At 41.0% G+C, this 72,089-nt stretch overlaps 2 protein-coding genes, 5 non-coding genes and 2 gene segments (V, D, J or C); 5 read left to right on the top strand and 4 right to left on the bottom strand.

Moving 5' to 3' along the window:
* The first annotated feature begins 3,640 nt into the window (after positions 1-3,640).
* trnaw-cca (transfer RNA tryptophan (anticodon CCA)) lies at positions 3,641-3,712 on the top strand. Its single transcript has one exon. It is a non-coding gene; the product is annotated as a tRNA-Trp (tRNA).
* Positions 3,713-27,479: 23,767 nt separating this feature from the next.
* On the bottom strand, positions 27,480-27,552 carry trnaf-gaa (transfer RNA phenylalanine (anticodon GAA)). Its single transcript has one exon. It is a non-coding gene; the product is annotated as a tRNA-Phe (tRNA).
* Positions 27,553-33,599: 6,047 nt separating this feature from the next.
* trnaq-uug (transfer RNA glutamine (anticodon UUG)) lies at positions 33,600-33,671 on the top strand. Its single transcript has one exon. It is a non-coding gene; the product is annotated as a tRNA-Gln (tRNA).
* Positions 33,672-39,794: 6,123 nt separating this feature from the next.
* On the bottom strand, positions 39,795-40,315 carry LOC132884264 (T cell receptor alpha variable 14/delta variable 4-like). The segment is given in 2 exon segments: positions 39,795-40,111; positions 40,249-40,315. Coding segments are annotated over 2 exon segments (384 nt in total).
* Positions 40,316-42,594: 2,279 nt separating this feature from the next.
* On the bottom strand, positions 42,595-43,123 carry LOC132887019 (T cell receptor alpha variable 36/delta variable 7-like; the record flags this gene model as incomplete). The annotated part of the segment is given in 2 exon segments: positions 42,595-42,929; positions 43,084-43,123. Coding segments are annotated over 2 exon segments (375 nt in total), but the record flags the coding sequence as incomplete, so codon positions are not given.
* Positions 43,124-54,061: 10,938 nt separating this feature from the next.
* On the top strand, positions 54,062-54,134 carry trnat-cgu (transfer RNA threonine (anticodon CGU)). The gene has a single exon. It is a non-coding gene; the product is annotated as a tRNA-Thr (tRNA).
* Positions 54,135-54,298: 164 nt separating this feature from the next.
* Positions 54,299-59,437, top strand: LOC132884259 (carbamoyl-phosphate synthase [ammonia], mitochondrial-like). The gene is made up of 4 exons (XM_060918082.1): positions 54,299-54,316; positions 57,563-57,752; positions 59,197-59,354; positions 59,408-59,437. The coding sequence occupies exons 1-4, from the start codon at positions 54,299-54,301 to the stop codon at positions 59,435-59,437; spliced, it is 396 nt and encodes a 131-aa protein (XP_060774065.1).
* Positions 59,438-61,232: 1,795 nt separating this feature from the next.
* On the bottom strand, positions 61,233-61,304 carry trnah-gug (transfer RNA histidin (anticodon GUG)). The gene has a single exon. It is a non-coding gene; the product is annotated as a tRNA-His (tRNA).
* A 7,648-nt stretch (positions 61,305-68,952) lies between these two features.
* LOC132884249 (uncharacterized) lies at positions 68,953-71,511 on the top strand. The gene is made up of 3 exons (XM_060918070.1): positions 68,953-69,321; positions 70,586-70,726; positions 70,835-71,511. Exons 1-3 carry the CDS (start codon positions 68,991-68,993, stop codon positions 71,509-71,511), a joined length of 1,149 nt encoding a protein of 382 aa, XP_060774053.1. The 5' UTR covers positions 68,953-68,990.
* Positions 71,512-72,089: the final 578 nt, after the last annotated feature.

Below are 72,089 nucleotides of genomic sequence, written 5' to 3'. Positions count from 1 at the left end.
TAGCGAGTACACACATAACACAGTAGCTACGCAACAATAAACAACTTACATTCAAGGACGCACGGAATGCACACACGGCACGAATGATGGACGTTGGATCCTGACACGTCCGCGATAGAAAGTTAGAAAGCAAGAAAGAAATGAAACAGAGAGAGAAAGAGAGAAACGGATCCAAATATTCACTGATGAGAAGCAGGTGTTGCATGGAGTCCCCGTCTGTTGTGTGCCGTGTTTTCCTCGATGTTTGTGCGCATCTTATATAGTCCACGCAGCACAGTGTGATGGACAGTGGCGCCAGGGTGTCTGAAGTTGGCGTGTGATGGACAGTGGCGCCAGGGTGTCTGAAGTTGGTGTGTTGTAACATGCCCTGACAACTAACGAGTTGGGAGCCACTATGTCTGACAAGGGTGCCTGTTTACTACTTTTAAAGGTCAAAATAATTAAGACCTGGCACCGCAATTCTGAACAGCCGCCCCCAACTTTGTGGAACAAAGTTGTGTCCATGATGTCAGGCAGAGGTGCCCTGAGGGAGTGAAGGGAGTCTCACCAGGCGTGAGACTGGGCGTGTGTAGGTCCGGTCCTTGACCTGCACCTGTGCAGTACGTACCCTGCCATCTGCTCCAGGGATGACAGCAGTGACCTTGCCCACAGGCCACAGGGCACGTGGGAGTTGAGGGTCGACAATCATCACGATGCTGTCAACGATGAGGTCCTCCCGGTCTCGTTGCCACTTGGAGCGGGTTTGAAGAGAGGGCAGGTAGTTCCTGATGAACTTAGCCCAGAATTGGTCCGCAAGGGCCTGGCACTGTCTCCACCTGCGCCTGCTCAGGATGTCGGAGTCGGTGTAGACCACTTGTGGTATGGAGGGGTCGTGCCGCCCCATCAGCAGCATGTTTGGAGTGATGGGATCTGGATCTGCGATGTCTGACGAGGTGTAACCCAAGGGCTTGGAGTTGATGATGCTTTCCACCTCGATCAGCACTGTCCTCAACACCTCCTCAGTGACTGTCTGTGCATCGAGTGTAGTGTGTAGGGCAGCTTTGATGGAACGGATCTCCCGTTCCCAGGAACCACCGAAGTGCGGAGCATGTGGAGGATTGAACTTGAAGTCAATCTGTTGACTGGCTAAGTGGGACTGTAGCTCTGGGCTGAGGGCTTTGAACGTCTCCTGCAGTTCAGACTGACCCCCTCTGAAATTGGTGCCTTGGTCGGAGAGCAGCTCATGTGGCTTCCCTCGGCGTGCGATGAAGCGCCGCAGGGCCATCAAGAAAGCATCAGTGTCCATGCTGGTGAGGAGGTCTAGATGCACTGCATGGGTTGTCAGGCACTTGAAAACAATGCCCCACCGTTTCTCAGTGCGTCGGCCGATCTTGATGAGGTACGGCCCGAAACAATCCATTCCAGTGGAATAGAAGGCTGGCTTGTGCAAGCGCAGACTTGATGGTGGCAAGTCAGTCATTCTGGGGATCACTGGTGTGCCTCGCCACTTCTGACACTCTGGACAGCTGTGCTGATGTTTCTTGACAGCCGCTCTTCCACGCACGATCCAGTACCGCCGGCGCAGCTCAGCAAACACTCGCTCTGGTCCTGTGTGCGCCAGGTGGCTGTCGAAGTCTCGGATGATGAGCTGGGTGATGGGGTGCTGAGGGTCAAGCAGGATGGGGTGCAGAGTCTCCTCCTCAACCGTGTCACACCTGCGCAGACGACCTCCGACCCGGATCAGCTGTGTCTCAGCGTCGTACTCCGGGGACAATGTGAGGATCCTGCTGTCAGTGGAGACTGGCTTCCCCGCTGAGAGCAGGGTGAGGTCTTCGGGGAAGGAGTCACTCTGTGCCTTCCTGAGGAGTGCCATCTCCGCTTGCCTGTAGTCCTCAGCTGTGATGGCGGATGTGGCCGCCCCGTGACGCGCTCTGACTGTGGCCTCCAGCAGCTCTGGATATTGACTGAAGTTCCCTGCATCAGGCAACGCAGGGTCAGAGGTCACGGTGATGTGGCCACAGAACTGGGACTTCCGCAGCTCGGTGGCGTCCTGCAGCAGCTCCACTGATGGTGACGGTGCACTGATGAACAGGCACGCTGAGGTGGAAGACCGATGCTTGACAGCCTTGGCGGGGCCTTGAAGTGTCCACCCAAGGCGTGTCTTCAGGGCAATGGGTCCACCTGGTGGGCCTATGTGCACAGGCTCGATGGGGATGAGGAGGTCTGGGTAGTCAGACCCAATGAGGAGCAGCGGACGGGTCTGAGTAACAGAGTGAAGAGGCAGCCCTCTGAGGTGGCGGTAGGTCCTTTGGAGAGCCTCAACTGGGTGTGAATGAGGGGACAGTCCCAGTTCGGGTGATGTGAAAGCCCGCTGTATCTTGTACCGCTGCTGCGGTTGACTGAGGGATTACACAGAGAAGGACACTGACCTCCCCGGCACCGTTCTGATGTCATGACGGATGGTGCGGAGGGCCAGATTCTCACTCTGTCCTTTGAGGTCAAGCTGCTGCGCTGCTTGGGGGAGGAGCATGGTGCGCTCTGACCCGTCATCGAGGATGGCGTAGGTCTCCATCTTCTTGCCCCCGTGATGAAGGAGCACCTTCACCATCTTCAGCAGCACACAACTACCTCTCCGTGCTGGGTCGAGGTAGTAGGTGGATGGCTGGCTGGGTGAAGACAGTGTCGCAGTCTCCGGCCTGCTTTGTGCATTCACCTCATGCAGTACCTCGAGGTGCAGGCGATTGCACTTCGGGCACCGTGCCTTGAGGTAGCACTGAGCTGCTTGATGGTCGCGTCCACACCTCCAGCACTTCTTCCCGGTCTTGATCCACTGGAGCCTTGGTTCCAGTGACATACTCTTGAATGCAGTGCACTGGTTGAAGTAGTGCTCCGTGCTGTTGCAGAAGGGGCAGTACTTCTTTGGAGGCTCCACCTTGGCGGGTGTACGTGGAGCTGACTTTGATGGCTGCTGAGCTGACTTGGCTGGGGGGTCTACCAGCAGGACCGTGGTGGAGCGTGTGGCTGCCGGCTGCTTGCCTCTGGTGCTCCGCTGCCGCTCTGCTTGGCTCGCTGTTGCCTTTGGCGGGTCGTTGGTCTCGTCCAGCTGCACACCAACCTCGTGCTGTAACCATGCGGCGAAGTCCAGGAGTGTGGGGACAGGCACACGGTCTGGGTCGATGTACCGCCTGAAGGCAGTACGCAGCTCGTGAGGCAGCTTGGGCAGCAACCGAGACACATGCGAACCACACCGTAGCTCAAGCTGTTCCTGGGTCCCCATCTTATCCAGCATCCCCACCAAGGACTGCACCTTCAGGGCGAAGTTCCTGAAGCCTCTCTGGTCACCGCTCCTGACAGGGGGCTCAGCCAGGACCTGGTTGATCTGCCTGAGTGTCAGTTTGCGGGGCTGCCCAAAGAGCTTCGTGAGGGCTGCCATCGTATCACTGTAGGGATAGCTGCTGTGGCAGTAAGCATCCGCTACCAGGACAGCATCCTCTAGCTTCAGGTGGTCCAGCAGGATCTGATATTTGAAGTGCTCTGTCGCGTCGGGTGGTAGGACGTTGTTGAGTGCCAGCTGCATCCTGTTGAACTGCCGTGGGTCGTCCTCGGTGAACGCTGGGATTCTCATCTTGGGCCCGCGGTAGGTCAGCTCCAGAAACAATGTAACCTTGTGGCGCAATGGTAGCGCGTCTGACTCCAGATCAGAAGGCTGCGTGTTCAAATCACGTCGAGGTCAAGCTTATTTGGACTTTCTGGCAAGAGGGCGTGCTGAGTAGTCGAGCCTTCGGTATGCTCTGCAAGCCTAGTCCCAAATTGTAACAAAATTAAAATATTCTCCCAATGTTTACCTCATTTTTAGTCAGCCGAATCCAGAAAAATGATGTTCGAGGAAGTTAAAGCCTCGGGAAGTGAAATAAAGTTGATGCTGGAAATAGGGGCCGAGGTGAGCCTAGCATCGGCTAACGAAGCTAACATTAACGTTCGCCAAGAAGAAACAGAGGATATGGAGGCAACTTGCTCTGTGGTAAGAAGAAGACAACACAGCCCTCCATCCAATGTCACTGTCTCTGCTAAGAAACAGAAGGGAATGCCGAATCTACAGCCGGAATTCATGTCTAATGTGGACGTCCTAGCTGCTACCCAGAACTTAACGGCATTAGTAGAGGACTTCAGTGCACAGCTAAAAACAGAACAACATCATGATAGCTAACATCGCAAAGGCAGCGGAGTTTAATGCTGCGAACATCAAAGAGGGACAAGAAAAGACTAAAATGCTTGAAAATGTGGTGCGGGAGCTTCAGAAGGAGAATTTGGAGCTGAAAGAAAAAACTGAGGAATTGGAGCGATATCAAAGAAGATGGAACCTCCGTCTAAATGGGCTCCCCGAAACTGAGGGCGAGAATACCCGACAGGAGGTAGCAGAGCTAATAACAAGGATGATACCAGAATGGTCACACAAAATGGACATAATTCTGGACACTGTTCACAGACTGGGGAAACCGAAACCAGGAAAGACTCGTCAGATCATCTTACAATTCACCTCAAGAACCCACCGCGACGCACTTTGGAAACAAGCGAAGGACGACAGGGTGTGCGCCGAGAGGAAGGTACGCTTCAAAGAGGACCTCACCACAGCGGAACGAGATGCTCGCAACGCGCTCTGGCCAAAGATTGAAAGAGCGAGACAGCAGGGAATGAAGGCATTCTTCAGAGGACCCTTCGGATTCATCAACGGACAACGCATTCAGGAATAGGAAAGGTGATCGGGTATACCAGCTGACTACGATAAAATGTAAAGGGAGGAAAATGTTTATTAGGGGTGTTGCTGAAGTTAAAAACTTACCGTTACATTTGATGGCAGGTGCTTGATTTAAATTCACTAGAGTAGCCTGTTTGGCTCTTTTATTTTATTTTTTTGTCCATCGTTCTTTTATTTATGTTGTTGTTTACCACAGAAGTTTCAGTTACATCTCTAAATGTAAGGGGTCTTAAAGACAACACAGAAAGGAAAGCTTTGTTTTTGTTTTGCAAAGGGCAGAAAAATACTTTCACGTTTATGCAGGAGACACATTCTATGAGGGAGGATGAAACGTTTTGGACACAACAATGGGGAGAAAAGATTTTTTTCAGTCATGGCACAGAACGGTCAGGAGGAGTGGCAATTTTGCTAAATAACTGTTCTGGGAAACAATTTGTATGTGAAGGCAGATGAACATGGACATTGGTTGATTGCAGTGATGGACTTAGTAAGTAAGTAAGTAAGTAAGCTTAATTTGTATAGCACATTTAAACACAGCATGCACTGACCAAAGTGCTGTACAGAGTCAGTATTAAAAGACAAATGATCAAAAATAAAAATAAATAAATAAATAAAATAAAACTATAATGATAACAACAATAACAATAAGCTGATGGTTAGGGAAAGGCCAAGGAATAGAGATGGGTTTTTAGCCTAGATTTAAAGGCAGAGATGGAGGGAGCAGATCTAATGTCCGGTGGGAGCTGATTCCAGAGACGTGGAGCAGCAACAGAAAAAGCTCTGTCACTTCTCTGCTTCAGCCGCGAGCGAGGTACATGAAGAAGCCCTGTGTTAGAGGATCTTAGAGACCTTTGGACTGAGTGGGGCTGTAAAAGGTCATTGATGTAGGCTGGGGCCAGCCCACTGAGTGCTTTAAAAACAAATAATAAGACTTTAAATTGTATTCTGAAAAAGACTGGGAGCCAGTGCAAGGAGGCCAGAATGGGAGTGATGTGCTCACGTCTCCTGGTGCCAGTTAACAGACGTGCAGCTGCGTTTTGGACCAGCTGTAAACGTCTAAGTGAGGTTTGAGGGAGGCCAAGATAAAGGGAATTGCAGTAATCCAGTCATGATGTGATAAAAGCATGGATGACTATTTCAAGATCGTTATGAGATAGGAAGGATTTGAGGCGGGAAATCACTCTGAGTTGGTAAAAACTATTTTTGAGTCACTTAAATGACTCAAGGCTCATTTTGCTGAATGTGTATGGGTACAACAACAGACAGAAGAATTTGGACTTGTTAAAAGACATGACAAACGAAATAGAGAGATGCAAACTATCTTACCAATGTGAAAATGTATTAATAGGAGGGGATCTTAATTTGGTAAATGATGAATGGTTGGATAGGTCTCCCCAAAGAGGCCATACTTATTCACCGAATAAGACATTTCAAGAATTCTGCCATTCAAATGCGCTACAAGACGCCTGGAGGCACTACAATGGTAACAAAGTACAATTTTCTTGGTTTCAACCAAATGGGAGTCATCTGTCTAGGTTGGATTACTGGTTGCTATCAGACCCTCTTTTAGGACTGGTGTCTGATGTAAGAATGTCAGCAGCTCCGTTAACAGATCATTCAGTTATCTCTCTGGTACTAAAACCCCCTGAACCACAATTTCATTCTAAGGGTTATTGGAAATTCAACTCAGAGTTACTTTCACATGATTGTTACTGTACGGGTGTCAAGCAACTTATAAAAGAGGTTATAGATATGGAGGATTTTTCCTCATACATACTGAAATGGGAATTCTGTAAGTATAAAATAAGACAATATTCAATCGCTTACAGTAAAAATCTTAAAACGTCTCAAAGACAAGAGGAACTGCAGCTCATTAAGGAGCTGAATGCCACATGCAACAAGCCCACACTTACAGATAATGACAAACAAACTCTATTGACTCTGCAGACAAAGTTGGATGATATGTATGCAAGAAAAGCCAAGGGTGCTTGTGTTAGATCTCGGGCTAGGTGGATAGAAGAGGGGGGAAAAAACTCAGCATATTTTTGTCGCCTTGAAAAAAACAGACAGCAAAGGAATGAAATACGATCTTTACTGATTGATAATAACCTATGCAAGGATCAAAGGGTTATTTCTAAAGAGATTCTAACCTTCTATAGCCAACTGTATACTTCCAAGTTCTCAGAGAACGAGACACTCACTTTCTTTGAAGGTATTAAACACCACATTCCACAAATTCATCTCATCTCATTATCTCTAGCCGCTTTATCCTTCTACAGGGTCGCAGGCAAGCTGGAGCCTATCCCAGCTGACTACGGGCGAAAGGCGGGGTACACCCTGGACAAGTCGCCAGGTCATCACAGGGCTGACACACAGACAACCATTCACACTCACATTCACACCTACGGTCAATTTAGAGTCACCAGTTAACCTAACCTGCATGTCTTTGGACTGTGGGGGAAACCGGAGCACCCGGAGGAAACCCACGCGGACACGGGGAGAACATGCAAACTCCACACAGAAAGGCCCTCGCCGGCCCCGGGGCCCGAACCCAGGACCTTCTTGCTGTGAGGCGACAGCGCTAACCACTACACCACCGTGCCGCCCCATTCCACAAATTACAGAAGTATTCAGGGACACTTGTGATGAAGAGTTACAGATTCAAGAAATGGATGCAGTTATCAGTAAAATTAAAATTAACAAATCCCCGGGGGTTGATGGCTTAACTGCCAATTTCTACAAACATTTTTGGCCAGACGTGCACCATTTTCTTTTCCATACATTCCTTGAAATATTAAACAGCCACACACTTTCCCCATCCATGAAACAAGGTATTATAATACTAATTCCCAAACCAGGGAAAAATTCACTGGTTTTAGATAATAGAAGACCTATTACACACTACAAGATTTTAACTTATGTTTTTGCAAACCGTCTTAAAACAGGTATTGAACAATGTGTTAGTGAGTCTCAGTCAGGCTTTATGAAGAATAGATCTATTCATAATAACATCAGGTTAATTCCAGACATTATAGATTACAGTGATATGATAGAAAATGAAGGTTTTATACTGTTTCTAGATTTTTTCAAAGCATTTGATACTTTAGAACATAACTTCCTCTTTCAGTCTCTTGAATACTTTGGTTTTGGGAATGGATTCTGTAATTTTGTCAAGACATGTTACAAGGACATAAATAGTGTGGTTGCTCTACCCAGCGGAACAACCACACGTTTTCCAATTCAAGTAGGGGTAAGACAAGGCTGTCTTATTAGCCCATACCTATTTATCTTGGCAGTAGAAATGTTGGCTATTCATATTAAAAATTACACAGAACTAACAGCACTCCGTGTGCTTGATACAGATATAAGTCATAAGTCAATTAGCGGATGACACAACAATTTTTCTGAAGGATAAACATCAAATCCCAGTGGCAATTAAAGGGATTGAAATGTTCTCCAAAGCCTCAGGTTTATGCCTTAAAGGAACAGTCCACCGTACTTCCATAATGAAATATGCTCTTATCTGAATTGAGACGAGCTGCTCCATACCTCTCCGAGCTTTGCGCGACCTCCCAGTCAGTCAGATGCAGTCAGACGCGCTGTCACTCCTGTTAGCAATGTAGCTAGGCTCAGTATGGCCAATGGTATTTTTTGGGGCTGTAGTTAGATGCGACCAAACTCTTCCGCGTTTTTCCTGTTTACATAGGTTTATATGACCAGTGACATGAAACAAGTTCAGTTACACAAATTGAAACGTAGCGATTTTCTATGCTATGGAAAGTCCGCACTATAATGACAGGCGTACTAACACCTTCTGCGCGCTTCGGCAGCGCATTGATACAGAGCTCAGATATCAATGCGCTGCCGAAGCGCGTAGAAGGTGTTAGTACGCCTGTCATTATAGTGCGGACTTTCCATAGCATAGAAAATCGCTACGTTTCAATTTGTGTAACTGAACTTGTTTCATGTCACTGGTCATATAAACCTATGTAAACAGGAAAAACGCGGAAGAGTTTGGTCGCATCTAACTACAGCCCCAAAAAATACCATTGGCCATACTGAGCCTAGCTACATTGCTAACAGGAGTGACAGCGCGTCTGACTGCGTCTGACTGACTGAGAGGTCGCGCAAAGCTCGGAGAGGTACGGAGCAGCTCGTCTCACTTCAGATAAGAGCATATTTCATTATGGAAGTACGGTGGACTGTTCCTTTAATATCACCAAATGTGAGCTCATGCCTATCAAACAATGTGAAGAGTTGGTCATTAATAGTATACCAGTTAAAAGGGAAATAAAATACTTGACAAACAGAGAAGAATCAAGCTTAATATAACTGACACCATTCAGAAAGGGAAAACAAGGCTGGACATATGGCAGCAAAGAGACTTGTCTGTTTTTGGCAGGGTGTACCTAACAAAAATGGAATTTTTATCTAGGTGCATCTATCCTTCACACTCCTTAGCCATCCCAAAAGATGAAATTAAAGCTGTTAATCAAGCTAATTTCAGCTTTATATGGAGGAATAAAACTCACTATTTACAGAAAGCATACATTGTCAAGGACTTTAAAGAGGGGGGGTTAAAAGTTATTGACTTTAACTGTTTAAATGGCATGATTAAACTTAACTGGATTAAGGAGTACTTGAAGAAGAGTGAAGCCTTTTGGTACTGTATACCCAGACTGATCTTTAGTAGAGTTGGTGGCTTGCCTTATCTCCTGTCATGTGACTTTGCCATTTCAAAATTACCAATCAAATTGTCAGACTTTCACCAGCAAGTTCTAATGTACTGGAAACTTATCTACAAGCACAATTTCACACCCCATTCTTCCCCTATTTGGAACAATAGATATGTTACATTGAGTCGTAAATCCTTGTATATAAAAGAATGGAAAGAGAAGAATATTTGTTCCATATTGGATATTTTGAATGATGAAGGGAACATTTTTTCTTATAATACATTTTGTGTTAAGTATAGTTTTACCCCCCCCCCCCCCCCCCCCCCCGAAACGACAATTTCATAATGTCATTAAAGCTATCCCTGAAGGTTTGATTAAAACTATCCAAAACTATTTGAAATATGACAGTTTACAACCCAAGTTGCCTGATTTAATTGTGAAAGGTGTGCATCTACTAGATATTAAAAGTACAAACAAGTTTATAAGAGAATGCTTACGAGAAGAGTTTCACCCGGTGAGACCAATAAGAAATACAACTTCTTTTACTGAAAGCCAGTTAGTCTCACTCAGAACTAAATATTTGAAGTTCCCAATTCCACCAAAAGCAAAAGAGGTGCATTTTAAAACCATTAATAACATATATCCATCAAAAGAATTGCTACACCACAGATTTAATATTGATTTAGAGCTATGTGTGTTCTGTAAGAAAGAAATAGATGCAACTGTACACATTTTCAGTGATTGTTTGGGAACACAAAGTTTTTGGGTTGCTGTGAAGAACTGGTTGGCAATATCTGGACCTAGACTTACAGCTGAAGAAATTCTTTTTGGCACCACAAGGAGAAACTCAGAAGAGAATTACATGGTGAATGTTGTTATAATTTTAGGTAAATTCTTTATTCATAAAACCAGATATCTAAAAACGTTCCCTCACTTTATAGTATTTAAAACAGAATTTAATACATACTGGAATTCACTTAATAAAATGACAAGTAAGAAAGCAACTGTCCTTAAAAATATTATCTACAATTTTATCTAACAGCCCTTGTACATGTAGAAATGAAATTACTGTCCTATTTTTATTGTCTGTGGTAGTTGTGTTAGTACAAAGAGACTTGGCTATGTAGATGGCAGTGGTTTTTTTTTCTTTCTTTGTTCTTTTCTTTCTCTTTTTCTTTCTTTCTTTGTTTTGTGTTTGTCTTGTTTGTTTTATGTTTTTTGACTACATGTGAGATGTAATGTTAAGTTCTTTAAAATACTCTTATATGAGCATGTAACATGTACTGGGTTATAATCTTAAGTGTACACATGCTTTGTATTGAGATTGAATTTCAATTTAAAAAAAACTTCTCCACGTACTCGATTGGAATACTAAATACTGGCACAAACAAGACAGTTTTGGTGACTGAGCGAGTCAGCCAAGTTCGGGTGAGAAAAACTGTTTTGAGTCCGTTGCGTGGCTGTTTTTTGTCTAACGTTATGGCAATAGTTTACTTCCTTGTTACACATTTTATAGTAGCTGTATAATTTTCATAATGATGTCATTTTAATCTGACAAAAGTGCGGGGGATGAAATTGTGTTTCAACATAAGTGGGGGGGATGAAACGTACACATCCCCCGCGGGTGATACGCCCCTGATCACAGGTGTTCAGCTGAGGCTTGTGCACTGAAACTCCGCCATATTCCTTGAATAAGTTAATGATATAATGCAATGTAGAGGGTGAAATATCCAAATCCCTTCCTTTATTTCTTTGAGGAACATTTGTTAAACATGCTGTTAAACATTCGGTGCATCTTTGCTCCTCAAAGACTAGGCCTTTCCTGGATATCGATTTTGTACCAAATCATGAATACAATCACCTGTTGGCATCATCTGTTTTAAATTACATCATTGTTTAATTGTTTTACCCCATCACTAGCCCTAAATTTCCCTGTCCCAACTTTTTTTTGGAATGTGTTGCAGACGTGAAATGCAGGAATTGATGTACATTAGTAAATGAAATGAGGTTGACTAGGCACATGCTCTCTCTCACAGCTCGTGGTTGCTTGTCTCTGTGGGTGGCTCCAGACCAGTTTGTCTAGCTGAAGGCTGAACACCACTGCTGCCTGAAACATCATGAAAATGAGGAAATAAGAAACTACACAACTGTATAATTTTTGTGGCTTGTTTGAGATCTGAAAATTATTTCTTCACCCACATCTAAAGATTTGCGATATAAGCTAGTATATCCTTATTATTATGGACAGAATATAGGCTATATATCTCATGGATATATAAATTAAATAATCAAACAGCTGGATTTCAGTTGTTGATGGCAAAATGCTGTTGACCGCAGCAGTGATTTCAATATAGCATTTTTCTGACTTTCTATGATGCTACTTTTCTGGCTGCCAAATAGAAATAATTTGTTCAATTGGACATTTGAGCTTCTATTTGGAGGGTGGAGAAATGTTTCTTCTTGAACGTATCACGCCTCTCCATGTTGGAAAGTCTTGGGCACAGCCTCTCAACTGAGAATATTTAGGGGTGTGATATTTAAATGACGATGATTTACAGATGCTACATTTATCAATGACCGATCAGTCTTATGCCGTGATTGGCAAGATAGGAATGTTTCATGAATCACACATGAACACTGCCATATTCTGATTTCTACACTTGGACCTGGTTTCTATGCTTGATTGGTAAATGAGGGCCATTATACAAATTATTGACATGTTGGTAACATTACCATAAGCCTACAGCTTTACATAGCCAGCTACTCTGTGGCATAACACACCAATTTATGTGTAAGTTAGCTTATGCTGTTAAACTGTCCCCAGCTGGAGCTGTCTCTGGAAATGTCCCCATTTTTAACCATGACCACAAACCCGAAAAAAAAAAATACTGACACATTTACCAGATTTCAGCAGACGCCTCACATATTGTTTTGTGGATCACTTTAAGATGGGCTCAGGCCGATAGCAGAGATGTTCTAGAACACCTCTGGCCATAGCCTTTCCAGCATTTTGATCAGTTGACCTGAGGAACAACTGTTCTAGCGGAGGGCTATAATCTTTGCCTAAACTCAAGTCATTTATTCAGCTTTGACAGACCACTTAATTCGCTCCTGGACAGGTGAACCATCGTCTTTTCTTGTAGGCCTAAGTGACATTGTTTGTCATCTGTTATTTAACCTTTAAATGTGTAAGCTACATTTTGCGATGTTGTATATGACATAGCATTGCTTGTCACACTGCATTGAGATGTAGCGGTTGACCAAACAAACCGTAGCCTACTGCGGCCAATGCTAGCAGGAGAAAGCTCAGTGAGCGCCAATCAGTCAGCTGAAGTTGTTGCTAGATGTAACATTGCTGTAACAGAAATCCAGCTGAGCTAAAATTTTAACAGTTTAAACAGCATAAGCTAACTTACACACAAATTGGTGTGTTATGCCACAGAGTAGCTGGCTATGTAAAGCTGTAGGCTTATGGTAATGTGACCAAAGTGTCAGTAATCTGTATAATTTGTTGTGATGTGTAGCGGACTACACGTTTTGCAGACTACACGTTTTGCACACTACACGTTTTTATTAAGGCTACTCATTTAGGTGAGGCCATCAGTTCAGCTTTGGCTACAATTTAGGCTACAAGAGATCGGGAATCATATGTATCCTCAATAATAATAATAATAATAATAATGTTACCATACCTTAAAATTGCTTGTATTGAAGTAAACTGTTTATTTATATTGTGTAGTGTGTTTTGTATATTTTTAAATACATTGTCCATTACTAGTGGCAGATATGGTAATTAATTTAACATATTTACTTTCATAAATCTAAAACATCTATTTCAGCTCACCTGCAATTTAAGAGTCTATAAATGTAAACTATGTACCCATACCAGAGATTTTCACATTGTCTTTAATGAATGTGAACCTAAAGCAGTTGCAGAATCGGCCTACAGTGCACTCAGTGAGGAAAATGCCATTTTTTATGCAATGCATGATCAAAATACATGAAAACCAGAAATGTTGCACCTTTTTATCACAAAGATGAAAACATTAGATGTTTAAATGATATTTTCACTGCTGAACCAAAAATGACCCCGGTTTTCTTCTCAGAAATCTGGTCACCTAATAATATGGCTCCAAAAATAGCTGGGAGAAAACCTGTGGGGAAACTGGTGTGTTTTTCCATAATTATTCTCTGTATGGATATTTTGTTTTGAATTCGGCACATCTGTGTTTATTTACTGATCATCCCATGATCTCATGTTATTTCTCTCCTTTTTCTTCTTGCTTTGTTTCTTAAAGGAACAGTCCACCGTACTTCCATAATGAAATATGTTCTTCTCTGAATTGAGACGAGCTGATCCGTACCTCTCCGAGCTTTGTGCGACCTCCCAGTCAGTCAGATGCGCTGTCACTCCTGTTAGCAATGTAGCTAGGCTCAGCATGGCCACTGGTATTTTTTGGGGCTGTAGTTAGATGTGACCAAACTCTTCCACGTTTTTCCTGTTTATATAAGTTTATATGACCAGTGACATGAAACAAAGTTCAGTTACACAAATTGAAACGTGGCGATTTTCTATGCTATGGAAAGTCCGCACTATAATGGTACAACTCCTGAGTGAAGGTATCAATGCGCTGTCGAAGCGCGCAGAAGGTGTTAGTATGCCTGTCATTATAGTGCAGACTTTCCATAGCATAGAAAATCGCCACGTTTCAATTTGTGTAACTGAACTTTGTTTCATGTCACTGGTCATATAAACCTATGTAAACAGGAAAAACGTGGAAGAGTTTGGTCGCATCTAACTACAGCCCCAAAAAATACCATTGGCCATGCTGAGCCTAGCTACATTGCTAACAGGAGTAACAGCGCGTCTGACTGACTGGGAGGTCGCACAAAGCTCGGAGAGGTACGGATCAGCTCGTCTCAATTCAGAGAAGAACATATTTCATTATGGAAGTACGGTGGACTGTTCCTTTAACTGCTTCTTACTAGTTGTTCTTAACATATGAAAAAGGTTTATAAATAAAAAGTTTAAAAAAAAGAGAGAATTCAGTAAAATTAGGTTCAGAGAGCATGCAAATTATGGAACTTATTAGTTCACTTGTCTTCAGTATAATAAAACTGTTTTAATGTTTTATGATACTATTATACAACATGTGGCATCAATATAATCCCTTTATAAATATTCAGAGAGAAAGTGAGATTCTCATCAAAAATTTCTCAAAATCATCAGCAGAACTGCCTACAGTATAAACAAAACTGTGTGAAAGTTTTTGTACAGTGCAGTTGGATTTCCTGTCACTGTGGGCCGCAGAGCGCAGTAGTATAGTGCAGAGTCTGATACAGCAGCAGAGGAGATGAGCAGATCCACTTGGTTATTCTTTTCATCAACTTTAGCAGACATTCTTTGGGGACGGTTGGGAATTACATCTCCACTTGGATAAATATAAAGAAGGAACTCAGGTGTAGATTTTGGATACTGTATATACCATTGCAGGTTGACTGTACCAGTGAGTTTTCTGTAGCTGCAGGACAGAGTGACATCATCACCTTCATGTACAACTTCACGAGTGAAAAGTGGCTCTATTGAATCTGCCATGGAGTCACCTGTCATAGAGAACATAATGTTTTTAACCTTTACATAATCAAGCCAGAACTACACAAGTCAGACTCACAGTCTGCTGTTTCTTAACACCACACAGACTAATTAATTAATAATTCAACACATAATGTTTTTGAAAAAAAAATCAGAACTCACCAGGTGAAAGCCACAGACACATTAATATAACAGTGAACATGATGAATGGTCTTATCTGAATTAAACTATTCTGAGGACTTTCTGTAAGCTAATATGGAAACATCATAAAGGTTCAAGAAGCATCATGAAGCTCCGCCCCCACAACATCACATGACAGTGTCACTTACAGTGTTGTCAGATTGTTGAGTTGCTGCAGCATCCTGGCTTTACATTCAATTCAATTTTATTTGTATAGCACTTTTAACAATAGACATTGTCGCAAAGCAACTTTACAGAACTATATAAAAGCCAGATATAAATTTATGCCTACTGAGCAAACCTGAGGTGACAGTGACAACTCCTGAGATGACAAAAGGAAGAAACCTTGAGGGAACCCATCCTCATTTGGGTGATAACAGACAGTGTGATTATAAATACCTCACTTCTATAACTGTGTCCTATATAGTGAAAAGGGGCAACTGGGTAACCAGGAAATTCATTGTAGCTTTGGCATGAAGTCTATTTTGTTGAAGTTATCAGCTGCTTAATAATTGAGACTTGAATGCAAAACTGTTCATGGCAACTGCAGTCCTGAGCCATCGTAGCAAAACTGTTTTTCTCCAACACTATCTTCTAAGTGGATCTTTAGGCTGTCCATAAGGGGTCATCCTCCACAGAAGTGAAGTGATGAGAACTAAGTAACGCATCCGATCATCATCACTGGTATCTCAGGAGTGGCATGTGTAGCACGAGAGAGAGAGAGAATACAGATTTTTAAGTATGCTCACTGTCATGTAATGGTTACGAACAGTGAACATTGTGTGCTGAGTCCAAGTGGGGACTCCAGCAAGACTAACTATGATGGCAGGCCCGCCAACAGGGGGGGACAAACGGGTATGTTGTCCCGGGCCCAGGAATGGGGGGGGCCCAGAACTGGGCTCTCATGAAGTTGCGATTATTTTATTTCATTTCAAAATGTGTTGATTTGGGGGAGAAATGTGCTATATTTGCATTCAATAAATGATTTCTAGATCTTTTGCCTTTATTGTCTTTGAAAAAGGTGTCAAGAACCCCCTACCACCCCTAATGCAAAAATGGTTTGGTCTGACTCTTTGATTAAGGGGAAAAAAAACGACATCGTTCGATCATAGCGCTTCGACAATCAGCGTGCGTGCTATTTGCCAACATGCACAAGTCAGGAGCACAGAAAAGAAAAGAGAAAAAGAGAGGAAGAAACCAAGAGACTCAGGTGCTCACTGCATAAATATTTTAAAAAGATTTGGATGATACAGCAGGTACTAGCAAAGGCAGTGGGGCAGCTGAGCCAGGTAAGACACAGCCAACTTTTTCCAGCCCCGTAAAGTAACCCCAACCAAGGCACGCGTGGCACGCAATTCATGTTACAAACGAGCGGAGAGCAAGTCACACTGAACACCATATCAAATGCACAGGGCATTGAATCATTTCATAACCCCAACGGCTTAATAACATTGTGTTTCATATATCTGATTGAAGCTAAGAATATTCACATTAGCCCGCAATCATATCCCGCCGTTTCTTGAGCGGTGTGTTCTTCTCTGCTTTTCACACTGGACAGTACGCACGCACAGTATACTATGTTCGCCCCCAGGCCTGCCCGAAATCCCCTGTCCATCGCTGCTCCTTCAAGAGCACCCCAATCATGTGAGTAGAGACTGGGATAAGAGAGGTGGGTGTGTGTGTGTGGGTTGACCCGGGGGGGGCATTCAGAGCATTTTGTCCCGGGCCCAGCCAAAGCTGTCAGCGGCCCTGTATGACGGCATAACTAAAAGGGAGAGTCAGAACGTAACAGAGACTTGAGGGTGTACAGAAGGCCATTCTACAGTCAACAAACCTCAATGAACGTGTAAGGGGGGCAGCATCCAAACATCCCATTTTACCATTACATTACATTACAGACATTTCACAGATTGATGTATGTGGCAGTGGGGGCGTGGTCAAGTGTCGGTCTGTGACAGGAGGCCGGAGTCAGGGAAGGTAAGTGGCAGAATCACCACACCTGATGTTAGTTAACCTGTGTTTGTGTGTCTTCCCCAGGGACCACACCCTATATAAGGAGAGAGAGAGCAGAGGAAGAGAGCTCTCTCCCCGACCAGATGACTTATGTGTGTGTGTGTGTGTGTGTGTGTATGCGTGTAGCTGGTAGAGTGTGTTTGCGACTGAAAAGTGCAAATAAAAAGAGTTTTTGGAACTCAGTTCTGGCCTGCCATACTTCTGTGCTCCACCCACCCACTCTGATTACCACAATCAGGTGTAGTGATTCTGCCACTTACCTTCCCTGACTCCGCCCTCCTGTCACAGACCGATGCTTGACCACGCCCCCACTGCCACAATGTACAACATACCCAGAGCAGCCTGTGGAGCAGTTGGGGGTTAGGTGCCTTGGTCAAGGGCACTTCAATACACTCTTCAAAACACATATCAAAACACTCTCTGCCCAGGAACCCTCCAGATCTGCTACTTTACATAATAAAAAGCTGTTGACAAAAGGCTTGACTAAACAAATATATTTTCAGCCAAGACGTAAACAATGAGATTGTGTCTGAGACCCGAACATGACTTGGAAGGCTGTTCCATAACTGGGGGGATTTGTGAGAGAAGCCTGTCCCTCTGCTGGAGCCTTAACTATTTGAGGTACCAACAGATAGCCTGCACCTTTTGATCTAAGTCATTGTGGCAAGTCATGAAGGACCAGAAATTCATTCAGGTACTGTGGTGCAAGATCAAGCACATTTAGTGCTTTATAGTTAAATAGTAGTATTTTATAATCAGTGTGAAATTTGATTGGGAGCCACTGCAGTGTGGATAAGATAGGGGTGATGTGGTCATACCTTCTAGTTTTAGTAAGGACTCTCGCTGGAGCTTGTTTATGCATCTGTTAGATCATTCAGACAGTAAGGCATCACAGTAATCCAACCTAGAGGCAACAAAAGCATGAACTAGGCTTACTGCATTTCTTACCTGAGCAATATTTCTGAGATGAAAGAAGGCTATAGTGATATTATCTACATCCAGCCTCACATGGGGAACCTGTCCTGAGCACATTTAAGCAAACACATACTGAAAAGAGGGAATTAATGTTTTTACATAATTACAGTCATTTTAATGTATAAACTACACTCGGGTGGCACAGAGGTGCAGTGTCACTGTCGCCTCACAGCAAGCAGGTTCCTGGTCTGAACATACCAGTCAATTGAGGGCCTTTCTGTGTGGAGTTTGCATGTTCTCTTTGTGCCTGTGTGGGTTTCCTCTGCATGCTCCAGTTTCCTCCCACAGTCCAAAGGATGAGGTCAACTGGCTTCTCTATAGAGCTATTGCTCATATGTGTGAATGTGAGTGTGAATGGCTGTCTGTCTCTCTGTGTTAAGCCTGCGATAGACTGGTGACTTGTCCAAGGTGTACCCAGCTTCTCCATCAGCTAGGATTGGCTCCAGCTCACTGACGACCCACAATGGAAATGCAGTATAGAAAATGGATGGAGGGAGAGAAAAATATACTCTAATAATTACAGAATTGAACATTTTAATTATGTGTTTTTGTAGTGCCTCAACATTAGGGTCCTCGGCCCCATGAAGAGAATATATTAGAGAGAAAAGAAGCACAGAGACTCTTTTTTATTTGTTTTTTGCATAACAAATATTTTCTGAGGTGTTTCACTGCTGGTCTTTCAAAGATGCCAGCAAGCCATTAGGCTTTGGAAGGGAGTGGTACGTGTGTGTGTGTGTGTGTGTGATATTTTTGCATTAAATGAACTGATATTCACTTTGAATGCGAATTTGTTTGGTGTCTTACTTTCTCCATGTGTCATATGTGCAGCAGCAGGCAGCTTAATGTTAGAGCTGCTAAATGGAAGAGAATAGTTAAGGTTTATTTCACAGTTTAGTCATCCGTGGACAGTTATGTTGTTTTATCAGAATGGTGTCTCTGAACTTAACTGAGCTACTAAGAGTAACCGGAGCAGGGGTTCGGATAATATATATGCAGTGTGTATGATAGAAGACCAGGTATACTCTGTCACAGAGGTTTTATTGTGAAAAGTCGTGTTCTTCATCAAAGAACTGAACATCTCTGGAGGATGTGAGCAGGGTTGTGTGGTTCTCAGTACTTTGCCCACAATAAGATAGCTGACTGCGCCATCTAGTGTTCACCAAGGAGAAAAACCTTTATACAGTCATCAATGTTTACTACACATACAGTGTATACATTACAGAAAGAAAAAAAATATATTAGCTGTTGAAAAGATTATTTTAATTTTGAAAATTAATATATTTGCGCAAAAAATACAGTGCAAGTCAAATTTTTGGACACACCTAATTCAAAGGTTTTTTTTTTTTTTAATTCATTAAAAGACACTTCATGTCATAAAGTCATGATGGACTGTCGTTTCTCTTTACTTAGGTGAGCAGTTCCTGACATAATATGGATTACTACCAGTGTCAAATAGAGTGACTTACTGCATTTTTATTATTTACTATTTACTGTTTGATATCAAACACATTAAGAAGGCAAGGAATTCCACTAATTAACTTTTGACGAGGCAACACCTGTTAACTGACTCCCTCATGAAGCTGGTTAAGATAATACCAATAGTGTGCAAAGCATCATCATGTGCCATGTGTTATTTCATAGTTTTGATGTCTTCAGTATTGTTCTACAATGTAGAAAAGAGTCAAAATATTCTGATTCCCACAATATACAGTTTCAGTATTATATATGTGGGTTTAATACACTCAGATAATGACATGCCCTTCCTCAGGACAATCCAACAGTGTAATTACTCCAGTCAGAACAGAGAGACTCATGGGTCCACAGTCATTGTGGAATTCTGGTATGAGGATTGAGCCAAGCCTTGTCTTTAGTGCACTGGCTATTGAGGAATATGGAATTGTACCATGAGGGTACAAAGATTTCTTTATGATAAAAAAATGACATAACAGCACACCACCACACATTTTAAGCAGACAATGTGTAAAATGTGATAATTTGATGATTATTTGTTTTACTGGCAGCACTGTGACACATGTGCAGTTTTACATGTTCACCCCACATGGGTTCTTCAGTTTCTTTCCACCTCCAAAAAAACAAGACTGTCGGAAATTTGCTGGGATAAAATGCCCCTAGGTGTGAATGAGTGTGTGAAATGGTTTGTACATGGTGCTCTGCGAAGGACTCACATTCCATTCAGGGTTTATTCCCACATTATGCCCAGGAGATTCCAGTACAGGCTCCATAATCACCACAACCCTGACCAGCATATAATGGTTACCAAAGAATGAATTCTGCCTCCTAATAATGTAACATGTGGCAACAATATAATCCCTTTATAAATCTTCAGAGAGAAAGAGAGATTCCTGCCAAAAATTTCTCAAAATCATCAGCAGAACTGCCTACAATATAAACAAAACTGTGTGAAAGTTTTTGTACAGTGCAGTTGGATTTCCTGTCACTGTGGGCCGCAGAGCGCAGTAGTGTAGTGCAGAGTCTGATGCAGCAGCAGAGGAGATGAGCAGATCCACTTCTTTCTTCTTTTCATTAACTTTAGCAGACATTCTTGGGGGACGGTTGGGACTTAGAGTTCCACTTTGAACATAAAGAAGGAACTCAGGTTTAGATTTTGGATATTGTCTGTACCAGTGCAGGGTGGGTCCTGTATAGCTTGTTTCATATTTGCAGGACATAGTAACATCACCACCTTCATGAACAACTTCACTGGTCAAAAGTGACTCTATTGAATCTGCCATGGAGTCACCTGTTATAGAAAGGAGAATATAATGTTTTAACCTTTACATAATCAAGCCACAACTACATAAGTCAGACCCACATTCTGCTCTTTTTAACACCACACAGACTAATTAATCACTAATTCAACACTTAATATTTCTGAAGTCACAGAAAAATGTTAACTCACCGAGTGAGAGCCACAGACACATGAATATAACAGTGAACATGACGAATGGTCTCAGCTGAATGAGAATATTCTTTCTGTGCTCTGATATATTAAGATCATAAAGGTTCCTGAAGCTCCGCCCCACAGCATCACATGACAGTGTCACCAATGTTATTGACTGATTGATGATTCTTACTGAATAATCCTGGCTTTACATTCAGCCTCACATATGTAACCTGATTTTAGCACATTGTAAGCAAATGCAAACTGGAAGCAGAAACAGCTAATAGTCACAAAAATGCAGTGCAAATAATTTAATTTTAAAACCAATTTTTATTCAATAATTAGATCATGATTTTAAAAAAAATCAGGTTTCTGGTAGACAGTTGTGGCGAACCTTTGGCAATGTTGCCGCAAATTTGTGGCAAGGTCGTATTTTCACATGCAAATTAATTTTGTGGCAAACCTCTGGTGCACTTGTGGCTAACTTTGTGGAAAACTTACGGCAAACTATTGATCCCTAATTCTATTTTTTGCCGCAGGTTTGCTAGAATGTTTGCTGTTTGCAGTAAATTTGCTGGCTGTGAGATGAGTGCTCAGGGACTGTGTACAAAGTGCAACACTGAAAAGATTTATGACAAAGATATTCAACAACTTCACTCTTACACAGTGTAGAATCACCAACATCACTGCACATATCGATTATTATTATTATTATTATTATTATTATTATTATTATTATTATTATTATTATTATAGAAAATATTAAATAAACACAATTATATCAACAACACAAAAAGCAAACTAGTGAAAGAATAAAAACTAATTTGTTTGCTGCACTGATACAATTCGCCACATGTATGAATGAGTATGTGCATTGTGCCAAGTTATTTCAATGATTTTCCTCAAATAAATATTAATTTCCTCTGATTTTATTCAGGAAAGTTCATATAGTATAATTATGTAGCACAAAAGTGAAACTGTGATTGCACTGGTGCAAGCAGAAATCACTGTGTTCCCAAATAGAATAATATAGATATTTAGGCACTGCCTAAAAGTGGAGCTCCTGATGAGTGTATGAGCAAAACATTTACAAGGACACAAAATCAACCTGACTAGAATAATAATGTTATAACATATAAACCATCAAATTGTGCAGTGTAGTGTATTTTGTGTCAATAAACTGCTGCATTGTCTGGTCACATTGACACCAAAAAAGAGATACACATCACAGTTACAAATATGTATTTATTCTTTCTTTGACACCGCATACCATGCGCCAGAAACAACACCATGGCATTATTATGGTGTGACTCTGCTGGGTGCCTGGTGGACAGCAGGGCCCAGCGCTTTCACTTTATAGCATTACTGTATAGTTACAATTGAATATCAAACTTGATATGTCAAACAGTTTTCTGGTTACATCTTTCAGAGTTATTTGTCCGGGAAGTTTGAATCTGTGATTATAATTCCAACTTTACTGCAATTCAACCCACGCATGAAATAGAACTTTATTAAACCATGTTAATGAGCCATATTACCCAGTTTATTCTCCACACACCTCATTCAAACCCTTGGTTCACAAATGAATTTAAAGTTATCACGTTATAATGTGAAAAGTTTCACGTTTTAACAATATAAATTATCACGTTATAATGTAAAATGTTTCATGTAATAACGTGAAAATATATTGTTATAGCATGAAATATATATTGTGATAAATTTTTCACAGTATGATGTGATACTGATTTTTTTTTCTGGTGTGACATCAATACGCTGCTGTATTTTATACAGTGTCCTTCTTGTGTCAGGAATCTTCAGAACTTTTGCACATGCAAAGAGAAAATAGTCACAATATTTCAGCTATTTGTTTTAGTCATGAGACACTCAAGTCTTGCCCTAGAGCAGGGGTCACCAAACTTTTTCTCTGAGGGCCACATTGTCGTTCCTGACTGTGATGGGGGGCCGGGGTCGGGTCAGCTATATAACATAGAATTGCATGACCCAGACAAATATGACCACCAGCAGGCCTCATTGTGTAATAGAGATTACTAGCCTGGCATAGCCATCCCCACTACTATATCCACACTACTATATCAACACTTGATTCCTGGCAAATATTTGTTTATCTTTACTAGTGGTTTGCAAAAGTAGTAATTGAGTCTTCACACTTTATTTTAATTTGAAATACCACAGATATTCCATTTATTTATTTTCTAATAAAAATAACATCAAAGCTGTCAAGGTAAGAAACATCTGCCTAGTTGAGGTGATTGACGCTGGCAAAGGTGAGTGGAAAATTATAAATTGTAGGTAGGCCTGTTGATATTATTAATAATATTCATAATAATTGTGTGCAGCACTTAATAAAGGTCAAATAAATAGGCCTATAAAATAAATACATTTAAAAAAAACAGTGAAATTATAATAATATGAGCAATAGATCAATAGATCACAGCAGTTGTGCTGTGTCCTGCACGTCATTGCTGTCATCCATGGCCAAAGCAAAAAACTCGAATTCTGACACTCTCTCATTCAGCTGGTCATGCACGTTGTCCCCCAAATCGTTGGTTCGCCTGGTCATAGTAGGTGCGGATAGTAGGTGCGGAGAGACTCGCCGCGTTGAGCACATCCTTCTTGTCGGGACACACCTCCTTGGCCACAGCAAGCATGCATACTTTAACAAAGTCCCCATCAGTAAACGGCTTTCCATGGGTAGCTAGTAGGTGAGCTACCTTATAGCTAGCTCGGACAGCAACCTGGTTGATCTGGGTTTGGCGAAGGAATACATTCTGTTGTGCAGCCAGTCCGCAGTTCATCCTCCGAATCCTGTCTTCTCTTGTTTGCCCTCGCAAACTAGCATACTGTTTGTGGCGGGTTTCGTAGTGACAATGCAGATTATATTCTTTGAAAACCGACACACTTTCTTTACATACAAGACAAACTGCACGGTCCTTACACTGAACAAAAAAATAATCGGTGGTCCACTGTTCTTTAAAAACTCTGCACTCTCTGTCAACTTTCGCTTACCGCTAGCCATTTTGCTGTCCTGAACACTGACAGTTCTCTGTGCATGTGCTGCCTGTCACTGCTTGATCGTGAGCATATGACGAAAATTCGGAAAATATGAATAGTTCAATTTATAACTAAATATCAATTTTAATTGGTAAAATCAACAAAATACAAGCTGCAGACATGTTATTATTTGCCAAAAAGCAATTTAAAAAAATAGGCCATGACCACTTTTGGGGATTGCCTCATAGGGCCGGTTCAAGTGGTGGGGGGCAGAGGGGCTGGGGGGTCGGTCAAAGGGGGGTGGCGGGCCGGAGTCGGCCTGCGGGCCGTAGTTTGATGACCCCTATTGTAAATCATCCTCAGATAACTAACCAAAGATTGAGGACAAATCTGAAGAGCTTTTGTGTCTTTTTCAAAAGAATCGGTATCAAGAACCCACGCCACTGCAGAGAATAGTGTAGAGTCTGTGTGGAAACGAAAGAAGGTTCTGGCGCAAATGACGTCACACGTGCAGTGCCGCCGACCTGTAAATTGCTGCGATCTAATAATGGCGGACAAGCTTTTAGTGATTTTTGGAACAGAATTCAGATGCAAAAATATTTTTTGAAGATTAACCTTTGAAGGATATAATGCAATTCCAGCAGCATAGACACAACTTTTTGTGGGTTGTTTGGCTCGTTGGTCTAGGGGTATGATTCTTGCTTTGGGTGTGAGAGGTCCAGGGTTCAAATCCTGGATGAGTCAAGGTTTTACTTTAAATGGTTGATCTGAACTGCTGGGGACATGGATTTCACTTGGCTGCATCATTATAAAAGCACGAGTTTAATGAAAGTTACATCAACAAATCCCTGGTTTTCTGTGTGTGATGTGCTCAAATACATTGTAAAGTTGGTGGATAAATAAAAGAAGATTTTTGCGTCTGAATTCTGTTCCAAAAATCACTAAAAGCTCGTCCGCCATTATTAGATCGCAGCGATTTACAGGTCAGTGGCACTGCACGCATGACATAATTTGCGCCAGTCCGTTCTTTTGTTTCCACACGGACTCTATCCTATTCTCTGCAGTGGTGTGGGTTCTTGATACCGATTCTTTTGAAAAAGACACGAAAGCTCTTCAAATCCATCCTCAGTCTTTGGTTAGTTGTCTAAGGATAATTTAGAACCTATAGCCACGGAGAAAGAGGTGGACAAATACACAAGCCAAGTCACTCGTGAAGAAGAAGAGCAACAACTGCGCCAGCTGTTTTCTGGAACCCAGGAAGTTAATACATGGTACAAATCATAGTTTGCTATTTTTTTCCTGATTTGGTGTTCAACTTTCACAGTTATGACAAAGCAGTGTCTCTTTGTAATTGTCATCTTTGTAAGCTCACTTGCTCGGCAGAAGGCTCAATCATGGCAGCAAATAGACACTTACTCTCACTTTACAGTGCTGGAGCTGCAGGAGCAGGTGGCGCACAACAGGCAGGAATTTGTTTGGATTCACCTCCAAAACTAAGTTGCTCATAAAACTACCAACCTTTTCTGGTTCTAACAGAACCAATTAGGACCCTGTAGACCCTTTCTGTTTTGTGCTACAACATGAAGTGGGGGGCGCAATTACCGTTATTTATTTTTTACTAAAATCATCGTATCTCTGCAACCATAAAATATTTTTTCCCCAAAATTCCAAACCCTATGACCTTCTTGCGGTGTCCCTTTACAGAGAGCTGATTTTAAGGTGAATTGAACCTGTTTGAAATTTTAAGGTAAAGTCCCTACAATAATCACGGAATTGGTGTGAAGGAAAAGGCCATTGCAAGATGAATTTATAATTTATCACTCTGTGATAAACTTCCCTGTGTATTTCTGAATCTTGTCGCTGCCTTTTTGTCCACTGAAACAGGTGCGACGTTATATTGCATCTAAAAGCATGATTTCTATATAAAATAAATAGACATGCCATCCTGTTATTTCTTTCAACTAACTCATTGGGGTTTTTCTGTATTTATAGACTCTGAAAGAGATTCTCTCACAACATGAGCAAAATGTACGCTGTTCAATTAATACTGTACCTTCAGCTACTATTAACACATCATATCCATCTTCCATCAAATACTGCCTGGAAACACAATAAACTCTCTCAACAACCTCTCTCTTCTCCTTTTGGTATTTCATCTGAGTGTGCTATAGCCAAAACAGCTGGAGCATTTGTGTCTACTGTTGTACAAATAGCAGCTCCTCCTTCTTCAAATACTGCATCAGACACAAACAACCTTTACACCCTCTCCTTCAACTACAGCATCGGGGTTCTAATACAAAAATAAATAACAGTCATTGCAGTAACTGATTCCGCAGTGCCAAATACATTACTGTTTCTGAAATGTGATCAGGAAATTTTACTGGATCACAGCAGATATATATTGGGGCATGTGCCCCAGTAAAATGGGTCTGGCGAGCCAATGGACAACTTATAAATTCAAGCAACAGGCTAAACGCAAGCTTAACACTTACTGTGCGGTGAGCTCTTTGGGATGGCGCTTCTGACTTTTGTTTCCAGATCGTAGGAACTGCTCCGCATACCAGACATCACTCAAATCCTTCAATGTGACTCTACCTCACAAATTTATCTTTTACAAAATGTATGGAGCAGACACCAAACTGTCCTGTCGGCTTGAAGTTACCTCTCTTTGTTGGTACAAATCAAACCCATTCATTCTGCAAGTGTCCTGCCGACTTTGGGCTACAATGGATCAAAATTCTTCTTTTTTAATCGGCTACACTTGAACAGCCTTGAAGGACACACCCCTTAGGAGGCATGCTTTGGTTTTAGTTTTGTTGCAGAATTTAAAAAAAGTTTAAAATGTGCTACACTTTGTAAAGCAGATGAAGCCGGAAATGCCACGAACTTTCAAGCGTTTTGCATATGACGTCACTTCTTTGAATGAACAGTAACTTACCAGGAACGCATTCGTGTAATCGCGGACTCAAAGAGCCAAACTTTACCAACTAAACAGAACATGTTCCCTGTCTTGTATTAAGATACAATTTAGACAGTAAACTATTTAACATGTCTAGTTTTATAAGTTATAATTTCCAGGGGTAATGTAATTTTCGTAAGACAAGCACTTTAATGGAAACAAAGGGTTTGGGACATGACAGCGTGCTTGACCAAAAGGACCCTGTAGTTGAGACAATATGTGTATATTACAAGCTGCACACAAAGGCTCTACAGAGATTTGAACTCAGATCACTGGAGTCAAAGTCCACAGTGCTAACTATTACACCATGGAACAAAGGGCAAGTTGCTTTCACCACCAAATTACTGGCATATACTGACAGCGTCCTGGCAAAAAAAAAAAATCAGCCAGCCTCTTGGTCAAAGGATTAAATGAAAACACATCACAGTCCTCAATGCCGGAACCCGGGATTGAACTAGGGACCTTTAGATCTTCAGTCTAACACTCTCCCTACTGAGCTATTTCAGCAAGGGCACACCACCACCTGAGCAGTCACGTCCCCGATATAAACATTAGTAGTTGTTCAATCCAATCGGTAAGGTCACATGGTGTTCCTTTTTAACCAAAATAAAATGAAATATAAAGTGATTAAAATAATATATAGTATCATCTGTAAGTATTACATATGTATTGCGCTAATTGATTAGTGAAACTCTTTTATGTTGTTGGCAATTTGTTTTATTCCAAGCATGTTTTTACTTAAATGAACAAAAGTTCACATGAAAGAATGAGCAAATAATAAGCTAAATAATGAGGTAAATGTGTTCTCTGTGCTCGCTCATTTCACTGTTACCCCCCAATCATGCAGTCCTGATTATTTCAACTGTTATCCACAGTGTCAAATGGGTAATGATCTCCCTTAGAAGTGGACACACACACACACACACACAGAGAGAGGTTTTGATAGCTGGATCCACTCTGTGGGTCATAGAAGTGTTCCTGTAATATTAAAAACAATAAATTGTAGCGTAAGTTCAGAACATATTACTACTACAAAAATTGACATACAAGCTTTTCATTTACAAACTTACATATCCATTGTCTGAGTATGGCTCTCTGAGGCTGGGAAATAGAGAGATGATGCCCAAAGCATATTTACTTCACACAGAGACAGGTGGGCTCCTCCTGAAAGATAAACATGACATTACTACTACATTTCCTTCAGTTTAAAAGATACAAATTTTTACTATTGTTAGCTTCAGTGGGTTTTAGTCTCTCTCAAATTGTTAGTTTTTGTATAATGTTTTAGCCATTTAATATCTATTTCTATCATCGGAAAAAATGAAGTAATAAATTGCTTTACTAATATGCAATGTCATAAAATGAGTGTGCTCTTTTTAAAATAATTTCTATATTAAGTAAAGTATAAATATGGACATTTAAGTTTTACGCATGAATTTCAACCATGTCGGCCACAAGAAGGTTTCCCAACTGTCTCCTTGTGCTATCTGTCAATGTTTTCATTTTATCATCTTCATCCAAAATAATCTGTCCACCCAGTTTAGCCTGGAGAGCATCTCTCACCATCTGAAAGATAAAGAGTCAGAAAGTTAGCAATTATCCATCATCATCATTACGTCCAACAACAAAACCACAGTTTAACTGCACAATATCTTTGTGTCTGATATTTGATAACTAATATCATTTGTTACAAAAGCTGCGTACCTCTTTTGCCGATTCTTGTTCAGCATGGGTTCTCTTCCCTCCGTTTGTCTGAACAATCACTGTTGCATCTGATGAATCAGAGGATACTGGCAAGGAGTCTCCTGACACTGACACAGATGAGTTGTCTGACATGGTTGATTCCAACGAAGTATACGATAGATCATGTTGAAGCACAACCGTAAACGGTTAAAAAAATGTATACACAAAATGAAAAAATAAGTAGTTCTCCACAATATTCATTATTGATGATCCACTCCCTCCCTAACAAGGCTGAGTCTCACCTGTTGACTTTTCAGTTGTCACCCTAACAGTAAGGTTCCCTGCTTGCAAAAGCTCCTCAAACACATCTGCATCAACTTCTGTCCCTGATTCATCTGTCAAGTGCAGCTCAGTCTCAAGTGGAAGATCTAGCTTTTGAATGACTGATAAAAATATTAGATTTAGAGCAATGAAAAATTACAATAAGAGCATTACCAGAAATTTGCTAAGCTTGTTTTTCAACATTTTAGGTCAACTTCTAAAAGTACTTTTTGATTTCTTCACAGGGCATTACCATTAGCTATCATAAACACAACTCCACAATATAAGGCATGTAAATATCACATACATTCAACAGGTATTATAGCAAGTAATCAATTAACACAAACATTCTGGGCTGCATGAAAAATGATGCCAACCTTTCTGAAGAAATGTGTTGAAGTCATCATAGCCATCTTCAGTCTCAGCCACTTTGACATACTTCTGCGTTTCTCCAAATCTCACCTTCACCAACATGATTAACTATGAAGAAAAAAAGAAGAGAATACATCCACACTGTGCCATAATTTACAGTATGTTCACCATGGATGTGTAGAGACAGGAGGATTTTTGCCTGGCTTTAATCGCCTGAGTTCGACCGTCGGAGTATTTGTTTTGATTTTTAGCATTACGAGTAAAGGCATAAACATGATAGCGACGTTATTGTTTATATGCATAGATAGCTACACACTGTGTAACTTGTTAAGTTAAATAAGCTCATTTCGCATTTCAGACGTTTATTATTATGGCAGCAGCTGAGGGTGTGTGTGACTCCGGTGTTAGCTCCAGCTAAGGTTAGATTGAGAAGGACTTGGTGTGGCTGGTGTGGTGGCCTAGTGTGTGTGTGTATTCCTCCAGCAGCAACATGCCACCCGGCTCTCAGAGCTTGCCAGGCTTTCAGTAGCTGCCCCTCGGCAAGCAGGAGCTCAACCCCCCGGTCCAGCCCCGGCTCTCTACTCCATAGCTTGACACTCAGCTGCCATGACATTTTGCCATGTAAAGCCAACAACGTCATTCATCAAGACTAGACCATAGCTATTTTTTTTTCCCAAATGATTTTTCCGACAGAGAATGTTCGCCAACGCGATGCCTGGTGCGTGTGCTACATCACTTTAGCTAGCTTAAACCCCTCACAAAAAATGTGCAGTTGTACATATATACCGCGTTATCCAAATGTGTATACTTACGTCAAGCAAACTACGTATATTCATCGACACTCTTGTGCAAAAGGAACATTAATGTACCCATCAAAAAATAAAATATAACAATCATGCTAACCTTAACATGGGACTTACCTAGTCACAATGTTAGCTGCAGCCGGGACTCCCTGCTACTTATTTTCAGCACATATAAAATGCTACTGCATAGAAAGTATTATTAAATAGACATAATACCTTTGATTTACTTACACAAAGACACTCGGTACAGTCGAAGGAAGTGAAGAGAAAGCTGTCGTCCGCTGTCCCCGCTTGGAGTCGTCCCGCTCTTTAGGCAAACATGTCACAGATATGTTGGAATGCTGGCAGCAACTCTGTTAAGTGTTGATTTTAAAATCAACACTTAACAGAGTTGCTTAGATTTAACTCCCCGGATTAACACCAACTCTTTTGAGCAACTAACTCTCACGTAGTTGAATTAGACTAAACAAGTGTGTTAGGACTGGGACTGTTTTGGCCTCTAGAGGCCGCTGTTATTTCCTTTTCATGTCATGTTTGTTTTGGCCTCTAGAGGCCGCCACTGTTCCTGTGTTTTGTGTTTGTGTTGATTGCCTGTTTGTCTTCATTAGTGTCACCTGGGCCCTGTACTACGAACGGAGGTCAACCTACCCAGAAGTAACCCAGGGTTCCCCCGCTAAACCGGGGTTGACAAAACCTGGTTATCTTGTTTGGGGTTAAACGGTACTACGACGCCAGTTATGAAGTTGATTTGTTGAACCTGTGTTAACCTAATCAGGGTTAATGCGCATTCACGTTAAAGGGGAGGTTATCAGCGCAAATCACCACTGTTCACAATGGCACGGTCGCCGTACTTCACGGAGGAAGAATGCGCTGTCATAATGCAAAGCTATGAGGAGTTCAAAACAACATTAAGAGCAAAATCTACACAGCAGCTGCCAATAAGGAGCGGCAAGCATGTTGGCAACGAATTGCCGATCGGGTAAATGCACAAGTACATTCTCCCTTCTACATGTTCCAGAACAGAAGTATAGGATGAGAGAAAGCTTCATGATCAATCACAAGTCACAGAAAATGGTCCTTCAACGTTGCCCCAGTCATATATAGCTTGTTTAATGTCCGAAAAATCCTGAATAAAATTTGGTATGGTAAATTCATGGAGTAGCCTACTTAAGCTGATATGTGCACAGAGTCACATGAATTAGGATGACTGACTGTTCAGTCCCTTTGACTAAGTTGGTGTATGTCCTGTGATCATTTCAGAGGCAACAGCAGTGCCAAACGCACCTGGCAACAGGTGAAAATGAAATATAAAAACATCATTCATAATGGTGTGTGTGTGTGCGCGTGCAAGCAAGTGTTCATTTGCCTTTTATTTATTCCAGTTTTATCTGTTTGCCTAATAGTTCAAATTGTTTTGTATATAGTTTATAATGTTGTTGTGTGATATTAATGATAATATTGTGGGAAAACTACTTTGCACGGACGTTCATTTAATTTATTCTATCGTCATTTTGTTTGTTCTATTTTTGTGTATTTTATTTATTTATCTGTTTGTCTAGTTGTATCTATTTTTCTAATAATAATAATATATTTTTTGCATTAATAGTTTTTTTCCTATTAAAATAATCTTGTGTTCTTGTTATAACTTTACCTATTTATCTGACTGTTTAGTTGTATCTATTTTTGTTACAATTTCAATATTTTTAATATAGAAAGTTTGTTTTTTTCTATTAAAATGTTCTTGTGTGATAACTACTTCTTGTGTTATATTTATTGTAGTTGTATCTATTTTGTATCTCAGACTTAAATATTTTTGTAAAACAAGTGTTTTTCTATAAAATATTCTTGCGTTCTTGATAACTATGTTCTTGAGTGGGTTCTTTTTTTTTTTACAGAAAAGCCGTTCTGCATGGACATTCATTGAAGCCCTCATTGTTTTTTAATGGTTATTTATGAGCATTTAGGGGTTACAATAATGTAAGTCTAGGTTGCTTTATATAAAAGGTATGTCCAGAAATATTGATGTCACTGTCTAAGCAGAGGGATCTGGCTTCTTTAGACGCTGTCTTCTTAAAACTGAATAAATATTTAAAAAGAGCCAAATGAGCCAGTCTTTTGAACGGCTCTTTTCAAAGAATGGATCACAAAGATGCGGATCCCATCAAAGAGCCATAAATCCCATCTCTAATCTGCGCTCCGATATCGCACGGGTCATCCAGGTACGCTGGCATTGTCTCTAGAGGAAATGTCGGTGGAGAGGTGGTGTTTAAAAAGGGTGTGGTTAATCGGAAACCTCGGGTTAACCAAGAACATAACCTGAGACGAGCAGGTTTGAGATGCAGCGTAAATTGCCATGGCAGCATACCTTGGTTTGAACATAGCCAACTTTTGTAGTATGGGTAAATCGGGAAGTTACGCTGCACGTGATCAAGTTACTCTCGAAGTTACCCTGGTAAGCCAGAAAACCCGCTTTGTAGTACAGGGCCCAGTTTCACATTTATTTTGTGTATATATACTCCCTCAGTTCAGTCCCTAGTCATGGAGTCTTAATGCTATGCTGTTAGCGCTAGTTCCCTCTGGCCCATGTATCTTGCCTGTGTCTTAGTATTTTTGTTTTTTGTTACTTTCTTTTGGACTTTGTGGATTTTTGTTTTGACCTTTGGATCTTCTGAGCGTTTGAGTTTTTGCCTCTTCTTTTCTGATTTGGATTTTGGACATTGAACCTTTGGATATTTTTGTTTTTGTATATCATCTGAGCTTTTGGATTATCCTTTTGTTTTTTCTTTGGATTGTATAAATTGTAAATAAACTGTTTTTGATACTCTACTTTCGCCTCACGCCTCTGCACTTCAGTTATCCCCCTGGTGGCCTGGTGGGGTTTGCTGGATTAGCACACTAGCGACCTGGGTTTGAATCCCAGAAAGACTCCGTCATGAATGACTCAGCAGAGGCTGCTTCAACTGTCCCTGCCAACCTTCAGGGAATTATGGCAGCTTTGACATGCTTCGGAGTGACCATGGACAGTTTGTTGTGAATATCTGCCACATATTACAATATCAGTAGGTATTTTATGTTTTTAGATGCAAAAATATAAAGTTTTAGTTCGTGGAATGACATGTGACGTTTGACTTGGATTATCATGTGGTTACAATGTCAATTGCCTGTTGACATTGATTGATAAATTACAAAACTAGAAATTAATACAAACAACAATGAATGATTAACCATGTAGCCAGCAGTCAAGGTTGCAAGAATTTTTTTTCCACCAGGTTGATGATTTCAGGTAAAACCTTCAATCATGTGTTCATGTGCTGCTGGAATTTCATTATATCATTCAAAGTTTTGACAGTGAAAACAACTTGTTGGTTATGTCTTGGTTCCATGGTGTAATGGTTAGCACCCTGGACTTTGACTCCAGTGATCTGAGTTCAAATGTCAGTGGAACCTCTGAAGCCTTTGTTTGTGGCTTCTGAAATCACGTGCACAGACTGTCTCAACTATATGCTCCTTTTGGTCAAGCAAGCTGTCACGTCCCAAACCCTTTGTTTCCGTTAAAGTGCCAGTCTTCTGAAAATTACATTACCCCTGGGAATTATACCTGATAAAACTAGATATGTTTAATAGTTTACTGTCTAAATTGTATTTTAATACGAGACCAGGAACATGTTCTGTTTATTTGGTAAAGTTTGGCTCTTTGAGTCCACCATTACACGAACGCGTTCCTGGTAAGTTACTGTTTGTTCAAAGAAGTGACATCATATGCGAAATGCTTAAAAGTTCGTTGGCATTTCTGGCTTCGTCTGTTTTGAAAATTGGAGCACTTTTTTAACGATTTTTTTATTTATTCTGCAACAAAACTAAAACCAAAGCATGCCTCCTAAGGGGTGTGTCCTTCAAGGCTGTTCAAGTGACATTTAGTGTCAATGCCAATTTGCAGCGTTCTGATGCCGTGTGCAGCCCTGTTGACCTGACCTCACTCCGTAAACGAGCAACCAAGTGGTATTTGAGAACACCACCTCCCCATGACGAATTGCAATGCCCATGCTTCCACAGTCAACAGACATGTAGATAATGCCCGATTTTGTTTTTAAAGCAGCCGTCATGGACCTTGACGGAAAACCAGAGAGGCAGGGAAACCGTTCAAACGAGATTTTGTCCCGATGGTCGTCTGCACGTAGCCGATAACTGGACGTCAACGAAAGCAGAGCTCAAAAGGCAAAGCATGGCTCTGCCAGGTTTCTCAGGAGTGTCTATTCGCTTGTTAGGTGCAAGGGGAAACCACTGCACAGCAGAAAACACGCGAAGCTTTTTCAGCATCTCGGTTTGGGATTGTTCCAAAAGGCACGGACGGAGCAGAGATGGCAGCTCGACATTTGTTCGCTGCCAAGTTCAAGAAAACCAGCACCGTTTCTGCCCGGTTTCGAATCATGGACCGCTCTCGTGTTAAGCGAACGTGGTAACCAATACAATACGGACACCACGCGTGTGTTAGCTCTTGCCTGGGCCTCAAGAAGAACGCGGGTCACACTTAAACAATTGTCACGAGAATAGGGGCACGGCCTTGGCATCGTAGAGATGAGCTGGTGGTCGAGTGTGACAAGGTTCAACATCGAAAAGTGCTGCAACAACATCACGGGAAGAAATCAAATGCCTTGTTTGGATGGGCCAAGGAGGGGACTGAGGACTGGTCTTTCCACTAGCAACATAAGTACAACCCCGATTCCAAAAAAGTTGGGACAAAGTACAAATTGTAAATAAAAACAGAATTCAATAATTTACAAATCTCAAAAACTGATATTGTATTCACAATAGAACATAGACAACATATCAAATGTCAAAAGTGAGACATTTTGAAATTTCATGCCAAATATTGGCTCATTTGAAATTTCATGACAGCAACACATCTCAAAAAAGTTGGGACAGGGGCAATAAGAGGCTGGAAAAGTTAAAGGTACAAAAAAGGAACAGCTGGAGGACCAAATTGCAACTCATTAGGTCAATTGGCAATAGGTCATTAACATGACTGGGTATAAAAAGAGCATCTTGGAGTGGCAGCGGCTCTCAGAAGTAAAGATGGGAAGAGGATCACCAATCCCCCTAATTCTGTGCCAACAAAAAGTGGAGCAATATCAGAAAGGAGTTCGACAGTGTAAAATTGCAAAGAGTTTGAACATATCATCATCTACAGTTCATAATATCATCAAAAGATTCAGAGAATCTGGAAGAATCTCTGTGCGTAAGGGTCAAGGCCAGAAAACCATACTGGGTGCCCGTGATCTTCGGGCCCTTAGACGGCACTGCATCACATACAGGCATGCTTCTGTATTGGAAATCACAAAATGGGCTCAGGAATATTTCCAGAGAACATTATCTGTGAACACAATTCACTGTGCCATCCGCCGTTGCCAGCTAAAACTCTATAGTTCAAAGAAGAAGCCGTATCTAAACATGATCCAGAAGCGCAGATGTCTTCTCTGGGCCAAGGCTCATTTAAAATGGACTGTGGCAAAGTGGAAAACTGTTCTGTGGTCAGATGAATCAAAATTTGAAGTTCTTTATGGAAATCAGGGACACCGTGTCATTCAGACTAAAGAGGAGAAGGACGACCCAAGTTATCATCAGCGCTCAGTTCAGAAGCCTGCATCTCTGATGGTATGGGGTTGCATTAGTGTGTGTGGCATGGGCAGCTTACACATCTGGAAAGACACCATCAATGCTGAAAGGTATATCCAGGTTCTAGAGCAACATACTGTATGCTCCCATCCAGCCGAAGTCGCTTTCACGGAAGACCTTGCATTTTCCAACATGACAATGCCAAACCACATACTGCATCAATTACAGCATCATGGCTGCGTAGAAGAAGGGTCCGGGTACTGAACTGGACAGCCTGCAGTCCAGATCTTTCACCCATAGAAAACATTTGGCGCATCATAAAACGGAAGATACGACAAAAAAAGACTTAAGACAGTTGAGCAACTAGAATCCTACATTAGACAAGAATGGGTTAACATTCCTATCCCTAAACTTGAGCAACTTGTCTCCTCAGTCCCCAGACGTTTACAGACTGTTGTAAAGAGAAAAGGGGATGTCTCACAGTGGTAAACATGGCCTTGTCCCAACTTTTTTGAGATGTGTTGTTGTCATGAAATTTAAAATCACCTAATTTTTTCTCTTTAAATGATACATTTTCTCAGTTTAAACATTTGATATGTCATCTATGTTCTATTCTGAATAAAATATGGAATTTTGAAACTTCCACATCATTGCATTCCATTTTTATTTACAATTTGTACTTTGTCCCAACTTTTTTGGAATCGGGGTTGTAGTTGTTTGCAGGTTTGAATGACATCAGTTTGCCCCGTGTACATTCGACCCATGAAGCGGTGAAGAACACGGGCTCCTGCATGTTTTCCTTTCATTGGCTACAAGCGACAGGTGTATATTTGTCCACAAACAGAGAACTGGAGAGTCACTGTTTAAGATTTGTTCGACATTGGCTGGTCGAAAGCAAATACTTGCTTCCGTAGTTGGCACGGACAGAGAAGAGATCACAGCTCAGCAGTCACTCACTGCCAAGTTCAAAAAAATAAATGAATTAACCAACCAGCCACTGTTTCGGCCCGGGGACTTTTCGCATGTAAGACGAACATGATAACCACTACACTACAGAAACCACAAAGCTCTTACCGATCAGCTGTTGCCTGGGCCTCAAATACAGAAGCAATGGCACTGAGGCATTTGTCCCCAGCCTGTAGCGTTGGTGGTATAGTGGCTAGCATAGCTGCCTTCGAAGCAGTTGGCTTGGGTTTGATTCCTGGCCAACGCACACTCTTTAACGCTTCGTTGCTCTGATGAAAGGCAGAGAGCATGGCGAGGCACTTGGGAGGAAACAGCAGGAACGGATCGGTTGCTCGTCACTGCCTTGCCAAGGAGGTGACGGAGGGCTGCTCCTTCTGCTTTTCGCTCGCATTGCATGTAGTCGAATAGCATCAGTTTGCGCAAACCTGGGCGTGTGTGAAGGACACAGGCACCCGCGCGTTTGTCTTTCGTGTCTTTTTCAAAAGACTCGGTATCAAGAACGCACGCCACTGCAGAGAATAGGATACAATCCGTGTGGAAACAAAAGAACGGACTGGCACAAACGATGTCACGTGTGCAGTGCCGCCAACCTGTAAATCGCTGCGAACTAATAATGGCGGCCGAGCTTTTAGTGATTTTTGGAACAGAACTCAGATGCAAAAAAGCAGTTTTCAAAATCATTTTTTTATTTATCCGGCAACTTTACAGTGTATTTGAGCACATCACACCTTCTGATGGAACTTTCATGAGATGAGCACTTGAAGAACAATTCAACCAAGTGAAATCCCTGATACCCCGGTCCAGATCGACCATTTAAGGATTTAAGGTAAAACTTGGGCTTGGCCAGGAGTTGAACCCAGGACCTCTCACAACCAAAGCAAGACTCATACCCCTAGACCAACAAGACAACCTACAGGTCTGCCACACACACAAAAAAAAAAAAAAAAAAAACATCCGCTTCCTTCCCAATGTGAGTTTCGAATGAAAGTCTGGGGTGAATAATCACTCCGAGGTCTTTTACTGCTACACGTGAAGAAACAGAAAGACCATCCAGAGTTACTGTGGAATCAGAAAACTTACTTCGAGCTGCATGTGGTCCCAGGACAAGTACTTCAGTTTTGTCAGAGTTAAGCAGAAGCAAATTAATAAGCATCCAGTGTCTAATGTCCTTTACACATTCCTCAATTCAGGTGCAGAAAAAGAAATCCAAACCAATTTTTCATTTATTTGCCAACTTGACAGTGTATTCGAGCACATCACACACAGCAAGGCAGGGATTTTCTGATGTCACTTTCATTAGACTCGCACTTTAAGAAAGACGCACTCCAGCGACATCCCTGATACCCCAGTCCAGATCGACCATTTAAGGTAAAGCCTGGGCTCGTCCGGGAGTTGGACCTGGGACCTCTCGCACCCTAAGCGAGAATCATACCCCTAGACCAACCAGCCAATCTATCTAAAGCAAAGGATAAATTAGGAAAAAAAAATCCGTCCGCTTCTTTCTCCGTGGCAAAAGGTTCGATGTCATCCTAATCCAAAGAGCCAACGATTGAGGACGAATCTGAAGAGCTTTCGTGTCTTTTTCAAAAGACTCGGTATCAAGAACGCACGCCACTGCAGAGAATAGGATACAGTCCGTGTGGAAACAAAAGAACAGACTGGCACAAAAACCCTGTCAAGCTGATTTATTTTCAAATAAGGAATAAATTTACTATAAATGCCCAATGTGACATTTATGCAACTCTCCAGATCTTTGCCAGTAGGGGTCAGAATTAAAAAAAAAAAAAAAAAAATTAGAAATGTGTGGTCCATTTGGTCTGTTTTACGGTATATTCCCTATAATTTTCCTTGAAGGGGAAATGGATCCGGGTTCTTATGAGTTAATACCTACCTATAATTTGTTTTTTTTTTAGGAACAAACTAAGCAATTCAGAGAAAAAATAGCTTGAGCATATAATAGCTAATAATTGTAGTTCTGTGTGGTTTATAATATGCTTGTATGTCCAGAGCAACTTAGAGAGAACCAGCAATGTCCAAAAGCATCCAACTGAATATTTATTTTGAGAGTATATCATTTATATTACCATTTATATTTATAGAGCATATCATTTATATTGCTAAAATACACTATAATTTTTCTAAACTTGCAAAACAAATCATGGTGGGCAGAAATATATTTAATAAATTAGTTCACAAATTATTGTCTGCACATCATTTTACGAGTAGCGCAGGCATCAGGATGAGAGACGGAGGGACTCGGGTTTGTAAAGGAAAGGATTAACTGACTCAGGGAAGGTGGAAGTGTGTAAAGCACACACACAACTGCAATTACAACTTATATACAATTCACAGACAGACTGAAAACACACACACAAAATGTATGATATGAACAAATCTACAGTAGGTGTGATAATTATATAGTGGGGAAAGTCAAGAACAAGAGTTGGCTTAGAGATTTCTTTTTCAGGTTCCTTTCTATCTGAATGATTGTATGTATGCACTGCTGCCATTTTATTATTCATCCATTTCATCTTTGTAAAAGGCCACTGCCTGAGCTCCCATCCAGCAAAATAACATGCATTTTTATGTACATGCATAATTAATTAATTAATTAATTAATTAAAAATAATTAAAATTGAGCACTATGTATAATGGGGAAAACTGGCCAGAAAAGGTCAGGACCTTTAATTCAGAGTAGTTCACACCAACAACACCTGACACAACGGCTCTGGTAATGTCAGTAAAACATTTTTGAAAAATGTCGATTTGTGAATTTACTGTGATAAATGTGTCCTTGTTTAAAGTTGCACCACATTTAAACCCTCTTTATTTTAATTTGCTTTTACTTTTAGCTGCAGATGTTACCACAACCTTTGTTTGTGTGTGTGGTTAACTGATAATAATTTGGGAAAGGGAGTATCTTTGATGAGGTTTTAGAAACTTCCTGAATAGCATTTGTATGTTTTTGTAAAGCCTTTCATTGACTCTGTATTACTGTGCTACATCTCTAAGAGCACAGTGATAGAGCGCAGAATCTGAGAGCTTTAGACCTCTGATAGTAAGTTCAGTGGAGTCTCTGGTTGTTTCTGACTCTAATCGACGATCAGTAGGAGTGCTATCATAACCTGATCTTGACCTTGCGCCTTTATACAGTAAAAACTGTGGTGCGCTGTTTGGATATTGCTTATACCAGTAAAGATCAATGTAGTCGCTGCTTGACTCAAATGAACATTTCAGAGTAACAGTGTCTGTTTCTTTCCTGACAATGGCATCTTCATCTGTCGGCCAAATTTTATCAGCAAAACTGCCTGTTGTAAAGAGGGACATAAAGAAATAAATCTGTGAAGTATTTTTGTAAACAAACACAAAACACTCATTTCAAGAATTTGTATTTAAAACATGGGTATTAAGTAATACAGTTAATGATCTGATGAAAGTTAATTACCTGTAGTGACAGTGAGAATCAGTGGGATGTATCTCACTATGTACAGGAAGTTGTATAGTTGAGCCATTTCTGAACACAGCTCTGTGAGGATCCTGTATAATAGCGCTTGCTGTATGTGCTGAACTTTACACATGAGGGAACACATTTCTAGAAGGCCACACCCAGGAAGTTCTGCTGTTGGAGCATAACTTTGTACAGATCATCACTTCACAGTATCAGTCACAGTGAACTAAATCACCAGTACAACACAGAACAATCCCACTGTTGCTGATCAACTCACTGCATCCAACTTCACCTCTTAAATAGATCTTTTGGAGTTAGAGGCCTGGGCTGTGTCTCAAGATTTAACATTTATACAAAAATATAACCCTCTTTCCAGTTTTGTTTTACTTTATTGGTCCATGAACAAAAAATTATAATTATTGTCCTGTTTAAGTGGCCATTGTAGTATTTTTTTTAACTCCTGAAAATAGTTCTTAACATCGTAAATAGTGTTAACACAACTACTGTGACAAATAGGTTCAGTGACGACTCCAGCTGAGGTTTTTGTATGAAAGATGAATCTCCAACTGCCATTATGGTCATTCACTAACAGCTGAACCATATCTGAAAAAAGTTACTGTGTCATCGAGGCATCATCTTGAAGGCAGCATATGTTACTCCAAAAATCTCAGTGTACTTTTCTGAATTAATTCTGCCATCACAGAAGTGTGTTACCAAGGGCGCTGACACAACCCCATACCATGGCAAACCCTGGCTTTCAGATTTGTTGTTGGTAACTGTCTGGATGGTCCTTTTCACTTTTGGTCCTTTTCACTTTTGGTCCAAAGTACACAGTGTCCATTCTTACAAAAAAAAGACCTGGAACACTGATTTGCCTGACCACAAGACACATTTCCAATGTGAGATGGTCCATCCAACAGCACATCTGGACATAGTCAACATCAGGTTTCTTTTTTGCACATTGAAAATTTAACTGGTATTTGTGGATGTAACTCTGTATTGTAGAGCTTGACAAAGAATTGCCAAAGTAATCCCGAGCCCATGTGGTTATATCAGCTATAGATGAATGATGGTTTTTGATGCAGTGCCATCTGAGAGATCAGAGATCACAGGTGTTCAGCTGAGGCTTGTGCACTGAAACTCCTCCATATTCCTTGAATCATTTGATGATATTATGCAATGTAGAGGGCAAAATATTCAAATCCCTTCCTTTCTTTCCTTGAGGAACATTTGTTTCTCAACATTTCAATAATTTTCTCATGCATTTGTTGACAAACTGGAAATCCTCAGCCCATCTTTGCTCCTCAAAGACTAGGCCTTTCCTGGATATCGATTTTGTACCAAATCATGATTACAATCACCTGTTGGCATCATCTGTTTCAAATTACATCCATGTTTAATTGTTTTTCCTCATCACTAGCCCTAAATTTCCCCGCTCCAACTTTTCTTGGAATGTGTTGCAGATGTGAAATGCAGGAATTGATGTATATTAACAAATGAAATGAGGTTGACCAGGTACATGCTCTCTCTCACAGCTTGTGGTTGCTTGGCTCTGTGGGTGGCTCCAGACCAGTTTGTCTAGCTGAAGGCTGAACACCACTGCTGCCTGAAACATCATGAAAATGAGGAAATAAGAAACGCCACAACTGTGTAATTTTTGTGGCATGTTTGAGATCTGACAATTGTTTCTTCCCCCACATCTAAAGATTTGTGATATAAGCTATTATATCCTTATTATTATGGACAGAATATAGGTTATACATCTCATGGATATATAAACTAAATAATCAAACAGCTGGATTTCAATTGTTGATGGCAAAATGCTGTTGACCGCAGCAGTGATTTCAATACTGCATTTTTCTGACTTTCTATGATGCTACTTTTCTGGCAGCCAAATAGAAATAATTTGTTCAATTGGACATTTGAGCTTCTATTTGGAAGCTAGTTCTTAACATGTGAAAAAAAGTTTATAAATAAAAAAAAAATTTAAAAAGAGAATTCAGTAAAATTAGTTTGAAGAATTAGTTTGAAAAACTTATGAGTTTTTTTTTTGTCTTCAGTATAATAAAACTGTTTTATTATAAATTAGGGGATAAATTAGGGATAAAATTAGCTCATGTTTAAAGTCTTTTAATTTTCTGTAAAGCTGCTTTGCGACAATGTCAACTGTTAAAAGTGCTATAAAAATAAATTTGACTTGAGTTTTACTGTTTTATGATACTATTATACAACATGTGGCACCCTTAATAAATATTCAGAGAGAAAGTGAGATTCTCATAAAAAAATTCTCAAAATCATCAGCAGAACTGCCTACAATATAAACAAAACTGTGTGAAAGTTTTTGTACAGTGCAGTTGGATTTCCTGTCACTGTGGGCTGCAGAGCGCAGTAGTATAGTGCAGAGTCTGATACAGCAGCAGAGGAGATGAGCAGACCCACTTGGTTATTATCTTTATTAACTTTAGCAGACATTCTTGGGGGAAGTTTGGGACTTAGAGCTCCACTTGGAACAATATAAAGAAGGAACTCAGGTGTAGATTTTGGATGCTGTATGTACCATTGCAGGTTGTTGACTGTATCAGTGAGTTTTCTGTAGCTGCAGGACAGAGTGACATCATCACCTTCATGAACAACTTCACGAGTGAAAAGTGGCTCTATTGAATCTGCCATGGAGTCACCTGTCATAGAGAACATAATGTTTTAACCTTTACATAATCAAGCCAGAACTACACAAGTCAGATCCACATTCTGCTGTTTCTTACCACCACACAGACTAATTAATCATTAATTCAACACATAACTTTTGAAATAAAAAAAAAAATCAAAACTCACCAAGTGAAAGCCACAGACACATTAATATAACAGTGAACATGATGAATGGTCTTAGCTGAATTAAAATATTCTGAGGACTTTCTGTAAGCTAATATGGAAACATCATAAAGGTTCAAGAAGCATCATGAAGCTCCGCCCCCACAACATCACATGACAGTGTCACTTACAGTGTTGTCAGATTGTTGAGTTGCTGCAGCATCCTGGCTTTACATTCAATTAAATTTTATTTGTATAGCACTTTTAACAATAGACATTGTTGCAAAGCAACTTTACAGAACTATATAAAAGCCAGATATAAATTTCTGCCTATTGAGCAAACCTGAGGTGACAGTGACAACTCCTGAGACGACAAAAGGAAGAAACCTTGAGGGAATCCATCCTCATTTGGGTGATAACAGACAGTGTGATTATAAATACCTCACTTCTATAACTGTGTCCTATATAGTGAAAAGGGGCAACTGGGTAACCAGAAAATTCATTGTAGTTTTGGCATGGAGTCTATTTTGTTGAAGTTATCAACTGCTTACTGATTGAGACTTGAAGGAAAAACTGTTCATGGCAACTGCAGTCCTGAGCCAACGGAGCAAAACTGTTTTTCTCCAAAGCTATCTTCTAAGTGGATCTTTAGGCTGTCCATAAGGGGTCATCCTCCACAGGAGTGAAGTGATGAGAACTCCAGCCAGAAGTAACGCATCAGATCAGCATCACTGGTATCTCAGGAGTGGCATGTGTAGCACGAGAGAGAGAGAGAGAGAGAGAGAGAGAGAGAGAGAGAGAGAGATTTGGTTTGCACATTGTCATGTAATGGTTATGAATAGTGTACATTGTGTGCTGAGTGCAAGTGGGGACTCTGGCAAGACTAAATATGATGGCATAACTAAAAGGGAGAGTCAGAACGTCACAGAAACTTGAGGGTGCCGTGGTACATAAAGGCCCAATCCCAATTCTAATTTCTACCCCTACCCCTCCCCCTTCCCCTCCCCCTTCCCCTTGGCCCTTCCCCTTGAAACTGAGCTACAAGGGATAGGGCTTGAAATTCAACCTCTACGTATTGGGATAGCCCTTCAACGATCGCATACGTCATCGCGTACCTCCGTCAGCATTTACGTTAGCAAAACGCGACCAAATGCGTCATTGGCTGCGACCAGCCGCTACAGTCAGAGCCAGAAATCTCTGCTGGCAGGGTGTGATTTGTTAACTAACACCACTGAATGGGATATCTTTGGCGCTTCGTGCATCACATCCGACAGAATGAGGTGTCAGAACACTCATGTAAACAATAAAAGCGAGAATAACAGAACAAAACGTACGCAGTCAAGCAACCGAAAACAATACTCACTCCCAAAGCTTTTTAGCAGCAGCTTGGATTTCAGAAATCGCTGCTCATTCTCAGCTCGAAAGCGAATCAAGCGGCGTGTTTCCTCTGGATAACAACTTAAAACACGTAAGTAATGGAGAAAATACATTTATGACAATCTTTCGCCGCGGGAACCGCCATCTTTCTGAAATCCGCATGAAATCTCGCTGAAATCCACATGGCATTGTGGGAAATCACTCAAACCCCTTCGTTCGGAGTCAGCTCCAGGAAAATCTCCGTTTGGAGGGGTACAGAAGCCCTACCCCTTCCCCTACCCCTCCGCGTTAACTGGGATTGGGATACCCCTACCCCTTCATGTGAACACACAAAATGGAGGGGAAGGGCCAAGGGGTTGGTCCAAGGGGTGAAATGGGATTCGGCCAAAGTGTACATAAGGCCACTCTACCGTCTACAAACCTGAGTGAACGTGTAAGGGGGGGCAGCATCCAAACATCCCATTTTACCATTACCTTACATTACATTACATTACAGTACAGGCATTTTGCAGATCGACATACAACATACCTAGAGCAGCCTGTGGAGCAGTTGGGGTTAGGTGCCTTGCTCAAGGGCACTTCAAAACACTCTTCAAAACACTTATCAAAACACTCTCTGCCCAAGAACCCTCCAGATCTGCTACTGTATGTAATAAAAAGTTGTTAACAAAAGTCTTGACTAAACAAATATATTTTCAGCCAAGACTTAAACACTGAGACTGTGTCTGAGACCCGAACATGACTTGGAAGGCTGTTCCATAACTGGGGGGATTTGTGAGAGAAGGCTGTCCCTCTGCTGTAGCCTTCACTATTTGAGGTACCAACAGATAGCCTGCACCTTTTGATCTAAGTCGTTGTGATGAGTCATAAAGGACCAGAAATATAGTCAGGTACTGTGGCGCGAGATAAAGCACATTTAGTGCTTTATAGTTAAATAGTAGTAGTTTATAATCAGTGTGAAATTTGATTGGGAGCCACTGCAGTGTGGATAAGATAGGGGTGATGTGGTCATACCTTCTAGTTCTAGTAAGGACTCTCGCTAGAGCTTGTTTATGCACGTGTTAGAACATTCAGACAGTAAGGCATCACAGTAATCCAACCTGGAGGTAACAAAAGCATGAACTAGGTTTAATGCATCATGAAGTGGCATTATATTTCTTACCTAAGCAATATTTCTGAGATGGCTCGAGTGATATTATCTACATCCAGCCTCACATGGGGAACCTGTCCTGAGCACATTTAAGCAACCACATACTGAAAGGAGGGAATTCATGTTTTTATGTAATGACAGTCATTTCAATGTAGAAACTACACTTGGGTGGCACAGAGGTGCAGTGTCACTGTCGCCTCACAGCAAGCAGGTTCCTGGTTTGAACATACCAGTCAATTGGGGGTCTTTCTGTGTGGAGTTTGCTTGTTCTCCTTGTGCCTGTGTGGGTTTCCTCTGCATGCTTCAGTTTCCTTCCACAGTCCAAAGGATGGGGTCAACTGGCTTCTCTATATTGCTCGTATGTGTGAATGTGAGTGTGAATGTCTGTCTGTCTCTCTGTGTTAAGCCTGCGATAGACTGGTGACTTGTCCAGGTTGAACCCGGCTTCTCCATCATCAGCTAGGATTGGCTCCAGCTCACTGATGACCCACAATTGAAATGCAGTATAGAAAATGGATGGAGGGAGAGAAAAATATACTCTAATAAGTACATAATTGAATATTTTAATTATGTGTTTTCGTGGTGCCTCTACATTAGGGTCCTCGGCCCCAAGAGAGAATAATATTAGAGAGAAAAGAGACACAAAGCTTCATTTTTATTTGTTTTTGCATAACAAACATTTTCTGATGTGTTTTGCTGCTGATCTTTTAAGATGCCAGCAAGCCATGAGGCTTTGGAAGGGAGTGTGTGTGTGAGATTTTTGTATGAAATGAACTGATATTCACTTTGAATGCTAATTTGTTTTGTGTCTTACTTTCTCCATGTGTCATATGTGCAGCAGCAGGCAGCTTAATGTTAGAGCTGCTAAGTGGAAGAGAATAGTTAAGGTTTATTTCACAGTTTAGTCATCCGTGGACAGTTATGTTGTTTTATCAGAATGGTGTCTCTGAACTTAACTGAGTTACTAAGAGTAACCAGAGCAGGGGTTCGGATAATATATATGCAGTGTGTATGATAGAAGACCAGGTATACTCTGTCACAGAGGTTTTATTGTGAAAAGTCGTGTTCTTCATCAAAGAACTGAACATCTCTGGAGGATGTGAGCAGGGTTGTGTGGTTCTCAGTACTTTGCCCACAATAAGATAACTGACTGCGCCATCTAGTGTTCACCAAGGAGAAAAACCTTTATACATTCATAAAAGTTTACTTCACATGCAGTGCATACTGTACATTACAGAAAGACAAAAGAGTTATGAGCTGTGGAAAATATTATTTTAATTTTGCAAATTAATATATTTGTGGGGCGGCACGGTGGTGTAGTGGTTAGCGCTGTCACCTCACAGCAAGAAGGTCCGGGTTCGAGCCCCGTGGCCGGCAAGGCCCTTTCTGTGCGGAGTTTGCATGTTCTCCCTGTGTCTGCATGGGTTTCCTCTGGGTGCTCCGGTTTCCCCCACAGTCCAAAGGCATGCAGGTTAGGTTAACTGGTGAATCTAAATTGACCGTGAGTGTGAATGGTTGTCTGTGTCTATGTGTCAGCCCTGTGATGACCTGGCGACTTCTCCAGGGTGTACCCCGCCTTTCGCCTGTAGTCAGCTGGGATAGGCTCCAGCTTGCCTGCGACCCTGTAGAACAGGATAAAGCAGCTAGAGATAATGAGATGAATATATTTGCACAAAAAATACAGCATAAGTCAAATTTTTGGACACACTTAATTCAAAGGTTTTTTTTTAAATTCATTAAAAGACACTTCATGTCATAAAGTCATGATGGACTGTCATTTCTCTTTACTTAGGTGAGCGGTTCCTGATATAATATGGATTACTACCAGTGTCAAATAGAGCTACTTACTGTATTTTTATTATTTACTATTTATTGTTTGATATCAAACACATTAAGAAGGTAAGGAATTCCACTAATTAACTTTTGACGAGGCAACACGTGTTAACTGACTCCCTCATGAAGCTGGTTAAGATAATACCAATAGTGTGCAAAGCATCATCATGTGCCATGTGTTATTTCATAGTTTTGATGTCTTCAGTATTGTTCTACAATGTAGAAAAGAGTCAAAATATTTTGATTCCCACAATATATAGTTTCAGTATTATATATGTGGGTTTAATACACTCAGATAATGACATGCCCTTCCTCAGGACAATCCAACAGTGTAATTACTCCAGTCAGAACAGAGAGACTCATGGGTCCACAGGCATTGTGGAATTCTGGTATGAGGATTGAGCCAAGCCTTGTCTTTAGTGCACTGGCTATTGAGGAATATGGAATTGTACCATGAGAGTACAAAGATTTATTTTTAATAAAAATGACATAACGTCACACCACAGGGAAACACTTTCAGCAGAGGAATTGTAAAAATGTGATAATTTGATGATTATTTGTTTTACTGGCAGCACTGTGACACATGTGCAGTTTTACATGTTCACCCCACATGGGTTCTTCAGTTTCTTCCCACCTCCAAAATAAACAAGACTGTAGGAAATTTGCTGGGATAAAATGCCCCTAGGTGTGAATGAGTGTGTGAAATGGTTTGTACATGGTGCTCTGCGAAGGACTGACATGCCATTCAGGGTTTATTCCCACATTATGCCCAAGAGATTCCAGTACAGGCTCCATAATCACCACGACCCTGAGCAGTGTATAATGGTTACCAAAGAATGAATTCTGTCTCCTAATAATGTAATGTGGCAACAATATAATCCCTTTATAAATCTTCAGAGAAAGAGAGATTCCTGCCAAACATTTCTCAAAATCATCAGCAGAACTGCCTACAATATAAACAAAACTGTGTGAAAGTTTTTGTACAGTGCAGTTGGATTTCCTGTCACTGTGGGCTGCAGAGCGCAGTAGTATAGTACAGAGTCTGATACAGCAGCAGAGGAGATGAGCAGATCCACTCGGTTATTTCCTTCAACTTTAGCAGACATTCTTGGGGGACGGTTGGGACTTAGATCTCCACTTTGAAGAACATAAAGAAGGAACTCAGGTTTAGATTTTGGATATTGTCTGTACCAGTGCAGGCTGTCTCCTGTATAGCTTGTTTCATATTTGCAGGACAGAGTAACATCACCACCTTCATGAACAACTTCATTAGTCAAAAGTGACTCTATTGAATCTGCCATGGAGTCACCTGTCATAGAAAGGAGAATATAATGTTTTTAATCTTTACATAATCAAGCCAGAACTACATAAGTCAGACCCCCATTCTGCTGTTTTTAACACCACACAGACTAATTAATCACTAATTCAACACTTAATATTTCTGAAGTCACAGAAAAATGTTAACTCACCGAGTGAGAGCCACAGACACATGAATATAACAGTGAACATGACGAATGGTCTCAGCTGAATGAGAATATTCTTTCTGTGCTCTGATATATTAAGATCATAAAGGTTCCTGAAGCTCCGCCCCACAGCATCACATAACAGTGTCACCAATGTTATTGACTGATTGATGATTCTTACTGAATAATCCTGGCTTTACATTCAGCCTCATATATGGAACCTGATTTTAGCACATTGTAAGCAAATGCAAACCGGAAGCAGAAACAGCTAATAGTCAAAACAATGCAGTGCAAATAATTTAATTTTAAAATAAATTATTATTCAATAATTACATCAGGATTTTTTTTTTTTAAATCAGGTTTCTGGTAGGCGGCACGGTGGTGTAGTGGTTAGTGCTGTCGCCTCACAGCAAGAAGGTCTGGGTTCAAGCCCCGGGGGCGGCGAGGGCCTTTCTGTGTGGAGTTTGCATGTTCTCCCCGTGGGTTTCCTCCTGGTGCTCCGGTTTCCCCCACAGTCCAAAGACATGCAGGTTAGGTTAACTGGTGACTCTAAATTGACCGTGAGTGTGAATGGTTGTCTATGTGTCAGCCCTGTGATGACCTGGCGACTTGTCCAGGGTGTACCCCGCCTTTCGCCCGTAGTCAGCTGGGATAGGCTCCAGCTCGCCTGCAACCCTGTAGAACAGGATAAAGCGGCTACAGATAATGAGATGAGATGAGGTTTCTGGTAGACAGTTGTGGTTAACCTTTGGCAATGTTGCCGCAAATTTGTGGCAAGGTCATATTTTCACATGCAAATTAATTTTGTGGCAAACTTTGTGGAAAACTTATGGCAAACAATTGATTCCTAATTTTATTTTTTGCTGCAGGTTTGCCAGAATGTTTGCTGTTTGCAGTAAATTTGCTGGCTGTGAGATGAGTGCTCAGGGACTGTGTACAAAGTGCAACACCGAAAAGATTTACGACAAAGATATTCAACCACTTCACTCTTACACAGTGTAGAATCACCAACATCACTGCACATATTGATTATTATTATCATTATTATTATTATTACAGAAAATATTAAATAAACACAATTATATCAACAACACAAAAAGCAAACTAGTGGAAGAAAAAAAAACTTGTTTGCTGCAAACCAATCAAAAGTTTGCTGCAAACATTTTGGATTTATACAATTCGCCACATGTATGAATGAGTATATGCATTGTGCCAAGTTATTTCAATGATTTTCCTCAAATACATAATAATTTCCTCTGATTTTATTCAGTAAATTTAATATAGCATATTTATGTCACACAAAATTGAAACTGTGATTGTGCAGGTGCAAGCAGAAATCATTGTGTTCCCAAATAGAATAATATAGATATTTAGGCACTGTCTAAAAGTGGAGCTCCTGATGAGTGTATGAGCAAAATATTTACAAGGACACAAAATCAACTTGACTAGAATAATAATGTTATAGCATATAAACCATCAAATTGTGTAGTGTACTGGATTTCGTGTCAATAAACTGCTGCATTGTCTTGTCACATTGACACCAAAAACGAGATACCCATCACAGTTATGAATACGTATTTATTCCTTTCTTTGACACCGCATACCATGCGCCAGAAACAGCACCATGACATTATTATGGTGTGACTCTGCTGGGTGCCTGGTGGACAGCAGGGAACCAGCGCTTTCACTTTATAGCATTACTGTATAGTTACAATCAAATATCAAACTTGATATGACAGTTTTCTGGTTATATCTTTCAGATTTATTGGTCCGGGAAGTTTGAATCTGTAAATATATTTCTTTACCGCAGTTCAACCCACGCATGAAATGGAACTTGATTAAACCATGTTAATGAGCCATATTACCCAGTTTATTCTCCACACACCTCATTCAAACCCTTGGTTCAAAAATGAGTTTAAAGTTATTGCATTATAATGTGAAAAGTTTCATGTTTTAACAATATAAATTATCACATCATAATGTAAAATATTTCATGTAATAATGTGAAAATATATTGCTATAGCATGAAAAATATATTGTTATAACAATAAATTTTTCACATTATGATGTGATATTGATTTTTACATTTTTTTTTTCTGGTGTGGCATCAATATGCTTCCATATTTTATACAGTGTCCTTCTTGTGTCAGGAATCTTCAGAACTTTTGCACATGCAAAGAGAAAATAGTCACAATATTTCTGCTATTTGTTTTAGTCATGAGACACTCAAGTCTTGCCCTAAAGGATCTTAAATAATGTTTTGAAACATGCACTAACTGTCAAACGTTGCCTGTAAAAACACTTTTGTTTTTGGTTAAACAATCTATTGTGTCATTTTACATACCCTAAAATCAAATCCTGTTTGGAATTAGGAATTGTGGGTGAAATTTGGTGTGTAAAAATCCCTGTCGGGTTTAAGCTCTCCAGTGATTGAGTTTCACTCCCCTGATGTGATGTATGTCAGGGGTTCTCAACCTTTTCTGCTTTTCTGCCCATTAAAAAAGATCCCCAATTATTTTGGCTCATCTATTCTATTAGAATCTAATAATCTATTGTAAAGTGTATTAATGGGATGAAACAAACGAAGTTTGGCGGCGGATATAGAAACGGGTTCTATCCATCCGTCCGGCTGTCTGTCTGCCTGTTCATCCGGTGTTGTTGATGGTATCAAAGGCTCAAAGAGAGAGATTTGAGTGCAACATGTTTTGAAGAAACTGCACCTTCCTCAGCAGCAGTGAGAACTCACAAGCAACAATACATGCACCACTTCTCTCAGGTCCCAATATTTTCAGGTCGGAGCCTGAGAGGCTTCAGCTGGCATGCCTTTGCAAAAATAAGCGCTTGAAAATTTTTTGGAATGGAATGCTTAGAGAGTATTTGGAATCCAACTGCAATAAATATAATTAGATCAGAATTAAATTCCTAACATATACAAAATTACATGCTTGAAAGATTCATATTTTTCTATTCCCATCAGATTAAATTTTATTTATTTATTTATTTATTTTTCAGTTTGTTGTAAATATCTACCACATATTAAAACATCAGTAGATATTTTATATTTTTAGATGGAAAATATAAAGTTTTATTTTGCGGAATGACATGGGACCTTTGACCTGGATTTTCATGTGGTTACAATGTACGTAAATTGCCTGTTGACATTGATTGAAAAACTACAAAACTAGAAATTAATACAAACAACAATGAATGATTAACCATGTCACCAGCAGTCCAGGGTTCCTTTATTTTTATTTTTTTTCCAACAGATTGACGATTTAAGGTAAAACCTTAAATCATGTGTTCATGTGCTGCTGGAATTTCATTATATCCTTCAAAGGTTTGACTTTTTCATGTCTGCAGGATCCTGCTCCAAGTTTGAGATGGTTGCATGCAAAGCCGGATTAACTGTATGGGCCTGCGGCACAGTGCCCAGGGGCACTAACCACTCACAGCCAGTGGGGGGGCACCACATGACAGAAACTTTAAAAATATTTTTCGTGAATGTTTGTACACTTAAAATGGTTATACACTTGACATTGTTAAATAGTCATATATAATTCATTATGAACACTAATTTCATAAGAACAACAACAATAATCATAATTCTGAGCAAGAGTGGCCTATGTGACCATTAACCCCCCTTTCCTCAACCTGTCAGTTGAGCCAGTCCACCTACGGTGAAATGTATCAATTTTTTAAAAACCGCGGTAGAAATGAAAAATGGACAGACATCAATTGAGTGGTTGTGCGAAGAGAAAATTAAAAAAAGAGAAAGACTCCAGGCGTGTAGCTGCAATTAAAAATGTTCCAGTGTTAGATCATTTTTTTATAAAAACATCGACAACTGCTGTCACTACCAGCGCTGAAGCCGAAGCTAGTGAAATCAGCGATGCTAGTGAGGGAGATGGCCCTGCTAGCACTAGCCGGGGAGATGCTACAACCACAGCCAGTGTTAGCCGAGGGGTCGGCGACGACGAGGATCCCCTTGAGACATACAAATATATGCTGCTCATTTTTGAATAAGACATTTCAATATGCCTACATGCATATCGTTGGTTGTTTTCAGTGAATTTGATGGGCGGATGTAGCCTACTTAATAAATTTTCAATGAGGAAGAATGACCTTGTTTATGTATATGCTACTATTTTTGACAGCAAAGGCAAGGTTTGTGAGTGTGTGCAGGAGGTTACTGAACGTGTGCGCTCAGGGTGGTGGTGGGGGGGCACTTGAGGTATAGTGCCCAGGGGCACCACATTGGCTTAATACGACACTGGTTGCATGAGATGTGTGGAGGAAAGCAGGTTCATGTTACTTTTGCTTTCTTTCAGCATTGAGGAGTGTAGTTTGTGTATGTCTAAGCCTCTGACCAAGGGCATGTTTCTTTTCTTTTGCCAGGGCAGTGCCAGTATATGGCAATGATTTGGTGGTGAAAAGAATCTTCTTGTTTTGGTTTCATGGTGTAATGGCTAGCACTCTGGACTTTGACTCCTATGAGCTGAGTTCAAATCTCAGTAGAACCACTGAAGCCTTTGTTTGAGGCTTCTGAACTAACATACGCAGACTATCTCAACTGTGTGCTCAAGTTGATCAAGCAAGCTGTCACATCCCAAACCCTTTGTTTCTGTCAAGGAGCTAGTCTTTTGAAAATTAGCTCATTGGTGAGAGTACTAACCTTATAAACCAGGGGTTGTGAGTTCAATTCTCACTGGGGCCTATAAGGGATGTTTTGAATGTCGAAAGGTGATCCAGATAAAAGAGGGAAGATTGAGAGCACTGACACCAGAAGGTAAGCAAGTGCTGCTCATGATTTCTCATCACCCAAAGACCACCTTCTACTGGTGAGAATGGCCCCACATGAAGAGCCGGAAGATCAGTGAAGTCACTCATGGTGCTTATAACCAAGTCTCTTGAGAGCTTGGCCTGGCCAGCGTTTTTGTTAGCTCAGATGAGAAAATAGCCAGAATGTACAGCCCACAGCCCACTCTATGATTGACACACCACATTATTTAAAATGTGTGTTCATTTTTTGCGAGGCAAATAGTAAACAGAAGCTAACTGCAGCTAGGAACTAAAGTTGTGAGTGACGTTACAGCAGTTTCTGTGGGCTGTTTTGAGGATTGCCACAGGGACTTCAGGGTTCTGCTGCGGCCCCAATCTTCAGCAACTGCAAAAGAGTCAGGGCTCCATAGCTCAGTGGTAAGAGCGCTGGTTTCGTAAACCAGAGGTCGTGAGTTCAATCCTCACTGGGGCCTATAAGAGACATTTTGAATGTAGAAAGGTGATCCAGACAAAAGAGGGGATATTGAGAGCACTGACACCAGAAGGTGAACAAGTGCTGCTCATGATTTCTCATCTCCTGAAGACCACTTTCTGCTGTTGAGAATGGCTCCAGATGGATAGTTTAAAGATCAGTGACATGACTGAGGACCTGAAGGTGTCTTTGATGTAAAATTTGTGCAAAACACTTTGCACCCAAGTCTCCATCAATGCACAGTTGATAACATCAACAAAAAAAAGACCTCAAATGAAGACTATAATGAATTCAGAAATAACTCAGATGCTCATGAGTACTTGGTAAAGCAATAGACCCCTTGTGTGTGGCGTCAGGTGATAATTTCTTCTGGGGGACAACCATACCCTGTCTTTCTTGTGAGCAACGCTTAATGGGTCTTAAATATGGTTCATTTTTGCCCAGTTTTTGGTTGTTCCGATCGTTCAAACAGAGAAAAACATAAAAAGTATTACTGTCTCCCTGAAACTTTGTCTTGAACTTCTGATTGTGGCTTATTAACTTGACTTGGGCATTTCTTCAGAAAGGAAATATCTCTGAACTGGGAGTAGGATGATTTGGCTGCTGGCATGTAAAGAGTTAGTGAAACTGTCTCCGATTCTTGCTTTTTGTAGGCGTCTTTACAGACATCTTCAACATCTCGTTGAGCCAGGCTGTTGTCCCCACATGCCTCAAAACCACCACCATCATCCCGGTCCCAAAGAAGCCGTCTCCCTCCTGATTCAATGACTACCGCCCTGTCACACTCACTCCCATCCTCATGAAGTGCTTCGAGCGGCTAGTCATGAGGCATATCAAGTCTGCCCTCCTCCCCCACCCTGGATCCTTTCCAGTTTGCATATCAGTCCAACCGTTCGACCGATGATGCTATCTCCACTGCCCTCCACTCAGCCCTCACCCACCTGGAGACAAAAGACTCGTGTGTCAGAATGCTGTTCATAGACTTTAGCTCAGCATTCAACACAATCATTCCTCAGCAGCTCATTCACAAACTGGACCAGCTGGGACTCAACACCTCCCTGTGCAACTGGCTGCTGGACTTCCTGATGGGAAGACCACAGACTGTATGGGTCAGCAGCAACTCCTCCAGCACCATCACACTGAACACGTGGGCCCCCCAAGGATGTGTGCTAAGCCCCTCCTCTTCACTCTGCTTACCCACGACTGCACACCAACATCCAGCTCAAATCTCTTCATTAAGTTTGCAGATGACATGACTGTGGTGGGTCTCATCAACAATGGCGATGAGACAATCTACAGGAGTGAGGTGAGCCGCTTGGCCATGTGCAAGGACAACAATCTCTGTCTGAATGTGGAGAAGACGAAGGAGATTGTTGTGGACTTCAGGAGAGAGCACACCCAGCATGCTCCACTATCTATCGATGGTGCTGCAGTGGAGAGGGTGAGCAGCACCAAGTTTCTGGGTGTGTACATCTCGGAAGACCTGTCCTGGAGCAACAACATCGCATTACTGGCCAAAAAAGCCCAACAGCGTCTGTACTTCCTGTGCGGTGTGAAACTTGAGGCGCGTCGAGTGCTACCCGTGTTGGTCTGACTGGCGGTGGATCGGTTTCGCCAGAGCCCCTGTGCTCTCGGTGTGAAACAGGACGGCGGTCTTCTTTTGATCACCGCACACAGGTATTTGAGCAGTGACCCAAGTGCACTGCCAACTCACGTGGTCAGCACAAGACCTGCGTGTGGTCAATGATGCGTCTCACTTTGGTGTGTGCCCGAGCGGACTAAGGAGCAGTGTTCGGCTAACGGTATCCAGTGGAGGTGCGTTCTTCAATCTCCGTCCTGATGTCTGTTACGTCCTGTTTAGTGATGTTCGGGATGGTGTGCTGATACCACGCCAAAATGCAGTTTTGCATCTTAAGGTGTTGAAACAGATGCCTTGATGTTTCCCTACGTAATTTAGCATGCTTACGAGTAAGTTTGAGATTCCCTTTGCCATACGATGGGTGAAAACTGGTCATTGCAGTCCATTCTAGGGTTTCATCTTACAAGACTGGCTTTATTTAGCAGCGCTGCCCATAGACGGTTGTACATCCAGTGAATCAACTAGGCTAGGTCGTAGACTCGTTCACGTCCAACCTGAGGATGTTGCCTCCCTGAAGCGTATGTGTTTTGAAACAAAGTGCACCAAAGCATCTCCTAACATTTGTCCACACTGTCACGAGGCCCCGTGTGCAGTCGTGGCCACCTGGTTGATGTGACGTCCACTCGACGTCTCCCACGCTGCTTTGAAGGTGCTGCCGATTCCATCTGAAATTTGGTTTGCCGAGAGGCAGCCGAAGCCTTGTTTTGTGGTAGCTTTTACCCGAGCTTGTCTGGCAAAAGAGGTATCTGTCCTAACCGTAAAGGGCTTCTCTCCCGGATAGGTCGAGTCAAAGCACTGCCATAAAACATTTGCAGAAAAGTCCGTCTTTTCTGCAAACTTGTAAAAGCACTGCCCAGAGTATCACAATAGTTAGCCAAGCGCATGGCCCACGTTGCTCTCTGGAACCATGCCTGAGTTTCCTTTGGTTGTTTGTTTATTTTCAAGTGAGCGACTGCCCAGAAGCAGACTTTTGTTCTGGGGGAGTGTATTCTGACTCCCATTTGCATGAATACTATGTGGTAAGCTTCAAGGGTTTTGCCCCTAAAACAACCCAATCTCCTCACATGGAGTCCCTGGCATGCTTCTCACACTTTTGGGGCATGCCTCAGGAAGCATTTGTTACTTCATTGTTCAATGAGAGCAGTTGGCTGGAAGGTGGTGAAAAGTGCCTTTTCAGGACAGCAGCTTGCTTTTCACCAGCAGCTTTAAGAATACAAGCAGGTAAGCATCATATTTGCAGTTTGTAAAAGCTGTCTCAGCTGACTTTGCACTCGAGCGAGAGTTAGAATTTCATAGTGGATGGTGGGAATATGACAAGCCTGTTGTGACTTGGAGATACTGAGGTCAGTCGGCAATTCAAGAAATAAAGCCAAGCAAACTGAAAGCAATCTGTGATAGTTCACCTTCGGAGCTCATCAGAGGAGCATATCAGCAGAAAAGTAGTGTGCAGTTAGTTGATTTGGTTATTGTTGCAAACAGTGCCAAGGTTGTGGGTTTAATCCAAATAGTGGCTGTTTTCACAGATGTGCTGCTTTGAATGTGGCGAAAGAAATTTGACAAACAAAGTGAAAGGAATCTGTGATAGCTAACCTTCGGAGCTCATCAGAGCAGCATATCAGTAAATGCTGTCTAAGCTGACTTTGCACATTAGCGAAAATTAGAATTTTAGATTTGATGCTAGTATGATCTTTTATTGCCATGATGGAGTTTGTGGAGGAACTGCAGCTTTTGCTAATTAGACCTGTTGCACTGGAACAGAGTAAATATCCACCCTGTTGCACTGTGTGCAGGAGGAGAACCTGAAGACGGTGCTGATGAACCCGACCAGCCCCTCGGTGCAGACTAACAATGTGGGAACCATGCAGGCAGACACAGTCTACTTCTTGGCCATAACACCCCAATTTGTGACGGAGGTGGTCAAAGCCGAGAGTCCGGATGCCATCCTGCTCTCCATCGGCGGACAAATGGCACTCAACTGTGGTGAGACCTGTTCTGAATTATATCTCTACATGTGTAGATATAGAGTGGCAGCTACAGTTATCAACAGTACATAATTACTGACACCTTTTCAGATTTACCAATTGAAAACAATTTTACAAAGGTGAGTTTCAGTTACAACAGTTTTTATTGGTTAATTAATCAACCGGAAGACACCCCTCACCCTTTGATCTTGTCGTCTGATGACACAGCTCGTTACCTGAGATGGAATTTTTTTTTTAGCATGATGAGCAAGTTGAGGAAAACCCGGATGCTATCATCATATGTAAGTATGGTGGAAAGATCATGGACATGTTTTTACTTTTCAAATTCACCGATATTTCATGATATCCTTGTCGAAACCTACTTTGTTTCTTACTCTTTCATTTGACAGTTGGCATTTTGTATCTTATCACGCGTTTGAGAAGTCATGTGGGGTGTTGATCATCGTGATCACTTTCACTGGTGTCCACCATTATCGACACCCTGTGGAATTAAGTGACATTTACAACTGTTATGGATCGATCTTTGTGTATCATTGTTGAAGCAGATGAAGTACTTTAAAAAAATATAAGTGCTGTGATTTATCATAATTTTTTCCTGATTCATAACAGAATGGAATGCTTAGAGAGTATTTGGAATCCGATTCAAATAAATAGAATCAGACCAAAATCAAATTCCTAGCATATATATATTTATATATGTATTGTAAATTACATGCTTGAAATATTCAGGTTTTTCTATTCCGTTTTGAATTTTTTTTGCAGTTTGTTGTAAATATCTACCATATATTACAATATCAGACATTTTATATTTTTAGATATAGAAATATAAAGTTTTGGTTCGAGAACTGACATGCGACATTTTACCTGGATTTTCATGTGGTTATAATATCAATTGCCTGTTGGCATTTATTGGTAAACTACAAACCTAGAAATTAATACAAACAACAGTGAGTGATTTAACAAAATGTGATGTACAAAAATACTTAGAAAGTGGGTAGAAAGTGGAACAAAAAGATTTTCTGACACAGGTTAAACATTATCAGTTCATTTGTTTACAAACGTTCGGATTACTTCCTCATTTACCTAAGCACTGACTTTGATATATTTATATAAAACATATTTTGGACTTAATACAAGTCTATATAAAAAAAATTAAATAAAAACTGCTTTGTTAACTTCATTCCACATACCATTTAAAAAAATCATTCTCATCTCATTGTCAATAATTGTGGAATGGTGCCACATCATCTGACACGCTAAGTAATCATGAATCAACTTATTTTTTTTCCAGTGGAAGTTTGAGTGACTATTCATGCACAATTTATGTATTGAAAGTCTCTTCTACTTTTGCAATGGCCAAAAGATCATTAAGGTGTCAATGATTGTAGCTGCAGCTCTACTTCTGGATACTTAAACTTACGACCTACAATACCCTGTGGTAGGAGTGGTGCTGTTTCAGATTGGCGTACTGCAGCAGTATGGTGTGAAGGTTTTGGGCACACCTGTAGAGTCCATCATCGCCACAGAGAACAGACAGCTGTTTGCTGACAAGCTGAAGGAGACCGATGAGAGGCTCGCCCCCAGTGTGGCTGTGGAGTCGGTGAGCCCTGCTCTTCTCTCGTTACACTCCACACGTGTATATCCAATATCCAGCACACGATATTCCCAGTCACCCGCTTTTAAAGGCCTATATAGATCAAATGGGTGTGCTTTTATACAAATGTTTGCATGTGTAACATTATTTATGATAATATTTACTCAGCATGTAATGATATATTGCAATGATAAATCGTGATACATATTTATGACAATTTGAATAAATGAATTACAAAACAATATCAACTGTGAGCTACTGCTCACTTACGTATCCCCTCGCTCTCGCTTATATCAGAATACAAGCAATTGAAGGAATAGGACACTTATTATGAATGTTGACTTCAACAAATAATTAACCCAGAAACAAGTAAGTAAAGAACAGTGTTCTCCCCAGGTATTTCAAATAGCATCCTGGTAAACTGTCATTTTGAAATAGCATTTTGCTTCTTGAAATAGCGTCTAAATTCACCCTATATATTTCATAAATACATTCAGTCGGTAAACAGATAGTCGATGTGCGACAGACCTGAAAATGGTATACACAGTATAGAACCCCAAGCTGAAGTTCAGTACCAAATATCAAACAGTTGTGATTTGTAGTTGCTGAGAAAAGTGTTTCGAAAAGTTTGTAAATCCACCCTATATGTTTCGTAAATACATTCATTTGGTAAACAGGAAGTTGATGTGGGACAGACCTGAAAACGGTATACACGGTATAGAACCCCAAGCTGAAGTTTGGTACTAATGCCGCTTTTTCACTACAAACGCGGCTGAGTCGGGCTGAGCCGTGCCGTGCTGAGTTGGGCTGAGTCGAGCTGAGTGGGGCTGTTGGAGTTGCATTTCCACTACAACCGTGCTGAACCGTGCTGGCTGGAAGTGGGTGGACACATTGGGTGGAGTTAGAGAAAGTGGGTGGACGTCACGTGATGTTGTTAAGCGGCGCAAACAGTGACATCAGTGATCTTTTAAGCGGTAGTCTCACGACCCGGATAGTGAACAATAAACATGGAGGACATGGAGTCGTTAGTGTTGCTGGTCTTGGTTCTGTGGCTTGTTGTCGCCGACAACGCCAACAGACACTGGCAAGAGCGTATAGATGAGGCGAGGCGCATAAGGCTTCAGAAATTCTCGTAATTCGTAATTCTTCTTCTTCCGGGTTTGCGGTGTTTACAGATCCCAGCGTGCTCGCGGGGCGTGTGTGGGCATGTGAGGACACTCCTCCTCACCAATCAGTGCACAGGGGAGTGTCTGCTCACGCCTCCAGCCTCACTCAGCTCGGTTTGGCTCGCTTCAGCCCCACTCCAAAACCGTGCAAGTTTTGGGTGCTAAGCAGGGCTGAAGCGAGTTGAGTCGTGCTGTTCTGAGGTAGTCGAAACGCGAGCCGTGTCGGGCTGAAGTGAGCTGAAGCAAGCTGAAGTGAGCTAAAAAAGGGTAGTGGAAAAGGGCCATAAGTGGCTATGATTTGTGGTTGCTGAGAAAAAGGGTGTTTCGGATGGACGGAGATACAGACGGACGGACAGAGGTAAACCAGTATATCCCCCCCTTCTTTGGAGTGGGGGTATAAAAAAATGAATTGTAATTATCAGGCTGTGTAATCACTAAGATAGATAGATAGCTCCCAAGCTGGGAATTTGTTTTGTTGCAGCAGCAAGTTATCAAACATGTGAAAAGAAAAAGAAACACTGTGCAACATAAAATAGAATTTAAAAAAAGAACAAGCTGACTTTACAATATACAGATAAAAAAAATACCTATATATGCACTTTGTACATGTGACTGTGCATTAATAGTGCAAAAATCAAGAATTGTGATAAATGAAGATAAAAACTGTGCAAATGACAGTAAACCCAAAGCTATGCCTCTTAAGGTAGCTTTTTTCTTTTGCCATGACCCGGATTCAAACCGGGGTTGCTGCGGCCACAACGCAGAGTACTAACCACTATACTATCATGGCAAGCTACTCAGATGTAATCTGATGCTTACTTTCAAGACCATATCACTCATAGTTTTCAAGTTCTGCTCCGGAAACAAAACCTCCCCCTCAGGCTAACCTGAGAGACTAAGTCTGAAATTGTTTCCATGGAAACATTAAAAATTTAAATTTCTCAAAATTCTTTGTATGAAAAGGCACATCTACATCACCTTGTTAATATGTATACCAAGTTTCAAATCCGTATCATGAATAGTTTTGGATATATGCTCCGGAAACAAACATTGCTCTTAGAAACTAAGTCAAAATCCATTTTTTTATGTAAAAATTTGAAAAATACTTGAGAAAGTAGCCAGAATGTACAGTCCACAACCCACTCTACGATTGACACACTGCATTATTTAAAATGTGTGTCCTTTTTTTGTGAGGCAAATCGTAAACGGAAGCAAACTGCAGCGAGGAACTAAAGTTGTGAGTGATGTTCCCGTAGGTTCTGTGGGCCATTTTGAGGATCAGGACAGGGGCTCAGTGGTGCGAGCACTGGTCTAGTAAACCAGGGGTTGTGAGTTCAATCCTCAATGGGGGCCTGTAAGGGGTATTTTGAAGGTGGAAAGATGATCCAGATAAAAGAGAGTATATTGAGGACACTGCCCTCTGAAAGTTGCTTGTGATTTCTCATCACCTGAAGACCACTTTCTGCTGGTGAGAATGGCCCCGTCTGGACAGTTTGATGATCAGTGAGATCACTGTGGATGAGACTGAGGACCTGAAGGTATCTTTGGTGTGCAATTTCTGCAAAGCACTTTGCACTCAAGTCTCCATCAATGCACATAGTCAGGTGGTGTTTGTTTATATTTGGAGGCTATTTTGCAAAATTTACCAAGTCTTGTTTTTGGTAATAATATACAAGTTCAGATATAAATTCATAAATCTGGACTTCTTGTAATGTTTGTAGGCTGCTGTTTCATAGTTAATTATGCAGGGGATCGTTGTGCATAAAAAGAGCCCTGAAACCACATATAGGAAATTGGTATAAAAGTATTATATCATTAATATGCAATTATTATATCCATAATAGGTGTTATTTGTGGCACACAACCTTTTTACTCAGGTCAAAAGCAGGGTTCATACATTAGATACCCATTTAACCCTAAAAGGACCTAAACTACTGAGTGGGATCAGTTAGAACCTCAGAGGTGGTGTGCTGCTCAGTCTATTCAACTGACATAACTTTTTGCTTTTAGGAGTTTGTTACTCTATAGAGTCTTTATCTAAAAGTATGTTTGTTTCAAAATTGATGAAAAAAAGTGTTTAACAAGGTGACTGATTTTCTGTTGGGGTCCCATAACTCTGTGAGATTTGTTGCAAAAATATTTCAGCAAGTTAGTCGCTTCTTTGTGTGTCTATCTTTGCCGATCTGTATGTTTGCATGCTTGTCTCAGATATCTGCCATAATTAAGAATATAACTCTTTCTTACAAATTGTAGATAACTAGTGAAACTGTTAGTTATAGAGTTACTGAAATGTCTGCTGTCTGATGCTTATCTATCCATGCACTCTCCATACAGAACAACAGACAGTCCAGCAGATACAGAGGAAACTGACATTGTCTAGTTCTGAAAGTGACATTGTTTACTTTTGAAAATAATCCAGTGGCTGTTCTGGTCCTAATATGTGTTACCAATAACTGCTTTTATCTTCATGTTTTGTGCTTGAATCCTTAGGCAAAGTGTTATTTCTTGATGTAGTTTGGACATTTAAAAAAAAAAAAACTGCTAGCAGCTTAGTAATAAATGTATCACAGAAATTTCTAAAATGAGAGATTGTGAGCTGAGTTCTGGAATGTAGATAAGCTATAAATATTCTCAAGTTCTGTAGCAATAGTGTAAAATGCTTCTGGCTTTTTTATGTTCTCTATGTACTTAAATGTCTCATTTTAAATGTAACTTGATAATATCATGTAAATATATGATTTCTATTCACATAAAGTTCATAAATGGGTAATTAAAAAAAATACAGATGTTATAATGGACTTCAGTGATACAGATATATGGTTTTTTTATGTTTTTACATGCGATACTTAGCATTTCCTTTTTTGGTGAAAATGGTGATTGCTGACATTACAACAAGTAAAAATAATTTGTTTGGGATGTAAATAAAGGGTTAATACTGAGAAACCAGACTTAGCAAATTTTGCAAAGTAGGTTACATATGCTCCCTGACTATAAAGTTGATACGTCAACAACAAAAAAGACCTTGCTATGGAATTTGTCTCACATACAAAGAGAATTTAATTATAGCCCTGGTTGAACAGAGCAAAATCAGTAAAGCCATAGAGATTTTCTGAAGAAAGCAAAAGTAACATGAACCTGCTTTCCTCCACACATCTCATGCAACCATCTCAAACGTTGACACTTTATTTTGGCCTGTTGGTCTAGGACAGGGGTGGGAAACCTTTTTACTAAGGGCCATTTTGAGTTTTATAACATCCTGTGGGGGCCAAACTAAATGTTTTAACCCATAACCTCTGATGAAAATTTTAAGATGCAGCCCATTTATTTTAGCTTTCTTTCATGCTATTCAAATAAAGCAACTTTATTGGTGTAACTTTCTGTTTTAATCTTCCCATTTTCTTTTTAAATTTTATCCACCTCTTATTGTTTTAATGTTCTGTTTTTAGTCTTGTATTCTTATTGATTTTATATGTACTGATGTAAAGCACTTTGAGCATTTTATGTAATGAAGAAGCTACAATATATAATATTTTACCAAATTTTATTATTATATCTGGCCGACCTAATGTGAAGGCTGGAACTGTTTCTCTTTGGCGAGGCATCTGATGTCAGATGGTAGAGATGACGATGCTACTCGCAGCTGGTTTTCCAGGTTTGGGTCAGTCAGTCTTGAGCAGAACCGATTCTTTGCAAGGGTCAGTTTTGAGAAGAACTGCTCACAGCAGTAGGCTGTCCCAAACAGTGATGCAAAGCAGAGGAAGGTTGTTGTACCTAGCTTTGAGATCATTGTTGCTTTGCAGCTCAGTGATTTCGTGCTGTAGGTTGTCAGGCACATCAGCTGGTTCCACATTGAATGGTGTTGCAAATATGTTCAGGTCCTTCTCATAACTTCTCATCAGCTGGAACCTCTCTCCAAAGGCCTGGAGTAGTTTTGCACACTCCCCAGCATATTCAGATGTCACAGCAGGCTTTTGTTCTTGCAAAGTAGGAAAGTGCACAGTGTTTCCCCTTTCCAGTTGCACTTGTCACAGCTTCAGTTTAACGTCAAATGATTTCACATTTGAAAACAGTGAGCTGAAAAGCTGGTTGGGACCTTGGAACTTAACATTCAGTTCTGAGAGGTACTTGGTAATGTCCACCACGAAGGCCAAATCACACAGCCACTTGCTATCATTGAGTTCTGCGACTGGTTTGCCCTTCATCTCCATGAACTGCTTTACTTCTTCCCTCAAGTTGTACGTAGACGCGTGCAAGCATATCTGCACGACTCAGCCACCACACCTCACAATGGTAAACCAGGTCTCCATACTCTGACTCAAACTCAGTCAGTAGCTCTTTAAACTGGTGACTGTTAAGTCCTCTGCTTTTAATGAAGTTGATGGTGGAAACAACAGTAGTCATCACATTATTGAGCTTCAGGGAATGTGCACATAGGCTCTCTTGGTGTATGATACAGTGGCACACAACCAACTCATTTGGATCCAGACTGAGATAACTCATTTCTTTTTTAACCAATGCAGTCAATCCTTTCTGCGCGCCAACCATGGCTGAGGCTCCGTTTGTAACTCAAAACAGAACAAATAATAAACAGGGAAACCAAAACGAAATAATAACTCTAATTTACGATTATTGATTTTCTCTATTCCCCACGCTACATTAGCCTTCCCATGATCCTCAGCGACAGTCCATCATCATCTCTGCGTCTATGAAACAGAAAAAAATTGCATGTGCATGTATATATCAAGTAATTTATTCATACATCCTATTCATTTAATATATTAAGCTGTTAAATTTAAGCTGATGATCTCTTAATTATTATTATCTCAATATAATAGTAATCTGTAGGGTAGACTGAGTACAGTTGAGACAGTTTTTGCTTTCTCATTTTCCACACACAAATTAGACTCTGAAAAGACACTAAACAAAAATGTTTTTGAGACATAATATATCCTCAATATGTGTGCTAATATATAAGCAAGAAATTATATCTCTAAGGTGTTTAAATTTTACGCAATTAATCAAAAACAAAAGGTGCACTTTTGTCTCAACTGTACCCATACTCTACACATATGGTGTACAGTTGAGACAGTACCATAGTACAGTTGAGACACCATTAAAAACACTGGAAATCTGACATCAGTGCAAATGCAATTTTATTCATTTAATGATTGCAATTTTATTTTGCTTAATTTATCTTATTTCTTTAAAAATGTAATAGTTTACAACTCATCACTTCATATAAACCTTCAATATTTAACAGATTAACGCAACTATAATAATAGCATAACTAGAACAACAAACAGTAACAGAAAACAAGAACAAAAATTAAAAATTAAAAATTAATTCACAGATGTCTTTATTGGTCTAATTGTGATTTAAACCCTGTTATCATAAGTGGGCTTATGCTAAACAGCATGTGACGCAATAGAGTTCTACGTCGGGTACAGTTGATACATTGTGTCTCAACTGTACCCCGATGACCACCTCGCACATCGCACAGAATTGTGTAATGTCCTTCAATGCTATACTATGCCATGCAATATATCTGTTTTTAGAGCACAAAACAACGTTTGCATACATGCAACTTTTATTTAGAAGTCATAAAGGGGTAAGAAGATATTCATTGTGGAAGGGACATGGAAAAATCAAAATCTTACCTGGCAAAAATGACTTTTCCCGATAACTTCGCAGCGGAGCTTCGTACGGACTTCAAATTTCCCACGCTCAAAGAGGATGCTAACACGCATGTGCACAGCAAAAATCAGCGCAGAGGTTTGCTGCGCACGCAAGATATTGCTGGTGTCTCAACTGTACATATGTCCCAACTGTACTCAGTCTACCCTACTCGAGTTGAGGGGGGATGGGGGGATGCCATCCCCCCTGGAATAAAAAATGGTCAAAATCATACCCCCTCTAAAACGGGCATCCCCCCTCCCTTCCCTTGAGCAATTTTATCAATAAATGTGGACATTACTTCTATTTCACATTGGAATTAGAAATGCCATTCCACGCAGCTTTGCTGAAACTGAGCATACAGTAAGCTCCCGCGAGAGAGGGCGCGCGCAAGCGAAGCGTTTGAGGAGGTGACATTCAGTTGGGGTTCCGTTATTTTTGATTTCATTCGGCGTCAGTGACAGCAGCGGATTGCAGCATCATGGCCAAGCGGAGTGGACAGCAAGACCTAAGCAAGTTCGGATTTAAGATCGCAAGAAAAAAACATTTCAGGGGGTAAATCAAGAGTTACGAATATCAGTCACACTTTCTGTGAGCCCACTATCACGCTGTAAAGTTACCGATTCAGTTGCCTGCTGAGGTTTTAATAAATTATTTACCAAACGATTTAAAAGGAACCTACCATGACTATGAAGTTGCACTTCAAATTGCACTAGTCATGGTAGGCTCCTTTTAAATCGTTTGGTAAATAATTTATTAAAACCTCAGCAGGCAATGTAAATGAACAACTGAATCTTTTCATATCAAGTCAATAGAATTTTTATTCAAAGCTGAACATTGCGAACATTGAATTAAATACAGAGGTAGGTAGGGAACCAATAAGCTAAAACAAGCAACAGTAAATTGTAAATCTTCAGCTCTTCAGCTGTTGGTTCTCCTGCTTGCTCCTGTATTGTCTCCCACTCCGGGTCCTCCAGCTCCTGCCGCACTGTGTTGCAGTTGCTGCTGACTGTCATCTGGAATAAAGAGCAGTGGATAAGATAATTTAATTAAATACAATTATAATGTTATTTCTGATTTATTTATTATCTGAACGAGGATTTGAGCTTTGAAAAATGACCGGATTCTTTCTGTAACGTTGATTCCCGCTGTTATCTAGGTCACGTGACACCTTAACGTTGACGGTTACCAAGGAGCTGCCTTGGATACTTTGATACTTTGCTTCGATACATACCAGCACTTTGATACATACTGGATACAAGCTAGCAAAATGAGTTAAAAGCAGGCATCTTTGGAAAGTTTCTTTGGAAAGGGGAAAAGGCCCATTGAGGAGACAGAAGAAGAGCCTATGACGAAGAAAAAGAAAGCTGCATTTTAGCAGACAGTTTGTCGAGTCCTACACCAATCCTGCTCTGACTTACATGCTGTGACCGGCTCTCTAATGAGGCAATGAAGCCTTCAAAACTGCTAGTGTCGTTAATTTTAGCCTTCCTGTCTTGAATAACACTTTTTGTTGCCTGAAGAATAACAAACGAACGTCCAGGCTGATTAAATGAATGGCCTTATACAAGAAATCAAAGCTAACATGAACCTGAGTAAGCTATCGATAGCTGGCTAGACTCCAAACTAACATTCATTATGATAGCTGTGTTGTTATCCGCCGCCCACAAATTAGGCTCCATATCGGTAACTTTACAGCATGATAGTGGGCTCACAGAAAGTGTGACTGATATTCGTAACTCTTGATTTACCCCCTGAAATGTTTTTTTCTTGCGATCTTAAATCCGAACTTGCTTAGGTCTTGCTGTCCACTCCGCTTGGCCATGATGCTGCAATCCGCTGCTGTCACTGACGCAGAATGAAATCAAAAATAACGGAACCCCAACTGAATGTCACATCCTCAAACGCTTCGCTTGCGCGCGCCTTCTCTCGCGGGAGCTTACTGTATGATCAGTTTCAGCAAAGCTACGTGGAATGGCATTTCTAATTCCAATGTTAAATAGAAGTAATGTCCACATTTATTGATAAAATTGCTCAAGGGAAGGGAGGGGGGATGCCCATTTTAGAGGGGGGATGATTTTGACCATTTTTTATTCCGGGGGGATGGCATCCCCCCCATCCCCCCTCAACTCGAGTACAGGTTACTATTATATTGAGATAATAATAATAATTAAGAGATCATCAGCTTAGCATTAACAGCTTAATATATTAAATGAATAGGATGTATGAATAAATTACTTGATATATACATGCACATGCAATTTTTCTGTTTCATAGACGCAGAGATGATGATGGACTGTCGCTGAGGATCATGGGAAGGCTAATGTAGCGTGGGGAATAGAGAAAATCAATAATCGTAAATTAGAGTCATTACTTCGTTTTGGTTTCCCTGTTTATTATTTGTTCTGTTTTGAGTTGTAAAAAGGAAAACAAACACCAATGCCTCATTTTTTGTTCATACAGAAAAACAGGAAAACAAAATATTGAGTGGGTTTTTTTTGTTTTTCGTTTTCCAGATTGAATGGAATACTTGAATGATCGGATGATACACGGACCATTTATCTTTGGTGCGTTAGTAACTGTGTCAAACTAAAAAAATCAGACTCATTAAAACATTTGTTGTGGCATTATTCTATTCATGAAATATATTATGAAAGTGTGAAGACAACATTTTGAAAAATGAATCCCTGGAAGATCCTCATCTGAAGTCTGAGTGAAAATGAAATGATGAGCATTTGAAATGAATCTCAGTAAATTCTGCGCTCCTTTTCCTGATCAGGGCCTCATTATTGGACTCGGACTAATGGGGGCGGAGCAAAACAAACTCGCTTCCTCACCAAGCAACGCGGTGAAACGAAAAGCCTTCAGCAGCCAATCAGGTGGCGCTTTGGAATGTTTAATTTCAAAATCCTTCATTTGTTCAACGGCTGAGTTTCGGCATCCACGAGCGACTCTGCGATTCCTCCTGCTGCACCACTGGATTGATTCCCACGACACACCTGGATTGATTCCAGCACCAGCTCGAGAATTAACTCCTGCATCGCCAGCGATGAACTTCTTGTTCGAAGACCTGCTGCTGCAGATGGAGGCGCTGCCACCGCGCGAATGGAGCGGACTGACCGAGCCCTGCGACGGTGAGTTAGCCGGTTTTCTCGCTTTCGGTCCGGCAGCAAGTGTTTTAAACGCCGCGTTATTACAGAAAAGGGGGTTAAAATAGCACTAAATAAACGGAAAGGCCATCAGGAATAGAGTTAACAGGGTTTTGATGAAAACGACCTGTTCCTTATTGTTTGGCTAATCGGTTTACATCCATGATAATTAGCTTAAAGTTAGCGGCTAGTCAGAAAAGTTACTGTAGATCAAGTTGGCTAAGCTAGCTAGCTGTCAGCATGAACACATTTTGCTGTCTGAATATTCTAACTACAGCAGTTACAGACGATTTTATGATTGTGAGAAACAGACAGACGCGCTTAGAAATGTCGCCATTAAACGGGGACAGCTGCACTTTAGCGACAAAACTCCGCCATATTTATTGAGGCGATCTCGAGAGGATATCGCTCTTATATCAGAAGAACACGAGAGAAAACCACACAAAAGGCTTCAAATCGCCAAAATAAGTACAAAAACGTTTCTTAATTATTTTTTTATGTTAACATATGACCATAACACACACACACACAGGTTACTGTCGCTAAAGTGCAAACTATCCCAGAAATGGCAGTGTGAGCAGAAATGACCCATTCGGCTAATAGTTTAAGATGTATAATAATTTCTGTAACCTAACTTTAGTGTGTGTTCACCAGTTTGTTAGAAAAGTCCTATAGTTACTTAGTTTACTAAAAGTCAAATATTTACTCTGAAGAGGAATGTTAGCGAAGCTAAGGTTAGCAAGTCGGCTAGTTAGCAAAGTTAATGTCACTAAATTATTGTTTTCCAGTGTTCAGGGTTTTATTTGTCTCTTCGTTGGGCTGTAAACCAGTAAATAGACACTCTGGAAAATGGAGTTAAAACGGATAAAATGCTTTCAATAAGATGAAATGTGTGCGAGTTTATTATTGAGTTGTTCATTGGTGTGTTTCAGCAAACTGCTGTACAGCAAATAGGAAAGAAAACTGTGTGTGAGTGTAAATACGTTTGGTGTAAAGAACTGTGCTGGGTTTCCCAAAAGCCTCTTAAAGCTAAGAGCATCTTAATTAGGAAAGAGTGTTCATTATGATGCTCGCACTGCCATTTAACGATGATCTTTGTGCTATGATGCTTTTGGGAAACTCGCCCCAGTTTGTTTAGACTGAGGATTTCCTGCTGTACAAAACAGCTCTGTTATAAAAAGAGAGGTTTCTGATTCATTTGACGAAGACAGTGAGGCAGATCTGCACATCTCATCTCTCTTGTATACAGGAAGGATGTTTCCTGCCAGCGAGGAGAGACATGAAGAGGATCAAGATCCCACACCTCATCAGGAAGAAGAGGAGGATGATGATGATGGGTTTGAGGCATTTTTGAGGGCCCTGCCCCCTTTAGAGACCCTGTCCCCTTTAGGTACCCCACCTCCTTTCAGTGCCCTGCCCCCTTTAGGTACCCCACCTCCTTTCAGTGCCCTGCCCCCTTGGGGTACCCCATCTCCTTTCAGTGCCCTGCCCCCTTTAGGAAGCCCATCTCCTTTGAGCGCCCTGCCCCCTTTAGGTACCCCATCTCCTTTGAGGGCCCTGCCCCCTTTAGAGACCCTGTCCCCTTTAGGGAACCCCTCTCCTTTGAGGGCCCTGTCTCCTTCCTTGAACCCCTCTCATTTGAGATGCCCACCCCCTTTATGGAACCCACCCCCTTTATGGAACCCACCCCCCTGCTCTACCTCCATCTCTCTTAGCAACCCACCCTCCTGTGATACCCCGGCCCCTTTCTGGAACCCACCCTCCTGCTCTGACCCCATCCCTCTTAGCATCCTGACCCCTCTGTGGAACCCACCCCCCTGCTCTGCCCCCATCCCTGTTAGCAACCCGCCCTCCTGCGATACCCTGGCCCCTTTGAGGAACCCGCCCCCCTGCAGTATTTCAACCCCTTTGACGAACCCCACACCTGTTAGTATCCTGCCCCCCTGCAGTATCTTGACCCCTTTGAGGAACCTGACACCCTTCTGGAACCCAACTCCCATCTGGATCCCAGCCCCTTTGATGACCCTGTTTCCTTCAGGGAACCCCACTATGGTCCCCGTAGGGTTTCTCCCCGTAGACTGTGTTCCTGTCCCTCACCAGGGGAAAAGGAGGAGGGATGAAGAAGAGGAAAACAAAAAAGCTCCTCCTCGTAGAAGGCAGCGTTGCTCATCTTGAGTCTGAGGTGGCTTTATCAGAGGCCCATCCCAGTTCCACTGGGAATTCTTCTGGGTTTTTTTGAGTAGGCTTTTTTTCCTCAACACCTCTTATATATCATTATCATCAAATGCATGGTAAGTATTTTTGTGTGGTGGTAAGTATTTAACCCCGAGGCTCCAGGATTTTTTTTTTGTGGTCAGTATTTCACCCCTTTTAAACATGAGGTGCAGTGCAGATCACCTTTATAACTTCTTATTTATTCTTTTATCTGATATTGTCGTGGTCTATTTCCCCCCATATATTTACTATTTATTGGATAACATTGTTTTTCTACTTTAAATTTATAGTGATCAAATTTATACATGATACTTTAAAAAATATTTTATTTAATGTATTCAGATTAATAAGGTTAAGGAATAACACACGACAGACAAGTTTCCAAAATTATTCTATAAGCGTCACGCACGCCCCCCACCACCTTCCACGGTCTAGCGTGTGTTATTCCACTTACACCACAGTGATTCGTCAACGATAGCAACGTTTTAATTTATTAGTGACTTCTCAGACGTTTTATCATTGGGTTTCTGAAAGCGTAA

This window comes from Neoarius graeffei, chromosome 1 (genome assembly GCF_027579695.1).
Source record: "Neoarius graeffei isolate fNeoGra1 chromosome 1, fNeoGra1.pri, whole genome shotgun sequence".
Classification (NCBI taxonomy): Eukaryota; Metazoa; Chordata; class Actinopteri; order Siluriformes; family Ariidae; genus Neoarius; species Neoarius graeffei.
The sequence above is the reverse complement of the archived record's forward strand: the minus strand, read 5'-3'. Positions and strand labels throughout refer to the sequence as shown.

What these genes read in the sequence shown, in the direction of transcription:
- LOC132884259 (XM_060918082.1), top strand. An exon ending in ACAAATGGCACTCAACTGTG is followed by an intron (nt 57,753 to 59,196) that starts GTGAGACCTGTT and finishes ACCCTGTGGTAG; the next exon opens with GAGTGGTGCTGTTTCAGATT. An exon ending in CCAGTGTGGCTGTGGAGTCG is followed by an intron (nt 59,355 to 59,407) that starts GTGAGCCCTGCT and finishes TCCAATATCCAG; the next exon opens with CACACGATATTCCCAGTCAC.
- LOC132884249 (XM_060918070.1), top strand. Translation starts at nt 68,991, where the DNA reads ATGGGGGCGGAGCAAAACAAACTCGCTTCCTCACCAAGCAACGCGGTG. An exon ending in ACTGACCGAGCCCTGCGACG is followed by an intron (nt 69,322 to 70,585) that starts GTGAGTTAGCCG and finishes TCTTGTATACAG; the next exon opens with GAAGGATGTTTCCTGCCAGC. An exon ending in AGAGACCCTGTCCCCTTTAG is followed by an intron (nt 70,727 to 70,834) that starts GTACCCCACCTC and finishes TGCCCCCTTTAG; the next exon opens with GAAGCCCATCTCCTTTGAGC.